Source organism: Dama dama, chromosome 6 (genome assembly GCF_033118175.1).
Source record: "Dama dama isolate Ldn47 chromosome 6, ASM3311817v1, whole genome shotgun sequence".
In the NCBI taxonomy this organism is placed as follows: Eukaryota; Metazoa; Chordata; class Mammalia; order Artiodactyla; family Cervidae; genus Dama; species Dama dama.
The window spans coordinates 31,463,177-31,522,204 of record NC_083686.1 but is presented as its reverse complement, the minus strand read 5'-3'; the positions used below and the strand labels follow the sequence as shown (position 1 = coordinate 31,522,204).

The window sequence follows — 59,028 nt, the reverse complement described above, 5'->3', positions numbered from 1 at the left end:
TTCTTTTAGGTGCACAGCATTGCTGTCCTTTATTGAGTCCATCTTTGCCTAAAATATTCCTTTGGTATCTCTAATTTTCTTGAAGAGATCTCTAGTCCTTCCCCTTCTATTGTTTTCTTCTATTTCTTTGCACTGATCACTGAGGAAGGCTTTCTTATCTCTCCTTGCTATTCTTTGGAACTCTACATTCAAATGGGTATATGGTTCCTTTTCTCCTTTGCTTTTGGCTTGTCTTCTTTTCACAACTATTTGTAAGGCCTCCTCAGACAGCCATTTTGCTCTTTTGCATTTCTTTACTTCGGATGATCTTGATCCTTGTCTCCGGTACAATGCCACAAACCATAGTTCATCAGACACTCTGTCTGTCAGATCTGGTCCCTTAAATCTATTTCTCACTTCCACTGTATAATCATAAGGGATTTGATTTAGGTCATACCTGAATGGTCTATTGGTTTTCCCCACTTTCTTCAATTTAAATCTGAATTTGGCAATAAGCAGTTCATGATCTGATGATCTGAGCCACAGTCAGCTCCCAGTCTTGTTTTTCCTGGCTGTATAGAGTTCTCCATCTTTGGCTGCAAAGAATAGAATCAGTGATTTCAGTGTTGGCCATCTGGTGATGCCCATGTGCAGAGTCTTCTCCCGTGTTATTGGAAGAAGGTGTTTGCTATGACCAGTGGAGTAGGTGGAGCCAAAGCTCTTGGTCAGCTGGTGGATGGACTATGGCATGTGATCCTGGTTATTTTTAAACAAAGCCCAATAAGTGCCAGTACTGCCAGTGGGCACCCCATCCAGAACACACCCGAGCCCCAGGCTTTCTCATCATGGCTAGTCTGAGTGCTTTCCCAGCTTACCCAGATCATGTGCCAAGGTGTGGTGTGAAATGAAGAGGTGGAATGTTTATCTTGCTTGGATTCAGGTGCATGGCAAGGTGAAAGCTGCCAGTGTGGAGCTTCTCCTTACTGTTTGTAGGCAAGTAGCACCTGTGTACTCTCTGAGAACAGAGTCTAGACTTCTCAGCCATTCACTTTGTGTCAGTAGTTCTCCCAGCAACCAGTGGGCTTTCCCCCTCCATGTAGGACCCCAATCTGGGACAGCCGTTCTGTGGCTTGACTCCTTAGTTCCCCAAGGGGACAGTTCACCTGTTTGGACCATCTCTCTTTTTTATATACCTCTCAGGAACAGCCAATCTTACAACTTCTTTCCATCCTGTGAGTTATATGGAATTCTTTCTTGGGCCTATATTTGTATGAGTTCTTCCAGTCGGAAGATAGTTTTCTGTGAAAATTCTTCCACAGAAAGATCGATTTTTGATGTGTTTGTGGGGGGAAGTGAACACCATGTGCTCTTGTTCCACCACCTTGCTCCAATCCTGTATGATAAATTTAATTCTGACATATTTAATTTCTACAAATTTAATAGAAGATGTTGTTATTATCATTTATGTTTGAAACATTACACCAAAAATAGGACTAAAATCATTGTTGACATTTCTTATTCATTTCAATGAGAAAAGTTAGTGCAAATTACATTCCACTATGTACAGCATTTATTTAGTCCTTTATGATGTTAATGTATTCAGACTCTGTTAACCCCATGAATTGATTGATACCATTACTTTATCTTCATTACTTTATGTGATGGAACAGCTGGGGCATAGGGAAGTTAAGTAACTGCAATGATCCCAAACCAATCCATAGTAATTTTGTAGTGATTTAACTCTACACTATTTGCATTTACAGTATAATACCTTAAACTTTATGGGATGGTGTCTCCCTTTTGGGTTCAAATGTAAAACAAGTGTGTGTTTAAATTTCATTTAAAATGATTCTTTCCGTGTTATTTTACATCTCCAAAATTAGTCCTACCAGATTAATTGCTCTGCAAAATTTTGGTAAAAAAAATAATTTTTTTTGACTTAATTTCTATTCCTGAAGAACCAGTGACTTTTGTCACCTTTAAATTATCATTGGCAATTTTACTTCTGTGAATTTCCTGTTCTTATTCTTTCTTTATTTTCATTTTGGGCTGCTTGAACTTTTGTTGTAGACCAGTAGTCATTCTCACTGTACAGTGACTACCAATCATTTTTATGTTACAATTATTGCTGGATAGATTTGAGGCAAATTATATAAGCCTATATATGTGAGCTAATAATACTCTCTACTATGGCAGCATATTAATTCTACTTTTCTTCAGAAATGTGTCAATTATCTAGAGGGGTTATATGGAAAGTCCTGTGGTAAATCTTCCTATTATTCTCCGAGCATCAAAGTTTGATTTTATGTTTAATATTAGTTATGTCTTAGGTTGATGAATGTCATATGGTGTGGATGGTGGTCTTCTTGACTAAAATACTCATTTCTTCACCTGGACCACTTCGATCATAAACTGCTTTCCTGATGTACAATTTTCATGAATGTGGCTTCAGATTGCTTTCATCTGAATCACCAATTTTTCTTAACATTTTTGTAATTTTTGTATTGATCTCATTGGTGCTGATTATGTCAGTCATAGTGGGCCCAGGTTTAAAGAACATGATGTCTATGTTATTTTCTGTCATGATAATTGAATTTTACATAGAAGTGTTATGGTAAGGAACGAGGCAATCGCTGCTTGAAGAAAGAGACAAAAGAATGATAAATGCTAATCAAAAGTGTGGTTCAAAATGCATTATAAGACAATAGTAATTAATTCAATGTATGGTCACCAAACCCATTGGATATCAGGTCGTATCTGCAAGTAGATAAGTGATGCTGTGTCTTGTTTTGTGAGAGTATATGTAGACTTAGATACGTATTTAGATATAGACAAGATCTGCAGATAAATTCAGGTACATTTTGAGAGAATGAAAATTCTCTAAGTCCATTTAGAGTCTAGGTTATATAATTTCTTAATATACAGTTGAGAATTTACATCCATTATTAAAAGTTGAATATGGGAGGGAAAATAATTGGTGACTAAAAGGTGGATGAGAAAAGGAGAATCAAGTCATGAAATTAAAGATTTTCACAAATATTTCAATTTTATAATAGGAAGCAGGTAGCAGTTGCTATATTTCGAATTCTACAAACACTCTTCTGGGAAATAAGCTAAACTGAATGAAAGCAAATATCTTGCCATGGCTCTAGGTAGGAAGTGATGCTGAGGCTCCATGCACAGTAAAAATGAAGAACTGATAGTGGTCTCACAAATAGAATAAAGGATTGAATCTTTTTACAGAATTTCAATTATTGAACAATTTCAATAACAAGAAAAACCTATAAAATTTGACATGAAAATGAAGTTAAAAATTCTGAATATCAAGAAAATGACACATGCTTTAAGTAGACTTCTTATTGTTGTTGTTTTTACATAGAGCATGTGAAAAGTAGTTAAACACAATCATTTCTTTTTAGATTAACTTTTGAATTAAAATAATCAATTTCAATATGTATGCATATAGTTTTATTGTTTATTTCATTTTTCATCAGTGTTTTTTCTTGGCAAGACATACATTTTGTCAGGTAGAAAATCCCTTGAAAGTAAAATTTACATTTTGTCACAAGAGGAGTCGAACTTGATCATAATTCATCTTACTGTAATAAATATGAGGAGTTGTATTTATGTGGCAAACCTGCTAGACATCTCAGAAACAGCTAGTCTCTTTTCCCCTTCTTTCCTATGCTAGCACACTTTCGGCAACAAAACAGGCAACACTTTGTGATGACAAACACAGAAGTTGCCACACAGGCCAGCAGGAATCCGATCACGTCCAGAGAGTGGTACTGGAACCAGGTGAGGTCGTGGGCGGCGGGCCTCAGGTGCTTGGCTCCTCTGTGCCGCATGACAAATTCAATCCAGAAGATCGCTCGGTCCAAGGGTTTCATAGGCTGATCATGTTGAATGGCTGATAACCTCATGACATTCTCTTTGTAGCTGAAGGAAAATCAGTGATCAATTTATAGAATGAGCTATAATAGATAAATAAGTGAAATGTTCTTTCAAATGGTAACAAAGAGTGCAACACAGAGTGGAAGAAAAGTAGCTACTTTTCCTCCAAGGCGATGACTGATACCTTAGCTTATGGGCTGTGCTGTGCTTATCAGTCAGTCATGTCCGACTCTTTGCCACACCATGGACTGTAGCCAGCTAGGCTAGTCTATCCATGGTGATATTCCAGGTAGGAATATTGGAGTGGGTTGCCATGCCCTCCTCCAGGGGACCTTCCCAATCCAGCAATTGAATCCAGGTCTCCTGCATTGCAGGCAGACTCTTTACTATTTGAGATACCAAGGAAGCCTGAGAATACTGGATTATCCTATCCCTTTGCCAGGATCTTCCCGACCCAGGAATTGAACCAGGGTCTCCTGCATTGCAGGTGGATTCTTTTCCATCTGAGCTACAAGGGAAGCCCAGCTTATGGGCTAGGATTTCTTAAATTCTTACGATTTCAAGTTACAAAGAAAAGAAAGAAAATGAGAGGGAAAAGACTGTGTAGTCTAAAGTGGCATGAGTTGTTCCAAAATGGAAAAAAAAAGAAAAAAAAATCATAATTTGTTTGTTCAAAGATTGAATTATCTAGTAAAGAATTGTTAATTGACCTGGTAAACATGTTTTAAAATGCAGTCATAATCCAGCTATAGCAAGTAAATCTATGAGGAGGTTGAGAGACAGGTCCAGAAAGGACTGATCTTACATTAGTGAAGTAGTAGTTGAAAGTGTGGAAGTGGATTGACTTGGTTTGATTTCTGATTCTGATACTTGCTGGCTACTTCTTATTCTTTCTGTCCCTTAGTTTTTTAAAAACTTAATTTTATTAAGTTTTAAAAGCATTTTTATCTTTTAAACTTTTTATTTCATAATTGGAGGGCCCAATCACAATAGAGTCTGTTCCTCAGGTTTTCATTTTTGTATAAAATGGATAGAAATAGTAACTTATCTGATTATTTTGAGAATATCATTCTGATTCTTATAGGCATTCTTAGAATCTAGTATACTCTCAGAAAATGTTTTCTCATATTGTTCTTCTGTTTCTTGTTCTTTTAGAACAAGATTCTCTTAGAATGTGGAGAAGACTCGAAATTTCACTTTCAGGCATTGCAGTTACACTGCCCGAACTACTGTTTCTACTGTTGAAATGATGATGGACTGTGTGTGTGTTTGTGTTCAGTTGTGTCTGACTCTTTACAATCCCATAGACTGTAGCCTGCCAGGGTCATCTGTCCATGGAATTCTCCAGGCAAGAATACTAGAGTCGGTAGCCATTCTCTTCAGGGGATTTTCCTGACCTAGGTATGATGGCTAACAGACAAGAAAGTAGGAAGAATAATGAGATATGGTTCATGAACTCTAACTCACAGAGTGCTATAACATGGCACTGCAGCGATAACAATGGAGTTAACTTTTCTCCCTTTTCTGTCAAAACACAGGGGGAGCACTTGGTGTTTGCAAGGATTGCAGTAATCAGGAAACATTTTTGTGATACAATAGGGATCAGTTCAGTCACTCAGTGATGTCCGAATCTTTGTGACTCCATGGACTGCAGCACGCCAGGCTTCCCTGTCCATCACTAACTCTCAGAGCTTGCTCAGACTCATGTCCATCGAGTCGGTGATAGCATCTAACAATCTCATGAATAGACTACAATAAAGAAGTTGCTTAATATGTGTAAAGTAACACTATGCTACTAAATAAAATATGTAGCATATCTTGAACATTCAGTATATAGCAGCTAAAAAATCATCTTCATTTTTGACACCACCTTTACATTATTAAAATTTAAAAAAAATATGAAGATACTAAAAGATGTACATTTATATTGAATCAGCAAATGAAAGATCTATTACTTAAGAAAAAAAATAAATTTTTTTTGCTTTTTTTTTTTTTCTTGCACTGCTCATTTAGGACAATAGCTGTCCTAAAAGTAAATTTAAATAGCACTGCTATAAAGACACAAATACACACTCAGCTACTATGACTGACATTCTCAAAAGGTTTCATTGCAAAGTCGTTATGAAACAATAGGGGAAAACATATATATATCATATTTATGATATTAATATAATTGTGTTACTGAAATTCACGTATATCCTGAAGTGATTTGGAAATCAAATATTTCTCGTTTTTGAAAATTTGGCTTTTAGACAGTAATATCCCATCATATATCTTCCAAATAAGACAAAATCAATCACAACCTAAAGAATTCAGGATATATCTACATTTATAAGCAATATCTACATAGTTGAAATTAAGTTAGAAAGTTCTAGTTAGCAAAGTATTATTAAAAAGTTGCAGATATAGAGAACAAATTTTGGTTACCAGATTGGAGGAATAGAAACATACGCATAGGGGTGTAGGAAGCTAAAGTTACTGGGAATAATATAAGCTCAAGGTTGTGTTGTATAACACCGTGAACATAACTAATATTTGGTAATAATTTTGAATGGAAAGTAGGCTTTAAAAATTGTGTTAAAAATTTTTTAAAAAGGAATATCTCAACATATCCTTCCAAATCAATTGCATTCAGATTTATAATTCTTCTAAATTAGACAAAAATTATCACAATCAGAAAACCTAGGAATAAACCTGTATTTATAAATATTATTTACATATTTGAAACTGAGTAATTATAAAGTTCTAGATGTTAACCATTTGTCAGTGATGGGGACAGAATATTAGCATAGAAAACTTGGAAAATATTCAATGTAATGGGAATTTAAGATTGATTATGTCAAAGTAGTTTACTGAAAATAAAGTATCTTTGTAGAGTTTAAAACATTGGAGGAGTTCACAGGCAGAAAGAAAGTAAAGTGGGCAGATGAGTGTTTATATTAATACGATGCTTGTTTCCCTACTTACCTTTGTTCTAAATGTGTCTTAATCTTTCTATTACCATTTCAGTGATTCTCCTCATTTGAATGCTTAAGTCTTTCAGAATTTCTCTACTATCTTTAAACTATTGACAAACCTTTCCCATAAAACCATAAAAAATATGTTGAGACACTCAAAATAGGTCATTATTGATTGTTTTCAAAACATTGAGTAAATCTTACTCTTCATTATACTCATGTGAAGTCTCATTTCTGGCTCCTTGGCCCTCAGATAAGAATTTCTCTGGATAGAATATCAGGTAAAAATGTATACTCACAAAGGATTATTAATGACTTCCTTCAATGCATTGAGCAAATCTTCTGTTGACATTGTTTCCAAGTCCAATCTGATAGCTGCTCCCTTTGCCGTCATGTGAACAACGTTATGAGGTTGATCAGCAAACAAAGGAAGGCCCACCATAGGGATGCCATGGTAGATGGCCTCATAGATGCCATTGCTTCCACCATGAGTTATAAAGGCTTTGGTTTTTGGATGGCCTAGGATTGAGTGAATTTCAATAAAATGATTACTTTTAACTTTTAGAATAAAATGAGAAATTTGCTTTATAAGGCACTGAAAGAAGCAGTGTTTTTTAAGATAACAGATTATTACACATGTGAGAGTGCTTTTAAATTGCTTTCAGAACTCAGAAAAGAAACTGCTATGTCTGCTGAAAGGGTAAATGAAGACTTTGTGAAAGAAGTGCTGAGTCACTCAAACGTCACAGATGAATCCATGATTGGCAGGTGAACAACTTGAGAAAACATTCTGGGTAAAAGAAACCACATGTGCAAAATAAAGAGGAGGGCATGCCAGAAATTATTCTCTTAAAGATATAATGGAGTCATTTCGTCTGACAGGAATGGTATCAGGGGAAAAGAAGGATAATGGTAGTGGCACTGGAACCAGAGGAAGGAAAAGCAACCTTTTGTCATGAAGTGTGTTATTGTGCCATAAAAATGATTGCAGATCTTTTTCTTTTACAGAAAATGGAAAGTCACCTGTAATAAAAAGGGAACTTGTTTTTAGTAGCATTTAGCATACCCCTACAGAGGAGAAAAGAGAGGTATAAGGAAAGAATTCAGAGACAGAACAACAATCCAGGAAGTTATTGAAAAGATCACGGTGAGTAGAAATTAGAGCCAAAATAACGATTCTGGCCATAAGGGGTGTGACTGTGTACAATAAAAGGCCAATTGTTATACATTTTTCCTTTTTCCCCTCGCATAGGAAATAAAAATAAAATAATACATTTTTCAAGTGTTTCAATAATTCTCTATACATTTGTTTCCTTTTGAAGTGCTGTCACTTTGCTCAGCTGTTACTCAAGTTTTCAATATTTTTTTCTACCAAGTCTTACCAAGAAGGTCGTTCTGGGGGATCCACTTATACAGCCGAGTATTGGGTCCTAAGGTGTCTGGTTTTTTGCCATCATATCTCCATAGAACCTGTTAGGGTAAGGGTAATATCATATTCTATGAGTTGAGCTTCAAAGTCACAATTCTAAAGTGATCAAAATATATGTAGTTACATGTCTTCCATATGACATGTAAGAAATGAGGGCATATTAAGTAATATTAACTGTTAATACACTGACTGGCTTCCCAGGTGGCGCTGCTTGTAAAGAACCCATATGCCAATGCAGGAGACATAAGTGATGTGGGTTCAGTCCCTAAGTTGGGAAGATGCCCTAGAGTAGGGCACGGCAACACACTCCTGTATTTTTGCCTGGAGAATCCCATGGATAGAGGGGCTGGGAGGGATATGGTCCATAGGGTCGCAAAGAACTAGATATGACTGAAGTGAGTTAGCACCCATGCACAATACCCTGACATGAAGAGGAACACCTATATTTGATATACACATGATGGCATAGACAATTGAGATGTCAGTGCCAACATGAAAACTTTAATAATTTCTAGGTGGTCTTATTTCAAATACAAAGAGACAGTGACGGATTACAAGTAACCTACACACTTATTTGCCTTCTTTTTACACTAGCTGTCATCTTCAAATTTAATATTCACTGATTTCTTTGTGACCATTATAGAAGGCAGTTTAGTTATATCAATTTTAGTATAACAAGTTATTTTTTTAGAATTTCACACATTTTGTTACAGAGAGGAAAATGCATGCATCAGCCACTTAGAAATAAATACCTTTGCTTATTCATAATTTATTAATAATAAGTTAATTTGTGCTTCTTAGGAAGTATAGCTTCATTTAAGTTATAAACTGTTAAGCTCTTGCAAAAGCAATGACAACTGGAATTTTTTGACATGAATCCAAAGTATTGCCACTATTACTAGACTTGGTTGTTTTACCTTTAGAAAAGAAGAGCCAGTTGACAATTTGAAAGGGACAATAGGGCTATGGAAAAAGTTCCAAAATAGTGGCACCAAAGTTTATTCAACTGATCCTGAATACTTCAACAATGAAGCACAAAGCATTGACAGAATTGATTAGTGTGGTCTCTAGATCCAGTACAAAAATAAGGAACAAGTTTGGAATTCCAAGCAATTCTCATAAACTGGATTATAATTTATTAGTGTTTAACTTCTATTTGCTCTGTGAATGAATGTAAATTAATTTTAGTTTCTCAGCAAAAAATAGCATAGATTATTAGGAGAGGCCTATCAGATTGCAAACTAAAAAAGTTGTTCACAAATATCTGAAGACCACAGAGGTATTTTATATATTAGAAAAAAAGTTACTGTTGCATTTTCTGAAGAAGAGAGGCAGGTGAATCTTTGCCATGCCAGTCTTCCTTATGCTTGACTGCTTCTTATAATCCCTTCTCCCTCTTCAATCAGGAGGAAGAATGTGACAGGTTAGAAGCAGAGTTCATTAAGGACCAGACTTTACAGAGTTCACCTTAAGGGCAGGACCCTATCTTCACTCTATCACATTGATCTTCCTGCTTCAGATTTTAGCAGGGCCTGGCGTGCTGCAATTCATGGGGTCACAAAGAGTCGGACACGACTGAGCCACTGAACTGAACTGAACTCAACTGAGTCAACCAGGGAAGCAGACGTTATTTTCTCTAAATCAGTGTGGTTGGATGGCAGTTTGGGGAATCTTGTCCATCCTTTCTCTGAGTAGCACTCTGAAAAACACACTGATAGGTCTGTTCCAAAATTTATGGGACACATAAAAGACCAGGATTACATGTTAAGTGTACACTGCAAGAAGCACAATGGCCTTCTATCAATATTGCTTAACATTATTGTGTTATATTGTTATATTATTGTGTTATATATTTTCTGTTAAAATTTAACCCCAGAGAACATTTGTATGTGTACTGTACCTCAGATATCATTCAAGAAAATGGAACAAGTAACAAAGCAGAATTTGGTGGTTTCTTCTCCGGCCCCAGGATACCATTATAACACCAAAATTAATACTCTATCTCTTTAATATCAGTTTTTTATTACAATGTTAATCTAAATTTATTATGGATGAAAGATACTCCTTGTAATTCTATAACACCTACTATGTATATTTTGGTTTATATATATATGAGAGATAAATTGGAGTTCTCATATACTTTACCTTTCTGTTGGAAAATGTCTAAAATCAGACCTTTTAAAGAGTTTCACAGACATTAATTAGTTGCTCACTGTTAAGTTACTGTGTGTACCTTTTGTGGAATCTGGGCAAGGGCTGATGCAATCACATTGGCTCTTTCTTCTGACATGTTACTGACCATTGATCCCAATGAAAACACCACAATACCATGTTCTCCAGAGCTCTGCGCAAATTCTTCCATTTCCTGTGAAAAAAGAATTTGTTCCATCATAAAAGAGAAGGAGCATAGAAAACATTGAAGGAATTGCTGCCAGCAATTAAACTGAGAAAATCAAATATAGTCTGGAGTGGAGATTTTAAAAAAATATTGTAGTAAAATACACATGACATAAAATTTATTTTGTTAATCATTCCTAAGTGCATAGTATAGCATCATTAAGTATATTCACACTATGCAACCAATCTTCAGAACTTTTTTCACCTGGCAAAACCGGAATTCTATGCTCTTCAAGAAATTCCACATTCCTTGTTCTCTAGCCTCTGGCAAGCTTCATTCTACTCTCTGTTTCTACAAATGTGATTAGTCTGGATACTTCTTATAAGTTGAGTACAGTATTTGTCTTTTTCTGATTGACTTATTTCACTTAGTGTAAGTTTCCTTCATGTTGTGACATTTGCCAGAATTTCCTTTTAAAGTGATAATATTCCATCGCTTGTATATATGACATTTTGTTTATTGCTTCATCTGTTGGTGGACCCTTGGGTTGCTTCAACCTCTTGACTCTTGTGAGTTGAGCTTTTATGCACATGTACAGATATCTCATTGGGGTAATAATTTCAGTTCTTTTGTATATGTGCCCACAGAAGAGAAATTGCTGAGCCATAGGTATTGATATGTTTTATATTATTCTTGCCACATACTATACAGTATATAAAGTGATTTTCCTCCTCATGTTCCTTATATATGTTAACTTCGTATTTTGGACATTGGTTAGTTGTGCTAATAAATATTCAGCACTAAAAAAATGTTTTAATTTTGAAAAACTCCATACTATTTTCCATAATGGCTTTTTTTTTTAACATAAATCATCCCTGAGGTCCTTGGGAAAGAAATGGGTGATATGAGGTCTGTTTCTTCCAATATGTGGGGTTCAGGTCGGTCACTCAGTCATGTCCGACTCTTTGAGACCCCATGGACTGCAGCATGCCAGGCTTCCCAGTCCATCTCCAACTTCCGGAGTTTACTCAAACTCATATCCATTGAGTCAGTGATGCCATCCAACCATCTCACCCTCTGTCATCCATTTCTCTTCCTGCCTTCAATCTCTCTAAGTATCAGGGTTTTTCAAATGAGTCAGTTCTTCACATCAGGTGGCCAAAGAATTGGAGTTTCAGCTTTAGAATCAGTCCTTCCAATGAATATTCAGGACTGATCTCCTTTAGGATGGACTGGTTGGATGTCCTTGAAGTTCAAGGGACTCGCAAGAGTCTTCTCCAACACCACAGTTCAAAAGCATCAATTCTTCAGTGCTCAGCTATCTTTATAGTCCAACTCTCACATCCATACATGACTACTGGAAAAACTATAGCTTTGACTAGACAGACCTTTGTTGGCAAAATAATGTTTCTGCTTTTTAATATGCTGTCTAGGTTGGTCATATCTTTTCTTCCAAGGAGCAAACATCGTTTAATATTATGGCTGCAGTCACCATCTGCAGTGATTTTGGAACCCCAAAAAAGTGAAATCTGTCACCGTTTCCATTGTTTCCCCATCTATTTGCCATGAAGTGATAGGACCGGATGCCATGATCTTAGTTTTCTGAATGTTGAGCTTTAAGCCAACTTTTTCACTCTCCTCTTTCACTTTTATCAAGAGGCTCTTTAATTCTTCTTTGCTTTTTGTCATAAGGGTGGTGTCATTTGCATATCTGAGGTTATTGATATTCCTCCCAGCAATCTTGACTCCAGCTAGTGCTTCATCCAGCCCAGTGTTTCTCATGATGTACTCTGCATATAAGTTCAATAAGCAGGGTGCCAATATACAGCCTTGATGTATTCCTTTTCCTATTTGGAACCAGTCTGTTGTTCCATGTCCAGTTCTAACTGTTGCTTCCTGACCTGCATACAGATTTCTCCAGAGGCAGGTCAGGTGGTCTGGTATTCCCATCTCTTTCAGAATTTTCCACAGTTTGCTGTGATCCACACAGTCAAAGGCTTTGGCATAGTCAATAAGGCAGAAGTATTATGTATATTTATGCAAATATATTTGTGTATAAGCAGGAAATTAGATAAGGCCAATATACACTGGTGGCAAAAGGATACTGTTAAACACTATTATACTGAGACTTTTCATCTATTATGTTATTAATTGCTAACATAGATTCTTAGAAGGAAGTCTTACTGCAGGATTCAACTGACCTTAAATTCTTTATTATTATAGGTCTTCTAAATCATTTATTTATCCAGACATACTTTTTTTGAGAATTATCTCAGGTTAATCATTAATATTTCATTTCTATGTAAGCACTATGAAAACTTATATTTGAATCACTTAAGTCTATTATTCACTCAGCTCTATAATCCTTATCTTAAAATTTGTCATAATTTCCCAAACTGTCTGAATTATAAACCCCTGACATTGATAAGTCTGGTATTATTGTTGGGAAGTTCTATGAGACAGTCCTATAAGTCCTGTTTATAGCCCAGAGGTATACTTGTGTAGTTACTGATTTGACTGACCATATTGCTGAATTTGCTTACCTGTGGCGCCCTTTATCCTTCACATAATTGATGTCGCAGTAGGATGGATAATGTCAGCTGTGGTGAAGGACCCTCAGAGCCCCCTATTTAGTGCCCCCAGTGAGCACCTGCCCGACAGTGGGGGAGGTACCCCAGGGCTTTCTGCAGCAGAGATCTGGTCACCATTTTAGTAGTTCACTTTAAACAATATAAAACTGCACGTGAATCTGTATTTGCCTGTATTGCTTCTGAATTATTTTGTCTTGTGGTCCTTTTTCCTTTCTAATTTAAAAAATGCACACTCTGTACTAGAATAATTACACGTTGCTCAATGATCCCATTTAATAAACGTAGAGGAGCAAAATTTTCCTGACCAGTAGTAGCATTTAAAGTTACTTGTCTTCATTGCATTGTCATGTTGGCTCGCTAACCAAAGCTGGTTCATCTATGCTGTGAAAGATACATCGATTTGGTATTATTTTAATATACACTATCTGTACAAATTAATCACTGATGTGGATGTATTCATTTCATACTCTGATATCTTTGTGAAAATAATATAAGATCATGGCAAGAAAATATGCAAATGTATGAAAATTTATATAAAAGGAAATAAGATGTACTGAAATGCTCCATTCAGAGATATCCTTGTTTTCAAATTTATATCCTTTTAGCAAAGGTTGAAATATATTTGACATATAACGTTATGTAAGTTAAGGTGTATAACATGATTGATACATTTATATACAGTAATAGGATTGACATTTTAATGATTTTTTGAACCTCCACTTATCATATAATTATAGTTTCTATTTTTCTTAACCTCTATTCTCTAAGTAAATATGATGGTGATAATAGTAAAATATTGTTGTTTCTATTCACTATCCTGTACCTTAGGTCTCTAGGATTTGTTTACTAAGAAATACTAATTTGTATCCTTAAAGAACATCTCTTTTATTCTCCCACCTCTTAGCCCCTGGTAACCACCATATTACTCCTATTATATGAATTCAGCATTTTTAGATTTCACATACAAGTGATAATATACAGTATTTGCCTTACTCTTTTCAAAAAGCTCAGCAGAATTGAAAATCTTTGCCAGACTAAGCAAGAAAACAACTGACTCAAATAAATAAAATAAGAAAAGAAAGGGAGACACTACAACTGATACTCCAAAAGTACATGGGCTCCCAAGAGACAGCTATGAATAACTATATGCCAAAGATTACATACATGAGAAACAAAAATAGATAACTTTTTAAAAACACAACCTATCAAGACTGAATCAGAAAGAAGTAAAAAATCTCAACAGTTTTAAGAAGTAAAGAGATTGTAACATTAATCAAAAACCTAAGAATACACAGAAGCCCAGGACCAGATGGTTTCACTGATAAATTCTTTGAAACATTATAGAATAATTAATGTAAGTTTTTGAAAAAAAATCTTTAAAAATTAAAGAGGAGGTTAGGTGTATTTTCAAACTCATTCTATAAGGCCAACATTACCCTGATACCAAATAAATAAGAACATTACAAGGAAAGAAAATGATAGGCCAATACCCACACTGAGTATAGATGTAAAAATCCTCCACAAAATATCAGCAAACCAAACTCAAGAACACAGTGAAAGCATTATATTGAGTGAGCAAGTGAGATTTATCCTTGGGATGCAAGGTTGGATCAGTGTACTCATATTAAGAATTTTAATGCATTGCACAAATAGAATGCAATATAAAATAACTTGATTTTCCAAACAAATGTACAAAACACATTTGATAAGATACAACATACTTTCATGATAAAAACTGTCAAAATATTGGATAGAGAAAGAATATAACTAAATGTAATAAAGAATATATTTGACAAACTCAAAGCTAACATTACATTCAACAGTGAAAATTTGAAAACTTTTTCTCTAAAATCAGAAACAAAACAAGGATTCCTACTCTCACAGTGCTTCAGCATAGTACTGGAAGTTCTAGCTAGAGCAATTAGGTGACACAAAGTATAAGAGGCATCCTAAATAGAGAGGAAGAGGTAAATTGTATGTGTGTGTGTGTGTGTGTGTGTGTGTGTTTGCAAAAGACATGATTTTTTGTATGAAAACCTCTGATTCAACCAAAACTCTTAACTAATCAACAAGCTTAGTAAGGTTGCAGGGTATAAAATCAACATACAGAAATCAATTCAATTTTGATATACAAATAATGAAACATCTGAGAAAACCATCCCATTTAGAACAGCATCAAAAGAAGAAAACAACTAGAAATAAATTTACCCAGTGACATGAAAGATCTGTATGTGATAACTATAAAGATTATGTTGTTACACTGTTGGTGGGAATGCAAACTAGTACAGCCACTACGGAAAATAGTGTGGAGATTTCTTAAAAAACTGGAAATAGAACTGCCATATGACCCAGCAATCCCACTCCTGGGCATACACACTAAGGAAAACAGATCTGGAAGAGACACGTGTACCCCAGTGTTCATCGCAGCACTGTTTATAATAGCCAGCACATGGAAGCAACCTAGATGTACATCAGCAGATTAATGGATAAGGAAGCTGTGGTACATATACACAATGGAATATTACTCAGCCATTAAAAAGAACTCATTTGAATCAGTTCTAAGGAGATGGATGAAACTGGAACCCATTATACAGAGTGAAGTAAGCCAGAAAGTTAAACACCAATGCAGTATGCTGCTGCTGCTGCTGCTGCTAAGTCACTTCAGTCGTGGCCAACTCTGTGTGACCCCATAGACATCAGCCCACCAGGCTCCCCCTTCTCTGGGATTCTCCAGGCAAGAACACTGGAGTGGGTTGCCATTTCCTTCTCCAATGAGTGAAAGTGAAAAGTGAAAGTGAAGTCGCTTAGTCGTGTCGGAATCTTAGAGACCCCATGGACTGCAGCCTACTTTTAGCGACCCCATGGACTGCACCCTACCAGGCTCCTCCATCCACGGGATTTTCCAGGCAAGAGTACTGGAGTGGGGTGCCATTGACTTCTCTGCCAATACAGTTTACTAACGCATATATATGGAATTTAAAAAGATGGTAACGATAACCCTATATGCAGGACAGGAAAAGAAACACAAATGTATAGAATAGACTTTTGGACTCTGTGGGAGAAGGAGAGGGTAAGATGATCTGAGAGAATAGCATTGAAACATGTATATTATCAAGTGTGAAACAGATCGCCAGCCCAGGTTGGATGCATGAGACAAGTGCTCAGGGCTGGTGAACTGGGAAGACCCAGAGGGATGGGATGGGGAAACACATGTAAATCCATGGCTGATTCATGTCAATGTATGGCAAAAACCACCAGAATATTGTAAAATAATTAGCCTCCAACTTAAAAAAAAAAAAAGATTATGTTGTAAGAAATAGAAGAAAATACACATAAATGGAATGTCCTCCTAAGATCATGGATCAGAAGATTTAATATTGTTAAAATATTCACCCTACCAAAAGTATCATACCTCCCAATTTTAAATTATGCTACAGCTGCAACATTTCAAATGATAGTGTACTGGCCCCAAAATAGACAATTGCAACCTCATATAGGGTTTAGAATTAAAACCCTGAATACATAGCCAACCATTTCAACAAGAACACCCCCCGTGGAAAGAATAGTCACTTCTTTCTTTCTGGAGAAAATTGAATAAGTATAAACACAGGAAATGAAATGAGACCCCTGCCTTAGACCCTTCACAAAAATAACTCCAAATGACTTAAAATAACTCTATACTATAACATTCCTAAAGGAAAATGTAAGGATGGAACTCCTTGGCATTGGTCTTAAAAATGAGTTTTTTTTTAAGATGACTTCAAAACCACAACAAAAGGAAAAAAACCCACAAGTGGTACTATATTATACTTAAAGCAACTGCACAGTAGAAGAAACAATCAACAGCGTGAAAATGCAACCTACAGAATGGAAAAAAGAATGTTTTAACCACATATTGAATGAGGGGTTAATCTCCATAATACATATAGAACTCATACAACAAAATTCAATTAAAGAGTGGGCAGGAGAACAAAATGGACATTTTCTAAAGAAGACTTCCAAATCACCAACAGGTATATGAAAAGATGCTCAAAATCACTAATCATCAGGGAAATGTATTTCAAAATCAAAATAAGATATTACCTCACCTCTGTTAGAAAGTTGGTTTAGCCCTTATGGAACATAAAAAGAAATTTCTTAATCTTGAAAATGGTAATTCCAGTTTATGTTTTTTTAATGTTAGAGAAAATTGTGATTTTATTATATCTGACATTTTTCAACTAATATTATATATGATTTAGTATAGTTTAATATTCCTTATAAATACACACATTTATATGATAGAAGAAGGATGTTCATTTTAGCCAAAGCACAGGTGAAGAGCCTCAAAACTCACAAAAAGATTTTAGCATTTCATCTTATATATCTGATTGGCAAAAATCTTAAAAATTCCTAACATTGAAAAAGTCTACATTAAGTATGTTAAATTAAATTTTATGTAGAGTAAATTTTATTAAATTTATTAAATCATTTTCATTAATTTTTATGTAAACTTTATAATTGACCATTGAAACACTCCATGGGATATCTAATCTCTAGCAGTTTGCTGAATATTATAATCTTGATGATTAAGAAAATCAATTTCAATTAGGAATTAGATCAAGGTGGCTGGCACACATTGGGTTAATGATAGTATGTTATAATAACAAAATAAAAATAATGAAACAGTTAATATTTCTTCTGAACCACTGAATATATGCCAGTGACATTTTGGATGTTTCACATGTACTTACAAATTTTTTCTCTCAACAATATAAGGTTGGTACCATCATAAGTTAGTATGGTCGTATCGCTATGAATACTGTAGTCTAGTTTTCACTCATTGTTGCCTACATCTAGCAACAACCTTCAAAGTGGTCTTTTCTCCCACGATTTACCCTTTACATCTAACCCAGTGACTACATGTTGCTGTTGTCTTGTTGTTTGTTTGTTTAAGCAATATTATAGTATAGTGATTAGCCGCTCAGTCATGTCCAACTCTTTGCCATCCCATGGACTGTAGCTCATCAGGCTCCTCTGTCCATGGGGATTCTCCAGACAAGAATACTGGAGTGGGTTGCCATGCCCTCCTCCAGGGGATCTTCCCAACCCAGGGATTGAATCCAGGTCTCCCACATTGCAGATGGATTCTTCACTGTCTGAGTCACTAGGGAAGTGCAAGAATAGTGAAGTGGGTGACCTATCCCAATATGAAAAGGAGGACGTCAAGGCTGTGTGTTGTCACCCTGCTTATTTTACTTATATGCAGAGTACATCATGAGAAACGCTGGGCTGGAAGAAGCACAAGCTGAAATCAAGATTGCTGGGAGAAATATCAATAACTTCAGATATGCAGATGACACCACCCTTATGGTAGAAAGTGAAGAGGAACCAAAAAGCCTCTTGATGAAAGTGAAAGAGGAGAGTGAAAAAGTTGGCTTAAAGCTGAACATTCAGAAAACTAAGATCATGGCATCCAGTCCCATCACTTCATGGCAAATAGATGGGGAAACAGTGGAAGCAGTGTCAGCCTTTATTTTTTTGGGCTCCAAAATCACTGCAGATGGTGATTGGAGCCATGAAATTAAAAGACGCTTACTCCTCGGAAGGACAGTTATGACCAACATAGACAGCGTATTAAAAAGCAGAGACATTACTTTGTCTGTCTAGTCAAGGCTATGGTTTTTTCAGTGGTCATGTATGGATGTGAGACTTGGAGTGAAGAAAGCTGAGTGCCGAAGAATTGATGCTTTTGAACTGTGGTGTTGGAAAAGACTCTTGAGAGTCCCTTGGACTGCAAGGAGATCCAACCAGTCCATCCTACAGGAGATCAGTCCTGGGTGTTCATTGGAAGGACTGATGCTGAAGCTGAAACTCCAGTACTTTGGCCACCTCATGCGAAGAGTTGATTCATTGGAAAAGACCCTGATGGTGGGAGGGATTGGGGGCAGGAGGAGAAGGGTGCGACAGAGGATAATATGGCTGGATGGCATCACCAACTCGAAGGTCATGAGTTTGAGTACACTCCAGGAGTTGGTGATGGACAGGGAGGCCTAGCGTGCTGTGATTCATGGGATCGCAAAGAGTCGGACACGACTGAGCAACTGAACTGAACTGAACTGAACCTATCCCTTCTCCAGGGATCTTCCCCACCCAGGAATCCAATCGGGGTCTCCTGCATTGCAGGTGGATTTTTTACCAGTTGAGCTACTAGGAAAACCTGTTTAAACAATATTTGACTGCACTTTTCTCTCTCAATCCTTTCAAAGTTTTCCCAATACCCCTACTAGATGTTTGAAGTTGCTGTCTGTTGCCAGCTGACTTCACCAGCATCATCTGTCTCTTTACTTGGGCTCTTCCTGTTTAGTCGAAGCTTGGACTTCTTGGCAACTGCCATTACTACTCTACATGCTTTTCTTATCTATCTTCTGCTACCCCTGCCCTATCCCTTCTGTTTATTCTTGAGCATTCTTCTGATTTCACCTTAATTATCAGTGAATCAGAGATACTATCTGTGATTCATGCTGGATATTTTTAGCATTCTGTGCTTTCCTTTTTATAACACTTTCACACAATTTTTATGACTTGCTTGTATTCTGTCTTTCCATGTGGAGTGTCAGCTAGCAAAAACTGTGTCTACACCATTAGTGTATGTTAGTACTCAATTCTAGAATATGTGAAATATGTAATCATCCTATAACATTACAATTATAATAATAATATAGCTAATATTATATTACTTAGATAAAATGTAATATAACTATAAATATTGTTTAGTGACTATCTGATTGTGCTTCATTATGTGTCGAATAATGAAGCTGTTATTTAACTGACATATTCTTAAAGTGTCCCACATATTCTAGCTTATTTGGTAATGCCAATGAAATTCAGATACTTTGTTCATATAGAAATGTATCAGTATCTAACTGGAAGTTCACTTTATCCAGCTTCCCACATCTGACTCACTGTAATCAAACATTTTAAATAAAGAATACAGCATGATTCCTATTGCAAACACAAAGTTAACAAAGAAGAACAAAGAGGAGCAGGTGACCTTAGGCAGGGGTTTGGCAGGTTTGCAGTGGAGGCCTCCAACAAATTCAACATTTGGTAGCCGTGGGCGAGGAAATGAAAAATCCCAGTAGTTTCGAATAAGCCACATTTCAGCTTTCCCCATTATCTCAACTAATGTAGTAGACCTTTCTGAAAATTAAATAAAAAACAAAAAACAACAATAAATGTTGGGTCAAATGAGAATATTTCTGTGTGTATATATTTTATGTAGTTTTTGTAAAGGAGTTTGGGATGATGTGGTCAAAGATGTTTGAATGTATCTGTTCTTTGATAAATATAAACATAACATAGTATAGTATAATATGTGTGCAATTCTCTGTGTACATGTCTTCATTTATTAAGACATTTTATGAGATTTTTAGTAATTTTTTTAAATTAAAAAAAAATAATTTTTGTGAGTTGTATAATATTCACTTGCAGAAGTCCTATGTGCTTCAGTTTGTGGTATATGACTTCCTGGTATCTGAAACTCGTAATGGCTTCTACTTTACCCTATAATTTAAGTGTTTTCATAATATTTATAAGATTGATGGGTCATTTTATATCTTTGTTTCACTCTTTCACTTTTTGAGACAAGTTTATGTGAAAGTATATTTATACAAACTCACGTTCTAAGGCACAAGGAAAGATAGGATTTAATGCTACCAAGTAAGAACATGACTTACCTAGTTGTTGTGTGTTGTTTGGTCTCTAAGCCGTGTCTGACTCTTGTAACCCGATGGACTGTAGTCTCATCCATCCATGGGATTTTCCAGGAAAGAATACCAGAATGGGTTGCCATTTCCTTTTCCAGGGGATCTTCTCAACCCAGGGATCCTATCCCTCATCTCCTGTATTTACAGGCAGATTCTTTACCATTCAGCCATTAGGGAAGCCTGACTTACCTAGTACTTCACTGTAAAACTGATTCCACTTCTTCTCATTGTACAGCTGAAACCAGTAGTCAAAATAAAGTACATATATCATATTTTTTACCCTCTCCATGAATGTCATGTGATCACTTAATTCAGAGAACATAACAGGTACATAGGATGGTGGAAATAAAAGTCTTCCACTTCTCTTTTCAACCAAATAGCCAGGTGAGGAGTAGAGGCTGTACACTAACGGTACTTTAAGTACTTCAGCCAAAAGCTCTCCACAGGGTCCAACAGCATCTGCAAGAACGACATCAAACCTTGATTCCTGTAGTTTTGTCATAAGCTTCTTGTTTGAAACCACTTCACTACATATCTTTATACCAATATCAGAAAATTCCTCAAATAATCTTTGCATTCTTGAAAGATGGATCCAAAAGTAATCTTTCACCGCAAGCATCCATGTCTCAATCAAAATCTTGGCAACATTCTGAAAATCATCTTTAGTTAAAGATATAGGGAAAGTCTCAAATTTCATAGCCAATGGTTTGTTTGGATCAATAAGAGTGGAAGCTGAAGATTCCAGTACGGTCACCTCATGACCCCTCATCACAAGTTCATCCAGAATTGTCTTCATATTCATCCAGTGACTAAATTCCACTGGCCACACCAGCGCCTTTCCACAACTCCCAGAGTTAAAGCAGCAAGTGAGCTGTACCAGCTGCAGAAGCGAGAGCCATTTCATAGACATCGTGTTCATATGCCGTAGTTTAAACAATTACTATATCCTTTTGCTATTGCTCAGGCTTATATCCAGAAGAAATCATTCAGAAGTTAAATTATAACTCCTTTGCCTCAAATAAATAGGTTACATAAATAGTCAGCAGATGTGGAAATCAGATGAAAGGGCAAAGTGTAGACTACTTCGAGATTATAAGTGTATTTATATTGATTTTTCAGTGCTATCACCCAGCTAAAAGTCAATGATCTTGTACACACAAATCAGTTGTATCAATTATGTAAGAAGGAAGACTGGTGTAAAACAATAACAAGTGAGAGGCCCTTATGTCTTCTGTCACTTTGACATGGAATGAGAGAAAGGTGACATCAACAAGATGGAACATTAGGAGATCCCAACACTTGCATCCTTCACAGAAACAAGGAAAACAATAAATGAACAACTATGAACCAATATAAATTACTTTTCAAAATTTCTGGGCTACAATGAAGAAGCAGTGGAAACCCTGCAGGTTGCAAAATCTGAGGACTACTGTGTAGAAAAGCATGGGAAAGATTTTACCCCCACACCCCTTCCTTCAGTTCAGAGGAGCTTGGCACGGGCAGAGATCCCCTCGGAGGGATTTCAGCCCATGAGGAACAATCACGCAAGGGAACTCCGGCAACCTCATCATCATGACCTTTGCAGCCTTGCTCCTGCGTGCTTCCACAGTGCACACCTACACTGATTCAGCTGTCCAGGGGCCCTGCTGCTGTGTCCTTCCTGAGGCTGGAAATGCCACTGTGGTGAGACCTGACCTTGGGGTCAAGGAGTCTCCGCATCTCTCCTGTACCCAATTTCCCTGATCGAGGTGTCACAGTGCCTTACTATCTGTGCAACTAGAGTTTCTGATCTGTGCCCAGCTCCCAGGTTCTAAGTCAGTGACTTGTCCTTAAGAACTGTGGCCATGCTGCTATTTATTTGGGTCTCACCCTGTTATTCCTAATTCTGGTTTTGACTGGCCATTACCCAGGCTGAGCTGCTACTGTTTCACACACCATTCCTGGGTCGTGAGACATGGCTTTAGCCTGTCATTGCTGGGGCACCAGTGCAGATACTCTGTGCCTCAACATGGGTCCTAGTCAGGGTTCCGATCCACAATTACCATGTTCACACCACTGCTTCTCTGCACCTCACCCTTGGGGCCCAACATGTGACTCTGATAGGTCATTACTAGGAACATAACCACTGAAGTTGTCTCCCTTCCTCTGTGGCCAGAAGTGGAACTTGGACTCATCATCCCCAGGCTGTGCATCCCAGGTACAGCAGCTGGGCCTGGGCCACTGCACAGCCCTGTCATCTCAGGGCCTAAACCACCGCTGCCTTCCCCCACCTCTCAAATATATTGTTAAATAACCATGTCATATGTCTAGAAATGCAACTAAACACAGCTTACTTGCTTGCTTCTTATATTTGTTAAGAGAAGAAAGGAGAAGATTTATGCACTTACACTATCTTACATAGTTGCTTCTCTTTACCAGGGCCCTTTAGTCTATCACCGTGACTAAGATTGTAGTCTAGGTTTACTTTCCTCAGTCAGAGGCCTTCCTTCAAGTTCTATAAGGCAGATTTCCCAGTAATAAACTCTTCTTTGGGGTGATAGGGAGTATAAGACTATTTATATTTTGCCTTCATTTTAAAATAAGTATTTATTTATTTTTGGTTGTGCTAGATCTTTGCTGCTGCGAGAGCTTTCTCTAGCTTCAGAAGTAGGGGCTAATCTTTCATTTCAGTGGCTTCTCCTATTACCTAGCACAGACTCTAGGGCATCTGGGGTTCAGTAGTTGTGGCAGGTGGCCTCAGTGGTTGGGGCTGCTGGGCTTCAAAGCTCAGGCTCACTACTTGTGGTTCATGGACCTGGTTGTGGTGCATTGTGCTCTGCGCCATCTGGGATTCTCCTGGATCAGTGATCAAAGCCATGTCTTTTGCATTGGCAGATGCGTTCTTTTCCACTGAGCCACCAGGGAACCCCATGACCTCATTTTTGAAAGATAGTTTTTCTTGGTATAGAATTTTTGGCTTACAGGTTTGTCTTTTAGCACTTTCAATATATCATCTCACTGCCAGAGAACATTCCTTGTGTCTAATGAGAAATAAGCAATATCTTGGAATTCACTTGTAAGGATGAATTATTTTTCTTTCAACACTTCAAGACTGTCTGTTTTTAGTTTTCAATACTTCATTAGTGTCTGTGTATGACTCTTCAATATTTATCGTTCTTGGAATTAATTGGACAATTGGGTTGCACAGAATAATGTTTTACATCAGAATTGGGTCGCTTTCAGGGATTATTTTTTTAATATTTTACTCTGCACCTTTTTCTTCTGGCACTCCATTTTGTGTATGTTAGTGTGCTTTATTACTTCTATGGCCATGCCACTGTGAACACACCCTCTCGTCTGATCTCAGAAGCTAAGCAGATTAGTACATAGGGCTTCCCTGGTGGCTCAGATGGTAAAGAACCTGCTTGCAATGCAGGAGAGCTGGGTTAGATCCCTGAGGGAATGGCAACCCATGCCAATGTTCTTGCATGGAGAATCCCCATGTTCAGAGGAGCCTAGAGGGCCACAGTCCTGCCAGTGGGGTCACAAATTCGGACACAACTGAGGGACTGAGCACACACAGCATGTGCACCATTCTCTGAGTCTCTGTTCACTTTTCTTTATTCTTTTCTTCCCTTTTCTTTGGATTATGTTAACTTATTGATCTCTCTTCAAGTTCACTTACTTTTTCATCAGCTTCTTCAAATCTACTGTTAACTCCAGCTTGTGAATTTTTCATTTCAGATATAGAAATTTTCAGCTCCAAAATTTCCATTTGTTACTTTTGTAAAATATGATTTCTATCCCTTATTTATAGACTCTATTAGATGGAACCTTGTTATTATCCTTCTGTTCTATAAAAAAGTTTCCTGAATGTAGCTTGTATGCTTATAAGAATTTATCCATTTTTCTAAGTTCTCCAGTTTGTAGGAATATTTTCTACAATCCTATATTCATAATAGTCTCATATAATCTTTTATATTTTTAAATTTTAGTTTCTAATTTTATCAATTTGAGTGTTTTGCCTTTTTGATAGTTTCCTTTGGTTCACTGAGCCCATTGGCAATGGCTATTTTGAAGTATTTTCCTGTTAGAGCCAATCATTTACCATCTCACAGGAAGATTCTATTGCCTCTTTTCTCCCTCTGTAGGTCACATACTTTATTTCTTTGTATGTTTTGTGAAATTATTGTTTAACTGTTATATTTAGACAGTGGAGTGTAGCAACTCCAATTCCACATATTGTTACTCTTATATATTTAGTGACTACATGGACTATTTAATGAAGTCTTTTTCCATTACAGTGTAAAACGTCTGATGTAGCTATTTAGAGTATGCAGCCTCGGACATATTCACATTCCCTGGCTGGTAGCTTTCATCAATTGTTGAGTGATTTGCTACATATATATATATACATATATATATATATGTAGCATATATATATATATATATATATATATATATCCTATATATATATATATAGGATACTTTTCAAGGATACTTTTGAAGTCAATGTTTGAGATGTGTTCTGACCTCAGGAAGGCTCTTAGCTATGTCTTTCTCTGGTTTTCTATGATAAACCAGCTTGCAAATGGTTTAGCTTGAATCTGTCATGAAGTCATAAGCTTCCTCATAACTGCTTATCAACAAAATATTTCATAGTTTGAGGGAACTCTTAGGCTTGACCTTCCCATGTGAAATGAAGTGAATATATAGTCTCTCAGTCGTGTGCAACTCTTTGTGACACCATGGACTGTAGCCCACCAGGCTCCTCTGTCCACAGAATTCTCCAGGGAAGAACACTGGAGTGGGTTGCCAGATCCTTCTCCAGGGGATGTTCCTGACCCAGGGATAGAACCCATTCTCTTGTACTGCAGGCATTTTCTTTACCATCTGAGCCACTAGGGAAGCCCTGACCTTTCCATAGTCTGTTTCAAATAAAATGAGTTTCTTTGTAGGATCTTGGAGATCTCTGTTTCAGTTCCTGCATCGCCCTATGAACAAACCCTCTGAACTCTGGCTTCGAGAGCTGGCGATAGGGACAATGGCACAGTTCTTTCTGAGTGATATCATTGCTTTGGGTGTAAACCAAAGTTTGCCTCTTTTCATAATAGAAATTCCACATAAGTTAAATAAGCAGGGTGACAATAGACAGCCTGGATGTACTCCTTTCCAAATGTGAAACAGTCCTTTGTTCCCTGTAGCAGAGTATATCATGCAAAATGCCAGGCTGGATGAATCTCAAGCTGGAATCAAGATTGCTGGAAAAATATCAACAACCTCAGATATGCAGGCTTCCCTGGTAGCTCAATCGGCAAAAAATCTACCTGCAGTGCAGGACACCCCAGTCTGATCCCTGGGTTGGGAAGATCCCCTGGAAAAGGAAATCGCAACCCACTCCAGTATTCTTGCCTGGAAAATCCAGTGGACAAGATCCTGGAGGGATACAGTCCATGTGATAGCAACATTCAGACACAAGTTAGCAAGTAAACCCCCACCATCACTCTAATGGCAGAAAGTAAAGAGGAAACAAGGAGCCTCTTGAGGGAGAAAGTGAAGCGGGAAAAAGCTGGCTTAAAACTCAGCATTCAACAAACTAAGATTGTGGCATCTCTTCCCATTACTTCAAGGCAAATAGATGGGGAAAAAGCAGAAACAGTGACAAAGTTTATTTTATTGGGCTCTAAAGTCACTGCAGATGGTGATTGCAGCCATGAAATTAAAAAACACATGCTCCTTGGAAGGAAAGCTGTGACAAACCTAGACAGGATATTAAAAAGCAGAGACATCATGTTGCCAATAAAGGTCCATACAGTCAAAGCTATAGTTTTCCAGTAGTCATGTATGGATGTGAGATTTAAACCATAAACAAGGCTGAGCACTGAAGAATTGTTGCTTTTGAACTGTGGTGCTGGAGAAGACTCTTGAGAGTTCTTTAGACAGCAAGGATATTGAACCAGTCAATCCTAAAGAAGATCAGGCCTGAATATTCATTGGAAGGACTGATGCTGCAGCTGAATCTCCAATACTCTGACCACCTGATGCAAAGAGCTGATTCATTGAAAAAGACCCTGTTGCTGGGAAAGATTGAGGGCAGATGGTGAAAAGGGCAACAGAAGACGAGATGGATGATATCATTGACTCGGTGGACATGAGTTTGAGCAAACTTAGGGAGATAGTGAAGGGCAAGGAAGCCTGGCGTTCTGCAGTTCATGGTGTTGCAAACAATCTGACACAACTTAGTGACTGAAGAAAAAAAAAAGATGTTAGTTCTATTTTTAATTTTTATATCAATACTACACTGTTTAGATTACTGCAGCTTTTTTTTTTTCTATTTATTTTTATTAGTTGGAGGCTAATTACTTTATAGTATTGTAGTGGTTTTTGCCATACATTGACATGAATCAGCCATGTATTTACATGTATTCCACATCCCGATCCCCCCTCCCGCCTCCCTCACCACCCCATCCTTCTGGGTCTTCCCAGTGCACCAGCCCCGAGCACTTGTCTCGTGCATCCAACCTGGGCTGGTGATGTTTCACCCTTGATAATACACATGTTTCAGTGCTGTTCTCGCAAAACATCCCACCCTCACCTCCTCCCACAGAGTTCAAAAGTCTGTTCTGTATATCTGTGTCTCTTTTTCTTTTTTGCATATAGGGTTATCGTTACCTTCTTTCTAAATTCCATATGTATGTGTTAGTATACTGTATTGGTCTTTATCTTTCTGGCTTATTTCACTCTGTATAATGGGCTCCAGTTTCATCCATTTCATTAGAACTGATTCAAAAGAATTCTTTTCAATGGCTGAGTAATATCCCACGGTGTAATTGTACCACAGCTTCCTTATCCGTTCCTCTGCTGATGGGCATCTAGGTTGCTTCCATGTCCTAGCTATTATAAACAGTGCTTCGATGAACATTGGGGTGCACGTGTCTCTTTCAGATCTGGTTTCCTCGGTGTTTATGCCCAGAAGTGGGTTTGCTGGGTCATATGGCAGTTCTATTTCCAGTTTTTAAAGAAATCTCCAAATGGTTCTCCATAGCGGCTGTACTAGTTTGCATTCCCACCAACTGCAACTTTGTAATATAGTCTGAAGTCTAGGAGGCTTATACCTCCTGCCTTTCCCCCACTCAGGATTACTCTCCCAATTCTGCATCTTTTATAGTTCCATATAAACTTTTGGATTATTGATTCTAGTTTTCTGTGAAAAATGTCATGGGTAAATTAATAGCGATCACGTTAAATTTGTAGATAGCTTTGGGTAGTATTGCAATTTTAACAATATTAATTCTTCTAATCCAAGAGCATGGGATGTCTTTCCATTTCTTTGAATCCTCTTTTATTTCCTTTATTCAAGTTTTACAGTTTTCAGCATGTAAGTCTTTCATTTTCTTGGTCAGGTTTATTCATATGTGTTTTATTTTTTGGGTACAATTTTTAAAGAGGTTATCTTTTTAAACTTTCTCATTCTGATATTTCAATATTAGTAAAAAGAAATGCAACAGATTTTTGTAAATTAATCCTGTATCCTGCTAGCTTGCTGAAATTGTATTATTAGTTCTAATAGCTTTTATGTGGGGACTCTAGGATTCTCTGCATAGAGTATCATGTCATCTGCAAATACTGAAAGTTTTTCTTCTCTTGCAGTTTGGACACGTTTTATTTCTTTTTCCTATCTACTTTCTGTGGCTACAAATTTACATACAGTGTTGAATAGAGGCAGTAATGTGGTATCCTTGTCTTGTTCCTGGATTTAGCAATAAGGCTTTATCATTGTTGAGTATTATGTTTGCTGTGGGTTTATTGTCAATGACGTTTACTATGTTGTAAAACATTTCCTCATCAAATGTGCTCGTTTTAATGAGAATTTTATCATGAATAGATATTGGACTTTGGTAAATGCTTTTTTCATATCTACTGAGATAATCGTGTTTTGTTTTTTTTTTTTTTTTTTAATTTCACATCCATTTTGCTTCCTGTATTTGGATATATGTTGTCTTTTTTAGATTTGGGATGCTTTCATCTGTAATTTCTTCAAATACATTTTTGGTCTCTTCTCCTTCTGGAACACTATATGTGTCAGTTGGCACCTTTTAGATTATGCCATAGATCTCTTATGCTGCTTTCATTTTTTTTAAATTTGTTTTTCTGTCTGCTGTTTTAATAGGTGATATCTGTTATTTTCTCTTCTAGATCACTTGTTTGTTCTCCTGTGGCATTTAGTCAGCTATTCATTGTATCTAGATTGCTTTTTATCTCAGAAATTGAATTATTTATTTTTTAATCATTGATATTTAAAATTTCTAATTCCTTTTCTAGTCATATGTGTTTATATCTATAATTTTTTCTTAATTCAACTGACATTTTTATTACCTTCTTTTTAAACTTGGTGTCTAGTAGATGGGTGATGCCAGTTTCATCAGTTATTCTTTCAGGAGATTACTCTTGCTCTTTTGATTAGGAGTATTTCCTCCGCTGTCCTTCATGGAACACTTATATTCCATAAATGTTGTGAGCATTCCTCTGCAGTCCTTTATGGAATGTCCTTTAAAGAACATTTCATGCAAAGATGGGCACAATAAAGGACAGAAATGATATGGACCTAACAGAAGCAAAAGATATGAAGAAGAGATGGCAAGAATACACAGAAGAACTATGCAAAAATATTTTATAACCCAGATAACCACGATGGTGTGATCACTCACCTAGAGCCAGACATCCTGAAATGTTAAGTCAAGTGGGCCTTAAGAAGCATCACTATGAACAAAGTTAGTGGAGGTGATGGAATTCCAGTTAAGCTATTTCAACTCCTAAAAGTAGATGCTGTGAAAAAGCTGCCCTCAACATGCCAGCAAATTTGGAAAACTCAGCAGTGGCCACAACTGGAAAATGTCAGTTTTCATCTCAATCCCCAAAGCAGGGCAATGCCAACGAATGCTCAAATAACCACATGATTGCACTCATTTCACGTGCTAGCAAAGTAATGCTCAAAATTCTCCAAGCTAGGCTTCATATGGTACATGATCGGAGAACTTCCAGATGTTCAAGCTGGTGTCCAAATGCTGCCTAGATATTTGTGCTACAAATATGTGTGTAATTTTCAATGTGCATGTCTTTATTTATCAAGATGTTTTATGAGATTTCTAATGACTTAAAATTTTTAAATTCCAAAGAAAGAAAATTTATGAGTTTGATTTATAGTCAGTTGCAGGAGTCCTAAATGCTTCAACTTTTGTATATGACTTCCTGCTGTCCGATACTACTAACGGACTTCAGGGTTCTAGCTTGTCTTATAACTTATGTGTTTCCATAATATTTGAAAGATTGATGGGCCATTTTGTGTTTTTATTTCACTGTTTCACTTTTTTGAGACAAATTTTTCTGGATTTTTATATATATATATATATATATATATATATTTTTTGGATTTATATTTATATGAACTACCCTTCATGGCACTAGGAAAGATAGGACTTAATCCTACCAAATAAGGACACAAATTACCTAAGTATTATTTGTTGTTTAGTTGCTAAGCATTTCTAACTCTTTTGTAACCCCATGGACTGTAGCCTGCCAGGCTCTTCTGTCCATGAAATTTTACAGGCAAGAATAATGGGGTGGGTTGCCATTTCCTTCTCCAGGGAAGTATCCTGACCCAGGGATCTAGCCCATGTTTCCTGCATTGGCAGGCAGATGCTTTACTGCTGAGCTCTCAGGGAAGCATGACTTACCTAGTACTTCACTGTGAAACTGATTCCACTTCTTCTCATCGTACAGCTGGAACCAAAAGTCAAAATAAGAAACATATATCATAGTTTTGACCCTCTCTATGAATGTCATGTGGCCACTTAATTCCGCAAACATAACAGGTACATAGGATGGTGGAAATAGAAGGCTTTTGCTATTCTTTTCAATTGAATAGCCAGGCGAAGAGTAGAGACTGTACACTAGAGGTGGTTTAAGTATCTCAGCCAGCAAATCTCCACAGGGTCCAACAGCATCTGCAAGAATGACATCAAACCTCGATTCCTGCAGTTTTGTCATAAGTTTCTTGTCTGAAACAACTGCTTCACATATGTTTATACCAATATCTGAAAATTCCCAAAATAAACTTTGCATTGTTGAAAGATCGAGCCAAAAGAAATCTTTGACGAAAAACATCCATTTATTGATAAGAAGCTTGACAGCATCCTCAAAATCATCTTTAGTTGAAGATGTAGGGTAAATCTCAAACTTCATAGCAGATGGTTTATTGGAGTCAGTGAGAGTGAAAGCCGAAGATATTAGAACAGTCACCTCATGACCCTTGGAGACAAGTCCATTCAAAATTGCCTTTATCATCATCCAATGACTAAATTCCACTGGCCACACCAGCACATTTGCACAACTCCCAGAGCTAAATATCAATTCAGCTGTAGCAGCAGCAGAAGTGAGAGCCATTTCATAGGCGTCTTGCTCGTATGCAAGGAATTTAAGGAATTACATGTTTTTAAGGAATTTATTATTATTTATGTATTATTTGTTTATTTTTTATTATTTATTATTTATTTAAGGAATTTATTATTATTATTATTCCTTATTTTAAGGAATTACTGTATCCTATTGCTATTGCTCAGGCTTATATCCAGAAGAAATCCCTCAGCAAGTTAAATTATAACGCCTATGCCTCAAATAAGTAGATTACACAAATAGTCAGCAGATGTAGAAAACAGGTGAAATGGTAAAGTTGTAGAATGCTTCAATATTGTCCTTGCTTTCACCCATCTAAAAGTTGATGACCTTGTACACACAAATGAATTATATCAATTATATGATTTAAGAAAGAAGACTAACGTAAAACAATAGCATGTGTGAGGCTCTTGTGTCTGCAGTCACTTTGATACAGAATTCTGCCCAATAAATTCTTTTTGGGCAGATGTGGGCAAAGGGTTATCTATATTTTGCCCTCATTTTTGAAAGAGTATTTTGTTTGATATATAATTTTTGGCTGACAGTTTTGACTTTTAGGACTTTGACTATGTCATCTCACTGCCAGAGAGCATCCATTGTTTCTGATGAGATATAAGCCCTATGTTGATATTCGCTTGTGAGATTGAGTTATTTTTCTTTAGTGCTTCAAGACTTTCTGACTTTATCTCTCAGCATTTCAGTAGCATCTGTTTATGGCTCCCCAAGTTTATCCTACTTGGAAGTAGTTGTACACTTGGGGTTTGTAGATATAATTTTTCATCATAGTTGATATGCTTTTAGTCATTATTTGTTTTGAATATTTGTGTGTGTGTTAATCATTCAATCGGGTCTGACTCTTTGCAATGTCAAGGATCACAGCCTACCAGGCTCCTCTGTCCATGGGAATCTCCAGACAAGAATACTTGAGTGGGTAGCCATTTCCTTCTCCAGGGGATTTCTTGACCCAGGGTCCAACCCAGGTCTCCTGCACTGCAGGCAGAAGCCTTACTGTCTGAGCTACTAGGGAAGCCCTTTGAATATTTTAGTTTGCTCCATTTTTCCTGGCACTCCCCTTTTTTGTATATTTCAGTTTGCTTTACTATGTACCAACCGAGGCTTATTTTCTAAGCCTCTGTTCATGTTTGATTATTCATTTTTTGTCTCTGTTCTTTGGATTATATTATCTTATTGATCTATCTTCAAGTTCACTTGCATTATCATCGACTTCTTCAGACCGACTGTTGACTCCCTCCAGTGAATTTTTCATTTCAGATGTAGTAAATTTCAACTCCAAAATTTCCATTTTTTTCATTTGGAAAATATGATTTCTATCTTTTACTTATAGACTCTATTAGATAGGACCTTTTTATTATACTTTTCTTCTTTAATCATAGTTTCATGAAGGTAAGTCATATGCTTCCAAGAATTTCTCCATTTCTCATAAGTTCTCTGTTTGAAATAATAGAATGAATCCAATCGTCTCCTATGATCATTTCTATTTTTATTTTAGTTCCTCATTTTATTGATTTCAGTGTTTTGTCTTTCTAGTAGTTTCCTTTGAGTCATTGAACCCATTGACATTAGCTAATTTAAAGTTTTTCCCTGTTACAGCTAACCATTAGTCCCTCTCATAGGCAGTTTCTGTTGACTGCTTTTCCTCATTTAGGTCACATATTTGTATTTCTTTATATGTCTTGTGAAATTATTGTCAAGTATTACATTTAGACAGTGCAGTGTAGCAATTCTGATTCCTTATCTTGTTATTGATATATGTTTAGTGATTCCATGCACTATTTTAAGTCACTTTCCCCTACAGTGTAAAGTCTCTAATGCAGCTACTTGGAAGACGTAACCTTAGGCATATGCACATTCCTTGGGTTGCTGTTGTTCTTGGTAGCACTCTCCTTTTAACAGTCTCTTTTCATACCATTAGCTTTCATCATTCAAGTGATTATACTCCAGCTTTTTATAATATCTTGGGGGCATAAATTACTTCAGAACCTGATCCCCAAAATTTCATTCTCTTCTACAAGGATAGTTTTAGAAGTCAATGTCTAAGGTATGTTCTGAGCTCAGGAATGCTCTTCATAGCTGTGTTTTTCTCTGATTTTCTCTGATAAACTTGCTTGCCAATGTTTAGCTTGTATCTGTCATGAAGCAACCAGCTTTCTTCTTAACTGCTTACCAGCAAACCTTTGATAATTTGTGGGCACTTATAAGCTTGACCTTCCAACAGTCTGATTCAAATAAGCTGTGTTCCTTGAGAATAGTGTTTATATCCTTTAGTCTCCCTCTGGTCATACTCTGAACTTTGCCTTCAGAGCTGGGGATAGGAACAGTGGCAGACTTCTTTCTCTGTGACATCCCTTTTTGATGTGTAAATAGTAATGTCTATTTTTAATTTACCTTTTCATCACAAATGAGTCAGTATTCTCCACATGCTGTGCCTGAATAGAATCTCTGGCCTATGAGTGGGACTGGGTGGAAGAAGGAAGAATTTTGTTGGCCACTATCTGGAACTTAGTGGCTATAACCCATAGCTATATTGAGTGTGTGTGAGAAATTCAAGTGACTTGACTCTTCTAAGAAGATATGAGAACACTCAAATGGGACCTGTGGGTAGTGTGAAACTTGTGTTCTTTCTGAACCTATTCAGAGTGAAGTCTAGTTTTCTGAATAAGGATGGTGAGAGAGGGAGCTCCTTTAGATTTAAATGGCATAGGCTTTCAATGATTTTTCTGGTAATGTATTTTTTTTTTTGGAATAAATGTTTCTTTACTTGCTTGTATACCTTTAGCGCACTATCTGGACACTGAATAGCTGTTTTAAAAAATAATTTTCAGTAGTTTTTCTTACTTCACATAAGATTTTGTAAAATATATCATGTTACTATCTAAGAAATGAGAGGTTTGGGGCTTCAGTGGTGGCTCAGTGGTAAAGAATCAACCTGGCAATGTAGAAGGCATAGGTTTGATCCCTGATTCAGGAAGGTGGCACATACCGTGGGGCAACTAAGGTGATGCATCACATATATTCAGCCTGAGTTCTAGTGCCAGGAAACTAGCTACTGAGCCCCATGCATTGCAAATACTGAAGCGTGCATGCCCTAGAGCCTCCGTCCCACAACGAGAAAAGCCACCTCAACGAGTGGCATGTGCAACTCAATTAGACAATAGCCCCCAGTTTCTGCAACTAGAGGAAAGCCTGTACATCAAGAAGATCCAGCACAGCCACAAATTAAAAGAAAAAGGAATGTGAGGACAAGATGCAACATTTTTTATTTATCTCTTGTATCTACTTTGACGTGTAGTTGATTTACAATTTTGTGTTAGAACTTCAGGGCTATAGTATAATTATTTAGAATTTTTGTAAAGTATATTCCGTTATAGATTATTACAAGATATTGAGTATAATTCCCTTTGCTATCCAGTAGAATTTTGTTGCTTATTTATTTTATACATAGTAATTTACATCTCTTACCCCATACTCCTAAATTGGTTGCTCTCCCCTGCTGTTTAGTTAGCATAATTTTATTGTTTATATTTGTCAATTTTTTTTGTATATAGATTGATTTGTATTATCTTTTTAGTTTCTATATTAAGTGACATAGTATTTTTGTGTGACATATTTCACTAAGAATAATGATCTCTAGTTCCATCCATGTTGCTACAAATGGCAATAGTTTATTCTTTCCAAGGCTGAGTAATATACCTTTATACATATATCCCACATCTTAAGATAATTGTCTGTTAATGGGCACTCATGTGGCTTCTATGTTTAGGCTGTTATATAAAGTGCTGATATGAATATTGCGTTGCATGTGTCTTTTGGAACTAGTGTTTGATTTTTTTCAGCTATATAACCAGGAGGGGAATTACTGGATCAGGTAGTCATTCTATTTTTGGTTTTTAATGGACCTGCATACTGTTTTTCATAGCAGTCGCACGAAGTCACATTCCCAGCAGCAGTGTATGGGGATTCCCTTTTCTTCACATTTTCTTTAGCATTTACTGTTTGTAGACTTTTTGATGATAGACTTTCCGACCACTGTGAAGTGATACCTCTATGTGGTTTTGATTTGCATGTCTCAAATAATTAGTAGCATTGAGCATCTTTTCATGTTCCCGTTAATTATCTGTTTGTCTTATTTGTAGATATGTCTGTTCAGGTCTTCTGTCCATTTTTTGATTGGCTTGTTTTCTTTTTTATATTGAATTTTATAAGCTGTTTGTATATTTGAGATATTATCCCCTTGTTTGTCACATCATGTGCAAATATTTTCCCCCATTTCCATAAGTTGTGTTTTTGCTTTGTTTTCTTTCCTGTGAAAAGCTTTTGTGTTTGATTTGGTCACATTTGCTTATTTTTGCCTTTATTCCTTTTTCCTTGGAAGAATAATCTAAGAAAATTTTGTTATGATTTGTGTCAGAGAGTATTTTGTCTTTGTTCTCTTCTAGGAGTTTTATGGTGTCCTATCTAATATTTCAATCTTTAAATCATTTTGAATTCATTTTTACATATGGTGCAATGGGATATTCCAATCTCATTGTTTTTAATGTGCCTGTCTACTTTTCCTTCACCATTGTTGTAGACACTCTTTTCTTTTTTGTATATTTTTGCCTCCTTTGCCATAAATTGGCTTTAGCTTGATGGGTTTATTTCTAGACCCTCTATTCTGTTCCACTGATCTGCGAGTCTGTTTCTGTGCCAATACCACAATGTTTTCATTACCATAGCTTTGTAGTATTATCTGAAGTCTGGAAAGGTTATACTATCAACTTTATTTTTCTCTGGGTTGCTTTTGCCATTTGGATCCCTCCCTTTTTGCTTCTTATAAATTTTAGTACTATTTCTTCTAGTTTTGTGAAAATGTTCTGGTTATTATTGTAGGGATTGAATTAAATATATTGATTGTTTTTGGCAATATGGCCATTTTAACAATGTTAATTCTTCTAATCCAAGCGCAAGGGATAGCCTTCCATTTCCTTGAGTAACTTCTAATTTCCTTCATCAGTGTTTCAAGTGCTTAAGACTTTCAACTCCTTGGTTTCTTCTTAGGTATTTTACTTGTTTTTGATTTGATTTTAAATGAGACTTTTTTTCTTTCACTTTTTGATATTTCAAGATTAGGGTATAGAAATACAGCAGATTTCTGTATTAATCATTTACCCTTCAACTTTGCTAAATTCATTTATTCTAATAATTTTTATTAGGATATATTAGGGTTCTCCACATAGAGGGTCATGTCATCTGCAAGTGGTGACAGTTTTACCTCTTCCCTTCCAATTTGGATAATTTTATTCTCCTTTTCTTCTCTGATTGCTGTGGGTATGAATTTACATTCTGCATTAAACAGAGGCAGTGAAAGTAGACATCTTTGTCTTAATTCTGAATTGAGCAGGAAGTCTTTCAAGTTTTCACTTTTGAGTGTTATATAGACTATGATTTTACAATAAATAGCATTTATTATGTCGAGATATGTTCCTTCAATGTCCGCTTTGATGAGAGTATTTTTTTCATGAATGAATGTTGGATTTTCTTAAATGCTATTGAGATGAGTGTGTGGTTTTTCAGTTTCTTTTTTTCCTGTATGTTTTCCATTGATTGATTTACCTATATTGAATCATCTTGTGATCATGGAAAAGTTCAAACAGAATGAGTTGAATGATCTTTTTTTATATTGTTACATTCAATTTGCTACTCTTTTTTGAGGATTTTTGCATCTGAATTCATTAAAGGTATTGGCCTGTAATATTTTGTGTTGTGTCCTTGTCTGATTTTATATCAGGTTAATACACCCTTCTATAGTGAATTTGGGGGCATTCTGTCTCTTTAATTTTTTGGAAGAGTTTGAGAAGGATAAGCTCATATTTATATGTTTGGTAGAATTCTCATTGAAGCTGTCTTTTCTTGTTCTTTTCTTGGATGATAGCTTATTTTTTTTTAATAGATTCTATCTCACTTATAGTGATCATTCTGTTCACATTGTCTGTTTCTTCTTGATTTAGTCTTGGTAAGTTGTTTATTTCTAGAAATTTGTCCATTTCTTCCAATTTGTTGGACTCTTCTTGGTATATTTATAGCATTTTTTTTTTGTAACTGTGATATTAATTATTCTTTTCTTTCATTTGTTATTTTGTTTGGGCCTCTCTTTTCTTCTAGGTGAGCCTGGCTAAAGGTCTGTCAATTCTATCTTTAAAAAACAAATTCTTGGCTTTAATTTTTTAATTAACATTTTAAAAAAATCTCTATTTTATTCATTTCCTCTCTGGTTTTTATTAATCCCTTCCTTTTTCTGTTTTGGGGCCTGCTTATTCTTTATTTCTACTTCTTGTATGTGGTAGTTTAGGTTTTTATTTGAGATTTTTCTTGTTTAGTGAAGAAGCTTTTCATCACTATGACCTTCCCTTTTAGAATTACTCTTGCTGCATTCCTTAATTTTGTAAAATTGTATTTTGATTTTTGTTTGCCTTGAGGTATTTGTCATTTCTTCTTTGATTTCATCGTTGACCCATTGGTCTTCTAGTAGCATATTGTTTAGTCTCAGCGTATCCCTTCTTATCTTCTTTGTCTTTCTATAAGTGACTTCTAGTTTCATACCATTGTGATTTATGAAATGATTGATAAAACTTCCATCCTCTTGTATTTGTTGAGGCTTGTTTTCTGACCTACGACATGGTCTGTCCTAGAGAATCATCCACATATGCTTGAAAAGAATATGTATTCTTCTTGTTTGGAAGTAATGTCCTGTAGATATCTATTAAGACCCCCTAGTATACTGTGTTGTTTAGTACCTCTGTTGCCATATGGATTTTCTATCTGTGTTATATCGCCATTGATGCCAGACAGTTGTTAAAATTTGCTATTCTTATTGTATTATTGTGAATTTCTCCCTTTATTTCTGTTAATATTTGCTTTAAATATATGGATGTTCTTCAATCGGGTGTGTGTATGTTAAGTGGGATAATATCTTCTTATGCAGATCCCTTTATCATTAAGTAATGACTTTTTATTTTTTGTCTTTTAAGTGGCTTTTCTTTAAAAGTCTATTTTGTCTGATGTAAGTGTTGCTGCCCCTACTTCTCTCTTGTTTCCATGTACATAAAATATCCCTTTTCATCCCTTTACATTGTCTCTGTGTGTTTTCGCCCCGAAGTATCACTGTTCTTATATTTTTTAATCCATTCATCTATTTTATCTCTTTTGATTAGTGCATTAAGTCCATTGACATTTAGAGTAATTATTCAAAATTGGTAGTTACAGACATTTATATTTTTTATTATAAAGTACTTCTGTGTCCATTTCTTCTTTTTATTCTTCCACTTGTCTCTTGATGATTTTTTCCCCCTTGTATTCTGGTGTAGTTCCTATGTTTCTGGTTTTTGTGAATCTATCTATGTTTTTGATTTGTGACTACCATGGCATTTGTTTAAGTTGACACCAAATATATCTACTTGCTTAAAACTAAATAACATTTGAGTTCAGACATACTCTAAAATATTTATATTTTATACTTCTTTTCCCCACATTTTTTGACTTTGTTAATCTTATTTTTATTTTCATCCTGCTTATTCTTTGACTGTTTGTTATAATTATAATTGAAATGAAACAGTCATTTCAATTTTTTGATTGTTTTTTATTCCATGTACTGATTTATCTAAGTGATCCTCAGCCCTTACTCTATGCTTGCCTTTCTTATTCAGATCTTATCTTTCTAAAGAGTTTTGCTTGTTTTTCATTTAGAGACCGTTCAGCCTCTCTTTTAAGAGAGGCTTGGTACTGCTGAATTCTTTCAGTTTTTACATGTCTGAGAAATTCTTTATCTTTCCTGCTATTCTAAATGACAGTCTTCTTGGGCAAGTTTGAAGGGTTTTCCCATTCAGGATTTTGATTTTAGCATGACTCTTCCAATGGCTTGTTTTTGTCAAAAAATCATCTGATAGACTTATGGAAGTCTCCTTGAAAACGACTCTCTGTGTTTTCTTTCTACCTTTGAATATTGTCTTTATTCTTAATGCTTGCCATATTAATTCTCACATGTCTAGTTGTGGGTCTGTTTAGGTTGATTTTGTTTCATACCATTTTGATATCTGTTTCTTGCTTTATGTTAGGGAATTTTCCATCCAAACTTTCTTCAAATAGATTTTTTATTTCCTTCTCTGTCTCTTCTGGAATCCATCTTGTGCATAAATTGGCTCATTTTATATTATCCCACAGATCTTGTATGTTGCTTTCATTTTTTCATTTGTTTCTCTGTCTGCTCTTCTGATTGGGTGATTTTTTCCTATGCTGTCTTCCAAATGACTTATTCTTCTGTGTCTTTAGTTAGCTATTGATTGCTTATAAATTGCTTTTTGTCTAAGAAATTGAATTCTCTAATTTGGGTTGTTTGATCTTTATAATTTCTAACTCCTTGTTACAGTTATTTGTGTTTTATGTATAACTTTCCTTAAAATTTAATTAATATTTATATTATCTCCTTTGAAAACTCAGGGTGTGGTTGATTGGTGATGCTTGTTTCATTATGTGTTTCTTCAGGGGATTTCTCTTGCTCTTTTAGTGGGTTGTTTCCTCTGCTTTTTCATTTCACTTAACTTTGTCTCTCTGATTTTAGGAGAAATAATTCTATTTAGTGGTCCTGATAAGGTAAGTATTCACCTATATGTGAATATTCCTGTGGAGACTACATGTTTTCAATGTCTTTGGTGTGAGCGGTGTTTTGGAAATGGACGTCAGTCACATCTTTCTTCAGAGTGGGTGTACTGGGGGTTAAAACCTTGATAGGGAGTGTTGTGCTGTGTAAGTTTCTAAAACATAGCAGGGTGTGAGGTGGGACTTCTTTTCTGCTCTAAAGCTGTCGCCGTCCTGTCATGGGTAGAGTCTATTCCCAACTTGCTGGAAAGAAGTCCTAAGAGTTGGGTTTAATCAGGCTTTTGTTCATATTATTATTTTGTCCCTTCTCCAAGGGTGGAGAGTGCTAAAGTCAATGAGGTCTGTTTGCCCACAGATGTCCTATATACCAGGATTCTCCAGGGGCTCAGCCAGTAAAGAATCTGCCTGCAATGCAGGATACCTTGGCTCAATCCATGGATCAGGACCATCCCCTGCAGAAATGCATGGAAACCCATTCCAGTATTCTTTGCTGGAGAAACCCATGGGCAGAGGAGCCTAGCCAGCTACAGTCCTTTGGATTGCAGAGTCAGACATGACTGAGTGACTAAGTATGCACATACATCCTATATACCACTTGTGTAGGCATCTGTGGCTCTGTTTGTGTGTAGCCCAAATTTGTGTCCCTTGATGAGGCTGACCCAGATATACTGCAAAACTGTGCTGTGGAGTTAAGTTTCCGTTTAGTCTCTCAGTGGTGTCTGACTCTTTGCAACCCCATGGATTGCAGCAAGCCAGGCCTCCCTGCCCATCACCAATTCCTGGAGTCTACTCAAACTCATGTCCATCGAGTCAGTGATGGCATCCAACCATCTCATCCTCTGTCGTCCCCTTCTCTTCCTGCCCTCAATCTTTCCCAGCATCAGTGTCTTTTCAAATGAATCAGTTCTTCATATCAGATGGTCAAATTTTTGGAGTTTCAGATTCAACATCAGTGCTTCCAATGAACATCCAGGACTTATCTCCTTCAGGATGGCCTAGTTGAATCTACCTGCCATCCAAGGGACTCTCAAGAGTCTTCTCCAACACCACAGTTCAAAAGCATTGATTTTTCGGCACTCAGCTTTTTCACAGTCCAACTTTTCACATCCATCCATGACACCTGGAAAAACCGTAGTCTTGACTAGACAGACCTTTGTTGGACAATTAACGTCGCTGCTTTTTAATATAGAGTCTAGGTTGGTCATAATTTTCTTTCCAAGGAGTAAATTTCTTTTAATTTCATGGCTGCAGTCACCGTCTGCAGTGATTTGGAGCCCCCCAAAAAAAGTCAGCCACTATTTCCATTGTTTCTCCATCTATTTGCCATGAACTGATGGGACCACATGCCATGGTCTTAGCTCGATGAATGTTGAGCTTTAAGCCAACTTTTTCACTCTCTTCTCTCACTTTTATCAAGAGGCTCTTTAGTTCTTCTTCATTTTCTGCCATAAATTTGGTGTCATCTGCATACTAAAGTTATTGATATTTCTCCCAGCAATCTTGATCCCAGCTTGTGCTTCATCCAGCCCAGCGTTTCTCATGATGTACTCTGCATGTAAGTTAAATAAGCAAGGTGACAATATACAGCCTTGATGTACTCCTTTCCCTATTTGGAACCAGTCTGTTGCTCCATGTCCAGTTCTAACTGTTGCTTCCCTACCTGCATACACATTTCTCAAGTGGCAATTCAGGTGGTCTGATATTCCCATCTCTTTCAGAATTTTCCACAGTTTGTGGTGACGGAAACAGTCAAATGCTTTGGCATAGTCAAATTAATCAGAAACAGATGTTTTTCTGGAATTCTCTTCCTTTTTCGATGATCCAGCAGATGTTGGTAGTTTGATCTCTGGTTCCTCTCCCTTTTCTAAAACCAGTTTGAACCTCCAGCAGTTCACGGTTCATGTATCGCTGAAGCCTGGCTTGGAAAAGTTTGAGCGTTGCTTTATTAGTGTGTGAGTTGAGTGTAACTGTGCAGTAGTCTGAGCATTCTTTAGCATTGCCTTTCTTAGGGATTGGAATGAAAACTGACCTTTTCTGGTCCCTTGGCCACTGCTGAGTTTTCCAAATTTGCTGGCATATTGAGTGCAGCCCTTTCACCGCATCATCTCTCAGGATTTGTAATGGCTCAACTGGAATTCCATCACCTCCAGTAGCTTTGTTTGTAGTGATGCTTTCTAAGGCCCACCTGACTTCACATTCCAGGATGTCTGGCTCTAGGTGAGTGATCACACCATCGTGATTATCTGGGTCATGAAGATCTGTTTTGTACAGCCATTCTGTGTATTCTTGCCACCTCTTCTTAATATCTTCTGCTTCTTTTAGGTGCACAGCATTGCTGTCCTTTATTGAGCCCATCTTTGCCTAAAATATTCCTTTGGTATCTTTAATTTTGTTGAAGAGATCTCTAGTCTTTCCCCTTTTATTGTTTTCTTCTATGTCTTTGCACTGATCACTGAGGAAGGCTTTGTTATCTCTCCTTGCTGTTCTTTGGAACTCTACATTCAAATGGGTATATGTTTCCTTTTCTCCTTTGCTTTTGGCTTGTCTTCTTTTCACAACTATTTGTAAGGCCTCCTCAGACAGCCATTTTGTTCTTTTGCATTTCTTTTCTTCGGATGATCTTGATCCTTGTCTCCTGTACAATGCCACAAACCGTAGTTCATCAGACACTCTGTCTGTCAGATCTAGTCCCTTAAATCTATTTCTCACTTCCACTGTATAATCATAAGGGATTTGATTTAGGTCATACCTGAATGGTCTATTGGTTTTCCCCACTTTGTTACATTTAAGTCTGAATTTGGCAATAAGCAGTTCATGATCTGATGGTCTGAGCCACAGTCAGCTCCCGGTCTTGTTTTCCCTGGCTGTATAGAGTTCTCCATCTTTGCCTGCAAAGAATAGAATCAGTCTGATTTCAGTGTTGGCCATCTGGTGATGTCCATGTGCAGAATCTTCTCCCATGTTATTGCAAGAATGTGTTTGCTATGCCCAGTGGGGTAGGTGGAGCCAAAGCTCTTGGTCAGCTGGTGGATGGACTATGGCATGTGATCCTGGTTATTTTTAAACAAAGCCCAATAAGTGCCAGTACTGCCAGTGGGCACCCCATCCAGAGCACACCTGAGCCCCAGGCCTTCTCATCATGGCTAGTCTGAGTGTTTTCCCAGCTTACCCAGATCATGTGCCAAGGTGTGGTGTGAAATGAAGAGGTGGAATGTTTATCTTGCTTGGATTCAGGTGCATGGCGAGGTGAAAGCTCCAGTGTGGAGCTTCTCCTTACTGTTTGTAGGCAAGTAGCACCTGTGTACTCTCTGAGAACAGAGTCTAGACTTCTCAGCCATGCACTTTGTGTCAGTAGTTCTCCCAGCAACCAGTGGGTTTTCCCCCCTCCATGTAGGACCCCAATCTGGGACAGCCGTTCTGTGGCTTGACTCCTTAGTTCCCCAAGGGGACAGTTCACCTGTTTGGACCTTCTCTCTTTTTTGTATACCTCTAAGGAACAGCCAATCTTATGACTACTTTCCATCCTGTGAGTGACATGGAAATCTTTCTTGGGCCCATATTTGTATGAGTTCTTCCAGTCGGAAGATAGTTTTCTGTGAGAATTGTTCCCCAGGAAGATCCATTTTTGATGTGTTTGTGGGGGGATGTGAACACCATGTCCTCTTGTTCCACCCCCTTGATCCCATCCTGTATGACAAATTTAATTCTGACATATTTAATTTCTACATATTTAATAGAAAATATTGTTATTATCACTTATGTTTGAAACATTACACTAAAAATTAGACTAAAATCATTGTTGACATTTCTTATTCATTTTAATGAGAAAAGTTAGTGCAAATTACATTCCACTATGTACAGCATTTATTTAGTCCTTTATGATGTTAATGTATTCAGACTCTTTTAACCCCATGAACTGACTGATACAATTACCTTATCATCATTACTTTATGTGATGGAACAGCTGGGGCATAGGGAAGTTAAGTAACTGCAATGATCCCAAACTAATCCACAGTAATTTTGTAGTGATTTAACTCTACACTATTTGCATTTCCAGTACAATACCTTAAACTCTATGGTATGGTGTCTCCCTTTTGGGTTCGAATGTAAAACAAGTGTGTGTTTAAATTTCATTTAAAATGATTCTTTCCATGCTATTATACTTCTCCAAAATTAGTCCTACCAGATTAATTGCTCTGCAAAGTTCTGGTAAAAAATAATAATTTTTTGACTTAATTTCTATTCCTGAAGAACCAGTGACTTTTTTCACCTTTAAATTATCATTGGCAATTTTACTTCTGTGAATTTCCTGTTCATATTCTTTCTTTATTTTCATTTTGGGCTGCTTGAGTTTCTGTTGTAGATCTGTAGTCATTCTCTTTGTACAGTGACTACCAATCATTTTTATGTTACAATTATTGCTGGATAGATTTGAGGCAAATTATATAAGCCTATATATGTGAGTTAACAATACTCTCTACTATGGCAGCATATTATTTCTGCTTTTCTTCAGAAATGTGTCAATTATCTAGAGGGGTTATATGAAAAGTCCTGTGGTAAATCTTCCTATTATTCTCCGAGCATCAATGTTTGATTTTATTTTTAATATTAGTTGTGTCTTAGATTGATGAATGTCATACGGTGTGGATGGTGGTCTTCTTGACTAAATTGCTAATTTCTTCACCGGACCACTTTGATCATAAACTGCTTTCCTGATGTACAATTTTCATGAATGTGGCTTCAGATTGCTTTCATCTGAATCACCAATTTTTCTTAATATTTCTGTAATTTTTGTATTGTTCTCATTGTTGCTGATTATATCAATCATAGTGGGCCCAGGTTTAAAGAACATGATGTCTATGTTATTTTCTGTCATGATAAAGAATTGAATTTTACATAGAAGTGCTATGGTAAGGAATGAGGCAATAGGTGCTTGAAGAAAGAGACAAAAGAATGATAAATGCTAATCAAAAGTGTGGTTCAAAATGCATTATAATGCAGTAGAAATTAATTCAGTCTATGGTCATCAAACCCATTGGATAGCACATCGTATCTGCAAGTAGATAAGTGATGCTGTGTCTTGTTTTGTAAGAGTATATATAGACTTAGATATGTATTTAGATATAGATATGATCTGCAGATAAATTCAGGTACATTTTGAGAGAATGAAAATTCTCTAAGTCCCTTTAGAGTCTAGGTTATATAATTTCTTAATATACAGTGGAGAACTTAAATCCATTATTAAAAGTTGAATATTGGAGGGAAAATAATAGGTGACTAAAAGGTGGATGAGAAAAGGAGAATTAAGTCATGAAATTAAAGATTTTCACAAATATTTCAATTTTATAATAGGAAGCAGGTAGCAGTTGCTATATTTCGAATTCTACAAACACTCTTCTGGGAAATAAGCTAAACTGTATGAAAGCAAATATCTTGCCATGGCTCTAGGTAGGAAGTGATGCTGAGGCTCCATGCACAGTAAAAATGAAGAACTGATAGTGGTCTCACAAATAAAATAAAGGATTGAATCTTTTTACAGAATTCCAATTATTGAACAATTTCAATAACAAGAAAAACCTATAAAATTTGACATGAAAATGAAGTTAAGAATTCTGAACATCAAGAAAATGACACATGCTATAAGTAGACTTCTTATTGTTGTTATTTTTACATAGAGCATGTGAAAAGTAGTTAAACACAATCATTTCTTTTTAGATTAACTTTTGAATTAAAATAATCAATTTCAATATGTATGCATATAGTTTTATTGTTTATTTCATTTTTCATCCGTGTTTTTTCTTGGCAAGACATATTTGTTGTCAGGTAGAAAATCCCTTGAAGGTAAAATTTACATTTTGTCACAAGAGGAGTCGAACTTGATCATAATTCATCTTACTGTAATAAATATGAGGAGTTCTATTCATGTGGCAAACCTGCTAGACATCTCAGAAACAGCTAGTCTCTTTTCCCCTTCTTTCCTATGCTAGCACACTTTCGGCAACAAAACAGGCAACACTTTGTGATGACAAACACAGCAGTTGCCACACAGGCCAGCAGGAATCCGATCACGTCCAGAGAGTGGTACTGGAACCAGGTGAGGTCGTGGGCGGCGGGCCTCAGGTGCTTGGCTCCTCTGTGCCGCATGACAAATTCAATCCAGAAGATCGCTCGGTCCAAGGGTTTCATAGGCTGATCATGTTGAATGGCTGATAACCTCATGACATTCTCTTTGTAGCTGAAGGAAAATCAGTGATCAATTTATAGAATGAGCTATAATAGATAAATAAGTGAAATGTTCTTGCAAATGGTAACATAGAGTGCAACACAGTGGAAGAAAAGTAGCTACTTTTCCTCCAAGGTGATGACTGAGACCTTAGCTTATGGGCTGTGCTGTGCTTATCAGTCAGTCACGTCCGACTCTTTGCCACACCATGGACTGTATCCAGCTAGGCTAGTCTATCCATGGTGATATTCCAGGTAGGAATATTGGAGTTGGTTGCCATTCCCTCCTCCTGGGGATCTTGCCAACCCAGAGATTGAATCCGGGTCTCCTGCATTGCAGGCAGATGCTTTACTATTTAAGCTACCAAGGAGGCCTGAGAATACTGGATTATCCTATCCCTTTGCCAGGATCTTCCCGACCCAGGAATTGAACCAGGGTCTCCTGCATTGCAGGTGGATTCTTTTCCATCTGAGCTATAAGGGAAGCCCAGCTTATGGGCTAGGATTTCTTAAATTCTTACGATTTCAAGTTACAAAGAAAAGAAAGAAAATGAGAGGGAAAAGACTGTGTAGTCTAAAGTGGCATGAGTTGTTCCAAAATGGAAAAAAAAGAAAAAAAATCATAATTTGTTTGTTCAAAGATTGAATTATCTAGTAAAGAATTGTTAATTGACCTGGTAAACATGTTTTAAAATGCAGTTATAATCCAGATATAGCAAGTAAATCTATGATGAGGTTGAGAGACAGGTCCAGAAAGGACTGATCTTACATTAGTGAAGTAGTAGTTGAAAGTGTGGAAGTGGATTGACTTGGTTTGATTTCTGATTCTGATACTTGCTGGCTACTTCTTATTCTTTCTGTCCCTTAGTTTTTTAAAAACTTAATTTTATTAATTTTTAAAAACATTTTTATCTTTTAAACTTTTTATTTCATAACTGGAAGGCTCAATCACAATAGAGTCTGTTCCTCAGGTTTTCATTTTTGTGTAAAATAGATAGAAATAGTAACTTATCTGGTTATTTTGAGAATATCATTCTGATTCTTACAGACATTCTTAGAATCTAGTATACGTTCAGAAAATGTTTTCTCATATTGTTCTCCTGGTTCTTGTTCTTTTAGAACAAGATTCTTTTAGAATGTGAAGACTCAAAATTTCACTTTCAGGCATTGCAGCTACACTGCCTGAACTACTGTTTCTACTGTTGAAATGATGATGGACTGTGTGTGTGTTTGTGTTCAGTTGTGTCTGACTCTTTACAGTCCCATAGACTGTAGCCTGCCAGGGTCATCTGTCCACGGAATTCTCCAGGCAAGAATACTAGAGTCGTTAGCCATTCTCTTCAGGGGATTTTCCTGACCTAGGTATGATGGCTAACGGACAAGAAAGTAGGAAGAATAATGAGATATGGTTCATGAACTCTAACTCACAGAGTGCTATAACATGGCACTGCAGCGATAACAAGGGAGTTAACTTTTCTCCCTTTTCTGTCAAAACAGGGGGAGCACTTGGTGTTTGCAAGGATTGCAATAATCTGGGAACATTTTTGTGATAGAATAGGGATCAGTTCAGTCACTCAGTGATGTCCGACTCTTTGTGACTCCATGGACTGCAGCACGCCAGGCTTCCCTGTCCATCACTAACTCTCAGAGCTTGCTCAGACTCATGTCCATTGAGTCAGTGATACCATCTAACAATCTCATAAATAGACTACAGTAAAGAAGTTGCTTAATATGTGTAAAGTAACACTATGCTACTAAAAATGTGTAGCGTATCATGAACATTCAGTATATAGCAGCTAAAAAATCATCTTCATTTTTGACACCACCTTTACATTATTAAAATTTAAAAAAATATGAAGATACTAAAGAGATGTACATTTATATAGGATCAGCAAATGAAAGATCTATTACTTAAGGAAAAAATAAATTTTTTTTGCTTTTTTTTTTGCAGTGCTCATTTAGGACAATAACTGTCCTAAAATTAAATTTAAATAACACTGCTATAAAGGCACAAATACACACTGTGCTACTATGACTGACATTCTCAAAATGTTTCATTGCAAAGTCATTATGAAACAATAGGGGGAAACATATATATCATATTTATGATATTAATATAATTGTGTTACTGAAATTCACGTATATCCTGAAGTGATTTGGATATCAAATATGTCTTATTTTTGAAAATTTGGCTTATAGACAGTAATATCCCATCATATCTCTTCCAAATAAGACAAAATCAATCACAACCTAAAGAACTCAGGATATATCTACATTTATAAGCAATATCAACATAGTTGAAATTAACTTAGAAAGTTCTATTAGCAAAGTATTATTAAAAACTTGCACATATAGAGAACAAATTTTGGTTACCAGATTGGAGGAATAGAAACATACGCATAGGGGTGTAGGAAGCTAAAGTTACTGGGAATAATATAAGCTCAAGGTTGTGTTGTACAACACTGTGAACATAACCAATATTTGGTAATAATTTTGAATGGAAAATAGGCTTTAAAAATTGTGTAAGAAATTTTTAAAAAGGAATATCTCAACATATCCTTCCAAATCAATTGCATTTAGATTTATAATTCTTCTAAATTAGACAAAAATTATCACAATCAGAAAACCTAGGAATAAACCTGTATTTATAAATATTATTTACATAGTTGAAACTGAGTAATTAGAAAGTTCTAGGTGTTAACCATTTGTCAGTGATGGGGTCAGAATATTAGCATAGAAAACTTGGAAAATATTCAGTGTAATGGGAATTTAAGATTGATTATGTCAAAGGAGTTTACTGAAAATAAAGTATCTTTGTAGAGTTTAAAACATTTGAGGAGTTCACAGGCAGAAAGAAAGTAAAGTGGGCAGATGAGTGTTCATATTAATACGATGCATGTTTCCCTACTTACCTTTGTTCTCAATGCGTCTTAATCCTTCTATTACCATTTCAGTGATTCTTCTCATTTGAATGCTTAGTCTTTCAGAAATTCTCTACTATCTTTAAACTATTGACAAACCTTTCCCATAAAACCATAAAAAAATGTTGAGACACTCAAAATAGGTTATTATTGACTGTTTTCAAAATATTGAGTAAATCTTACTCTTCATTATACTTATGTGAAGGCTCATTTCTGCCTCCTTGGCCTTCAGATGAGAACTTCTCTGGATAGAATGTCAGGTAAAAATGTATACTCACAAAGGATTATTAATGACTTCCTTCAATGCATTGAGCAAATCTTCTGTTGACATTGTTTCCAAGTCCAATCTGATAGCTGCTCCCTTGGCCGTCATGTGAACAACGTTATGAGGTTGATCAGCAAACAAAGGAAGGCCCACCATAGGGATGCCGTGGTAGATGGCCTCGTAGATGCCATTGCTTCCACCATGAGTTATAAAGGCTTTCGTTTTTGGATGGCCTAGGATTGAGTGAATTTCAATAAAATCATTAATTATAACTTTCAGATTAAAATGAGAAATGGGCTTTATAAGGCACTGAAAGAAGCAGTGTTTTTTAAGATAACAGATTATTACACATATGAGAGTGCTTTTAAATTGCTTTCAGAACTCAGAAAAGAACTGCTATGTCTGCTGAAAGTAAATGAAGACTTTGTGAAAGAAGTGCTGAGTCACTCAAACGTCACAGATGAATCCATGATTGGCAGGTGAACAACTTGAGAAAACATTCTGGGTAAAAGAAACCACATGTGCAAAATAAAGAGGAGGGCATGCCAGAAATTATTCTCTTAAAGATATAATGGAGTCATTTCGTCTGACGGGAATGGTATCAGGGGAAAGAAGGATAATGGTAGTGGCACTGGAACCAGAGGAAGGAAAAGCAACCTTTTGTCATGAAGTGTGTTATTGTGCCATAAAAATGATTGCAGATTTTTTTCTTTTACAGAAAACGGAAAGTCACCTGTAATAAAAAGGGAACTTGTTTTTTGTAGCATTTAGCATGCCGCTACAGAGGAGAAAAGAGAGGTATAAGGAAAGATTTCAGAGACAGAACAACAATCCAGGAAGTTATTGAAAAGATCACGGTGAGTAGAAATTAGAGCCAAAATAAAGGTTCTGGCCATAAGGGATGTTACTGTGTACAATAAAAGGCCAATTGTTATACATTCTTCCTTTTTCCCCTTGCATAGGAAATAAAAATAAAATAATACATTTTTCAAGTGTTTCAATAATTCTCTATACATTTGTTTCCTTTTGAAGTGCTGTCACTTTGCTCAGCTGTTACTCAAGTTTTCAATATTTTTTTCTACCAAGTCTTACCAAGAAGGTCGTTCTGGGGGATCCACTTATACAGCCGAGTATTGGGTCCTAAGGTGTCTGGTTTTTTGCCATCATATCTCCATAGAACCTGTTAGGGTAAGGGTAATATCTTATTCTATGAGTTGAGCTTCAAAGTCACAATTCTAAAGTGATCAAAATATATGTAGTTACATGTCTTCCATATGACATGTAAGAAATGAGGGCATATTAAGTAATATTAACTGTTAATACACTGACTGGCTTCCCAGGTGGCGCTGATTGTGAAGAACCCATATGCCAATGCAGGAGACATAAGTGATGCGGGTTCAGTCCCTAAGTTGGGAAGATGCCCTAGAGTAGGGCACACCAACCCACTCCTGTATTTTTGCCTGGAGAATCCCATGGATAGAGGGGCTGGGAGGGATATGGTCCATAGGGTCGCAAAGAACTAGATATGACTGAAGTGAATTAGCACCCATGCACAATACCCTGACATGAAGAGGAACACCTACATTTGATATACACATGATGGCATAGACAATTGAGATGTCAGTGCCAACATGAAAACTTTAATAATTTCTAGGTGGTCTTATTTCAAATACAAAGAGACAGTGACAGATTACAAGTAACCTATACACTTATTTGCCTTCTTTTTACACTAGCTGTCATCTTCAAATTTAATATTCACTGATTTCTTTGTGACCATTATAGAAAACAGTTTAGTTATATCAATTTTAGCATAACAAGTTATTTTTTTAGAATTTCACACATTTTGTTACAGAGAGGAAAATGCATGCATCAACCACTTAGAAATAAATAATTTTGCTTATTCATAATTTATTAATAAGTTAATTAGTGCTTCTTAGGAAGTATAGCTTCATTTAAGTTATAAACTGTTAAGCTCTTGCAAAAGCAATGACAACTGGAATTTTTTGACATGAATCCAAAATATTGCCACTATTACTAGACTTGGTTGTTTTACCTTTAGAAAAGAAGAGCCAGTTGACAATTTGAAAGGGACAATAGGGCTATTGAAAAAGTTCCAAAATAGTGGCACCAAAGTTTATTCAACTGATCCTGAATACTTCAACAATGAAGCACAAAGCATTGACAGAATTGATTAGTGTGGTCTCTAGATCCAGTACAAAAATAAGGAACAAGTTTGGAATTCCAAGCAATTCTTATAAACTGGATTATAATTTATTAGTGTTTAACTTCTATTTGCTCTGTGAATGAATGTAAATTAATTTTAGTTTCTCAGCAAAAAATAGCATAGATTATTAGGAGAGGCCTATCAGATTGCAAACTAAAAAAGTTGTTCACAAATATCTGAAGACCACAGAGGTATTTTATATATTAGAAAAAAAGTTACTGTTGCATTTTCTGAAGAAGAGAGGCAGGTGAATCTTTGCCATGCCAGTCTTCCTTATGCTTGACTGCTTCTTATAGTCCCTTCTCCCTCTTCAATCAGGAGGAAGAATGTGACAGGTTAGAAGCAGAGTTCATTAAGGACCAGACTTTACAGAGTTCACCTTAAGGGCAGGACCCTATCTTCACTCTATCACATTGATCTTCCTGCTTCAGATTTTAGCAGGGCCTGGCATGCTGCAATTCATGGGGTCGCAAAGAGTCGGACACGACTGAGCCACTGAACTGAACTGAACTCAACTGAGTCAACCAGGGAAGCAGACGTTATTTTCTCTAAATCAGTGTGGTTGGATGGCAGTTTGGGGAATCTTGTCCATCCTTTCTCTGAGTAGCACTCTGAAAAACACACTGATAGGTCTGTTCCAAAATTTATGGGACACAAAAAAGACCAGGATTACATGTTAAGTGTACACTGCAAGAAGCACAACGGCCTTCTATCAATATTGCTTAACATTATTGTGTTATATTGTTATATTATTGTGTTATATATTTTCTGTTAAAATTTAACCCCAGAGAACATTTGTATGTGTACTGTACCTCAGATATCATTCAAGGAAATGGAACAAGTGACAAAGCAGAATTTGGTGGTTTCTTCTCCGGCCCCAGGATACCATTATAACACCAAAATTCATACTCTATCTCTTTAATATCAGTTTTTTATTACAATGTTAATCTAAATTTATTATGGATGAAAGATACTCCTTGTAATTCTATAACACCTACTATGTATATTTTGGTTTATATATATATGAGAGATAAATTGGAGTTCTCATATACTTTACCTTTCTGTTGGAAAATATCTAAAATCAGACCTTTTAAAGAGTTTCACAGACATTAATTAGTTGCTCACTGTTAAGTTACTGTGTGTACCTTTTGTGGAATCTGGGCAAGGGCTGATGCAATCACATTGGCTCTTTCTTCTGACATGTTACTGACCATTGATCCCAATGAAAACACCACAATACCATGTTCTCCAGAGCTCTGCGCAAATTCTTCCATTTCCTGTGAAAAAAGAATTTGTTCTATCATAAAAGAGAAGGAGCATAGCAAACATTATTGATGGGATTACTGCCAGCAACTAAACTGAGAAAATCAAATATAGTCTGGAGTGGAGATTTTAAAAAAAAATATTGTGGTAAAATACACATGACATAAAATTTACTTTGTTAATCATTCCTGCGTGTATAGTATAGCATCATTAAGTATATTCACACTGTGCAACCAATCTCCAGAGCTTTTTTCATCTGGCAAAACCGGAATTCTATGCTCTTTAAGGAACTCCACATTCCTCATCTCTAGCCTCTGGGAGCTTCATTCTACCCTCTGTTCTTACAAATGTGATTAGTCTGGATACTTCTTATAAGTTGAATTGTACAGTATTTGTCTTTTTCTGATTGACTTATTTCACTTAGTGTAAGTTTCTTACATGTTGTGACATTTGCCAGAATTTCCTTTTAATGTGAGTAATATTCCATCGCTTGTATATATGACATTTTGTTTATTGCTTCATCTGTTGGTGGACCCTTGGATGGCTTCAACCTCTTGACTCTTCTGAGTTGAGCTTTTATGCACATGTACAGATATCTCATTGGGGTAATACTTTCAATTCTTTTGTATATGTGCCCACTGAAGAGAAATTGCTGAGCCATAGGTATTGATATGTTTTATATTATTCTTGCCACATACTATATAGTATATAAAGTGATTTTCCTCCTCATGTTCCTTATATATGTTAACTTCGCATTTTGGACATTGGTTAGTTGTGGTAATAAATATTCAGCACTAAAAAAATGTTTTTAAATTTTGAAAAATTCCATACTATTTTCCATAATGGTTTTTTTCTTTTTTTTTTTTTTTAACATAAATCACCCCTGAGGTCCTTGGGAAAGAAATGGGTGATATGAGGTCTGTTTCTTCCAATATGTGGGGTTCAGTTCGGTCAATCAGTCATGTCCGACTCTTTGAGACCTCATGGACTGCAGCATGCCAGGCTTCCCTGTCCATCTCCAACTTCCGGAGTTTACTCAAACTCATATCCATTGAGTCAGTGATGCCATCCAACCATCTCACCCTCTGTCATCCATTTCTCTTCCTGCCTTCAATCTCTCTAAGTATCAGGGTTTTTCAAATGAGTCAGTTCTTCACATCAGGTGGCCAAAGAATTGGAGTTTCAGCTTTAGAATCAGTCCTTCCAATGAATATTCAGGACTGATCTCTTTTAGGATGGACTGGTTGGATGTCCTTGAAGTTCAAGGGACTCGCAAGAGTCTTCTCCAACACCACAGTTCAAAAGCATCAATTCTTCAGCGCTCAGCTATCTTTATAGTCCAACTCTCACATCCATACATGACTACTGGAAAAACTATAGCTTTGACTAGACAGACCTTTGTTGGCAAAATAATGTTTCTGCTTTTTAATATGCTGTCTAGGTTGGTCATATCTTTTCTTCCAAGGAGCAAACATCGTTTAATATTATGGCTGCAGTCACCATCTGCAGTGATTTTGGAGCCCAAAAAAGTGAAATCTGTCACCGTTTCCATTGTTTCCCCATCTATTTGCCATGAAGTGATGGGACCGGATGCCATGATCTTAGTTTTCTGAATGTTGAGCTTTAAGCCAACTTTTTCACTCTCCTCTTTCACTTTTATCAAGAGGCTCTTAAATTCTTCTTTGCTTTTTGTCATAAGGGTGGTGTCATTTGCATATCTGAGGTTATTGATATTTCTCCCAGCAATCTTGACTCCAGCTAGTGCTTCATCCAGCCCAGTGTTTCTCATGATGTACTCTGCATATAAGTTCAATAAGCAGGGTGCCAATATACAGCCTTGATGTACTCCTTTTCCTATTTGGAACCAGTCTGTTGTTTCATGTCCAGTTCTAACTGTTGCTTCCTGACCTGCATACAGATTTCTCCAGAGGCAGGTCAGGTGGTCTGGTATTCCCATCTCTTTCAGAATTTTCCACAGTTTGCTGTGATCCACACAGTCAAAGGCTTTGGCATAGTCAATAAGGCAGAAGTATTATGTATATTTATGCAAATATATTTGTGTATAAGCAGGAAATTAGATAAGGCCAATATACACTGGTGGCAAAAGGATACTGTTAAACACTATTATACTGAGACTTTTCATCTATTATGTTATTAATTGCTAACATAGATTCTTAGAAGGAAGTCTTACTGCAGGATTCAACTGACCTTAAATTCTTTATTATTATAGGTCTTCTAAATCATTTATTTATCCAGACATACTTTTTTTGAGAATTATCTCAGGTTAATCATTAATATTTCATTTCTATGTAAGCACTATGAAAACTTATATTTGAATCACTTAAGTCTATTATTCACTCAGCTCTATAATCCTTATCTTAAAATTTGTCATAATTTCCCAAACTGTCTGAATTATAAACCCCTGACATTGAGAAATCTGGTATTATTGTTGGGAAGTTCTATGAGACAGTCCTATAAGTCCTGTTTATAGCCCAGAGGTATACTTGTGTAGTTACTGATTTGACTGACCATATTGCTGAATTTGCTTACCTGTGGCGCCCTTTATCCTTCACATAATTGATGTCGCAGTAGGATGGATAATGTCAGCTGTGGTGAAGGACCCTCAGAGCCCCTTATTTAGTGCCCCCAGTGAGCACCTGCCCGACAGTGGGGGAGGTACCCCAGGGCTTTCTGCAGCAGAGATCTGGTCACCTTTTTAGTAGTTCACTTTAAACAATATAAAACTGTACGTGAATCTGTATTTGCCTGTATTGTTTCTGAATTATTTTGTCTTTGGTCCTTTTTCCTTTCTAATTTAAAAAATGCACACTCTGTACTAGAATAATTACACATTGCTCAATGATTCCATTTAATAAACGTAGAGGAGCAAAATTTTCCTGACCAGTAGTAGCATTTAAAGTTACTTGTCTTCATTGCATTGTCATGTTGGCTCGCTAACCAAAGCTGGTTCATCTATGCTGTGAAAGATACATCGATTTGGTATTATTTTAATATACACTATCTGTACAAATTAATCACTGATGTGGATGTATTCATTTCATACTCTGATATCTTTGTGAAAATAATATAAGATCATGGCAAGAAAATATGCAAATGTATGAAAATTTATATAAAAGGAAATAAGATGTACTGAAATGCTCCATTCAGAGATATCCTTGTTTTCAAATTTATATCCTTTTAGCAAAGGTTGAAATATATTTGACATATAACGTTATGTAAGTTAAGGTGTATAACATGATTGATACATTTATATACAGTAATAGGATTGACATTTTAATGATTTTTTGAACCTCCACTTATCATATAATTATAGTTTCTATTTTTGTTAATAGTTTCTATTCTCTAAGTAAATATGATGGTGATAATAATAAAATATTGTTGTCTCTATTCACTATCCTGTACCTTAGGTCTCTAGGATTTGTTTACTAAGAAATACTAATTTGTATCCTTAAAGAACGTCTCTCCTATTCTCCCACCTCTTAGCCCCTAGTAACCACCATATTACTCCTATTATATGAATTCAGCATTTTTTGATTTCACATACAAGTGATAATATACAGTATTTGTCTATGTCTTTTCAAAAAGCTAAGCAGAATTGAAAACCTTTGCTAGACTAAGCAAGAAAAAAACTGACTCAAATAAATAAAATTAGAAAAGAAAGGGAGACACTACAACTGATACTCCAAAAGTACATGGGCTCCCAAGAGACAGCTATGAATAACTATATGCCAAAGATTACATACATGAGAAACAAAAATAGATAACTTTTTAAAAACACAACCTATCAAGACTGAATCAGAAAGAAGTAAAAAATCTCAACAGTTTTAAAGAAGTAAAGAGATTGTATCATTAATCAAAAACCTAAGAATACACAGAAGCCTAGGACCAGATGGCTTCACTGATAAATTCTTTGAAACATTATAGAATAATTAATGTAAGTTTTTGAAAAAATATCTTTAAAAATTAAAGAGGAGGTTAGGTGTATTTTCAAACTCATTCTACAAGGCCAACATTACCCTGATACCAAATAGATAAGAACATTACAAGGAAAGAAAATGACAGGCCAATACCCACACTGAGTATAGATGTAAAAATCCTCCACAAAATATCAGCAATCCAAACTCAAGAACACAGTGAAAGCATTATATTGAGTGAGCAAGTGAGATTTATCCTTGGGATGCAAGGTTGGATCAGTGTACTCATATTAAGAATTTTAATGCATTGCACAAATAGAATGCAATATAAAATAACTTGATTTTCCAAACAGATGTACAAAACACATTTGATAAGATACAACATTCTTTCATGATAAAAACTGTCAACATATTGGATATAGAAGGAACATAACTCAACGTAATAAAGAACATATATGACAAACTCAAAGCTAACATTACATTCAACAGTGAAAATTTGAAAACTTTTTCTCTAAAATCAGAAACAAAACAAGGATTCCTACTCTCACAGTGCTTCAGCATAGTACTGGAAGTTCTAGCTAGAGCAATTAGGTGACACAAAGTATAAGAGGCATCCTAAATAGAGAGGAAGAGGTAAATTGTGTGTGTGTGTGTGTGTGTGTGTGTGTGTGTGTGTGTTTGCAAAAGACATGATTTTTTGTATGAAAACCTCTGATTCAACCAAAACTCTTAACTAATCAACAAGCTTAGTAAGGTTGAAGGGTATAAAATCAACATACAGAAATCAATTCAATTTTGATATACAAATAATGAAACATCTGAGAAAACCATCCCATTCAGAACAGCATCAAAAGAAGAAAATAACTAGAAATAAATTTACCCAGTGACATGAAAGATCTGTATGTGATAACTATAAAGATTGTGTTGTTACACTGTTGGTGGGAATGCAAACTAGTACAGCCACTATGGAAAACAATGTGGAGATTTCTTAAAAAACTGGAAATAGAACTGCCATATGACCCAGCAATCCCACTGCTGGGCATACACACTGAGGAAACCAGATCTGAAAGAGACACGTGCACCCCAATGTTCATCGCAGCACTGGAAGCAACCTAGATGTACATCAGCAGATGAATGGATAAGGAAGCAGTGGTACATATACACCATGGAATATTACTCAGCCATTAAAAATAACACATTTGAATCAGTTCTAATGAGATGGATGAAACTGGAGTCCATTATGCAGAGTGAAGTAAGCCAGAAAGATAAACACCAATACAGTATGCTGCTGCTGCTGCTGCTAAGTCACTTCAGTCATGGGCAACTCTGTGTGACCCCATAGACATCAGCCCACCAGGCTCCCCCTTCTCTGGGATTCTCCAGGCAAGAACACTGGAGTGGGTTGCCATTTCCTTCTCCAATGAGTGAAAGTGAAAAGTGAAAGTGAAGTCGCTTAGTCGTGTCGGAATCTTAGAGACCCCATGGACTGCAGCCTACTTTTAGCGACCACATGGACTGCAGCCTACCAGGCTCCTCTATCCACGGGATTTTCCAGGCAAGAGTACTGGAGTGGGGTGCCATTGCCTTCTCCGCCAATACAGTTTACTAACGCATATATATGGAATTTAAAAGATGGCAACGATAACCCAATATGCAGGACAGAAAAAGAATCATAGATGTATAGAATAGACTTTTGGACTCTGTGGAAGAAGGCGAGGGTGGGATGATCTGAGAGAATAGCATTGAAACATGTATATTATCAAGTGTGAAACAGATCGCCAGCCCAAGTTGGATGCATGAGACAAGTGCTCAGGCTGGTGCATTGGGAAGACCCAGAGGGATGGGATGGGGAGGGAGGAGGGAGCGGGGATCAGGATGGGGAACACATGTAAATCCATGGCTGATTCATGTCAATGTATGGCAAAAACCACTACAATATTGTAAAATAACTAGCCTTCAACTAAAAAAAAAAAAAAAAAAAAAAAAGATTATGTTGTAAGAAATAGAAGAAAACACACATAAATGGAATGTCCTCCTAAGATCATGGATCAGAAGATTTAATATTGTTAAAATATTCACACTACCAAAAGTATCATACCTCCCAATTTTAAATTATACTAAAGCTGCAACATTTCAAATGATAGTGTACTGGCCCCCAAATAGATAATTGCAACCTCAT

The 59,028-nt window shown here is 36.4% G+C and overlaps 2 protein-coding genes and 1 pseudogene across 4 annotated transcripts in view; all 3 read right to left on the bottom strand.

Moving 5' to 3' along the window:
- Positions 1–1,605: 1,605 nt before the first annotated feature.
- On the bottom strand, positions 1,606–21,882 carry LOC133058841 (UDP-glucuronosyltransferase 2B18-like). 2 transcript variants are annotated; one of them, XM_061145846.1, is made up of 6 exons: positions 21,126–21,882; positions 20,222–20,370; positions 10,493–10,624; positions 8,213–8,300; positions 7,130–7,349; positions 1,606–3,918 (listed from the first exon to the last, which is right to left on the bottom strand). In XM_061145846.1, exons 1-6 carry the CDS (start codon positions 21,853–21,855, stop codon positions 3,639–3,641), a joined length of 1,599 nt encoding a protein of 532 aa, XP_061001829.1. In that variant the 5' UTR covers positions 21,856–21,882; the 3' UTR covers positions 1,606–3,638. The 2 variants fall into 2 exon arrangements, with proteins under 2 accessions (XP_061001829.1, XP_061001830.1); XM_061145847.1 differs by lacking the exon at positions 21,126–21,882 and adding an exon at positions 20,907–21,100 and having other exon boundaries at positions 1,609–3,918.
- A 1,069-nt stretch (positions 21,883–22,951) lies between these two features.
- Positions 22,952–31,363, bottom strand: LOC133058702 (UDP-glucuronosyltransferase 2B4-like; annotated as a pseudogene).
- A 14,413-nt stretch (positions 31,364–45,776) lies between these two features.
- LOC133058840 (UDP-glucuronosyltransferase 2B18-like) overlaps positions 45,777–59,028 on the bottom strand; it is an 18,518-nt gene continuing 5,266 nt past the window's right edge. For both annotated transcript variants that reach the window (XM_061145844.1, XM_061145845.1), the window contains exons 3-6: positions 52,797–52,928; positions 50,520–50,607; positions 49,441–49,660; positions 45,777–46,254 (exon numbers count right to left, since the gene is read on the bottom strand). In XM_061145844.1, coding sequence (XP_061001827.1) covers positions 45,975–46,254; positions 49,441–49,660; positions 50,520–50,607; positions 52,797–52,928 — 720 coding nt within the window. In that variant the 3' untranslated portion in view covers positions 45,777–45,974. The remainder of the gene's footprint in view (positions 46,255–49,440; positions 49,661–50,519; positions 50,608–52,796; positions 52,929–59,028) is intronic.

Coding starts and splice junctions, on each gene's coding strand:
- LOC133058841 (XM_061145846.1), bottom strand. CDS start 21,855: ATGAACACGATGTCTATGAAATGGCTCTCGCTTCTGCAGCTGGTACAG. Junction 20,371..21,125: donor GTTTTACAGTGAAGTACTAG/GTAAGTCAGGCT, acceptor TTTAATTTTCAG/AAAGGTCTACTACATTAGTT. Junction 3,919..7,129: donor GAAGTCATTAATAATCCTTT/GTGAGTATACAT, acceptor ATTTTCCTTCAG/CTACAAAGAGAATGTCATGA.